General features: G+C 43.9%; 1 protein-coding gene and 1 non-coding gene across 2 annotated transcripts; both read left to right on the forward strand.

Annotated features, from left to right (window-relative positions):
• Positions 1-32126: 32126 nt before the first annotated feature.
• LOC113890589 lies at positions 32127-32231 on the forward strand. The gene has a single exon (XR_003510549.1). It is a non-coding gene; the product is annotated as a U6 spliceosomal RNA (small nuclear RNA).
• Positions 32232-46875: 14644 nt separating this feature from the next.
• F3 (coagulation factor III, tissue factor) lies at positions 46876-57820 on the forward strand. The gene is made up of 6 exons (XM_027536449.1): positions 46876-47190; positions 48263-48374; positions 52353-52543; positions 54711-54889; positions 55672-55831; positions 56822-57820. Exons 1-6 carry the CDS (start codon positions 47091-47093, stop codon positions 56956-56958), a joined length of 879 nt encoding a protein of 292 aa, XP_027392250.1. The 5' UTR covers positions 46876-47090; the 3' UTR covers positions 56959-57820.
• Positions 57821-60948: the final 3128 nt, after the last annotated feature.

The following is a 60948-nucleotide window of genomic DNA, read 5'->3' on the forward strand; positions in this document are numbered from 1 at the left end:
GGTCCCTCCACTCCACCCTCTCTGCACCAGTGGGAGCCCATAATTCCAAGCGGTGGCTAGGATTAGGGTCAGAGGTCACCCTATTATGGCTCAGATGTACTTAGTGCTGCAGCAGCCCACAGCCTGCTTTCCAGAGGTGCCAGGAGCTCTTCAAGGAAAGTGCTTAGTTGCCCAGTCATGTCTGACTCTTTGTGACCCCATGACCTTGTAGCCTGCCAGGCTCTTCTGTCCATGGGATTCTCCAGGCAAGAATGGAGTGAGTAGCCATTCCCTTCTCCAAGGGATCTTCCCAACCTAGGGATAGATGCAGGTCTCCTGCATTGCAGGCAGATTCTTTATTGTCTGAGCCAGGAGGGAAGCCCTCTTAAAGGAATAGTTATGCTGAAATAATAGACACTTAACCCCTGAACAATGTCAGGGAGATGGAAACGGTAAACCAGTGTAACTTCAGAGAGATTTTCGGGTGCTTATCCCCTTCTTTGTGTCCTGATGAAGAGAAATTTGTGTATGCTGTTGAGCCCCAATTCTCATCCATCACACTAAGCTTCACAGGAGGAAATTTGGGGAGACCCCTTCTCCTTCGAACACTCCTCCTATATCTACCAGAATTATCCCTTCCTGTAAACAACTCCTCTTCAAAACTTCCTTCTGATTAAATATCTGCTAAAGGTGGGATGTGAGCCTCAGAAGGCATTTTTTTAGTTAAACCAGCAAACATGACACAGCACCTTATGGCTTACAACAGGGTTCAATCCTTAACCCTGGATATTCTAACTACCTTTTGACAGTGGGAAACCCAAAGCTGAGACCATAAAGAGAGATGAAGACTGCAGTTTGAGTTTCAATCACTTTGACCATAGGTTTCCTGGTGGCTCAGATGGTCAAGAGTCTGCCTATGGACCTGTGTTCAGTTCCTGGGTTGGGAAGATCCCCTGGAGAAGGAAACAGCAACCAACTCCAGTATTCTTGGCTGGAAAACCCCATGGACAGAGGAGCCTGGAGGGCTACAGTCCAGGGGGTCACAAAGAGTCGGACACAACTGAACAACTTCACTTTCTTTCTTTTGATATCATATTACAAGCAAGTAGGAGTAATGAGACTTCCCTGGTGGCGCAGGTGGTAAAGCATCTGCCTACAATGCGGGAGACCCAGGTTCGACCCCTGGGTCAGGAAGATCCCCTGGAGAAGGAAATGGCAACCCACTCCAGTACTCTTGCCTAGAAAATCCCATGGACGGAGGAGCATGGTAGGCTGCAGACCATGGGGTCGCAAAGAGTCGGACACGACTGAGCGACTTCACTTTAGGAGTAATGAGAGCAAGCCTAAGTAAGCCTGGCTCTCTCTGGGCAGAGACTCCACTGCCACTGCCAGACAGGGTGCCACACTTTAGAGTTTACAGAACATCCCCAGGCTCTTGTCCAGGAAATGACACTGAGGCTTACTGGACCACAGCTACGAGCCCATTAAGGGCAGCGGCAGACACCAACACACTCCAGTAGCCTCAAGGGCAAATTCAGAATGACCCCATAACTGATTTTCATAATGCTCTTATGGGCAAATGGGACCCAATTTCCATTGCACTCGTGTTTCAGAAAGCAGTGAGTATACAAGGAAGTCAGGAGAATCTTCCCATCAAAAATGTTTAACGTAGGCACTGAATTTTTCAAAGGATAGGACTTAAGTAATTGAGTATGTGATTTCTCTGAAATGTCTTGTCCCCTGATGACCCCAGATTAATGAGGGGTTACCACACATGCCCACTACTCTTCCAAACCTAAGTTCTAGCACAATATTTTTTAAAAATCTGTCCAAAGTTGCCGCTAAACAATGAAAAAATTTAAAAAGTTCCCCCATAAGCTTAAAGTCTTTTATTCTATTAAAATGAAAATAAAGTCTTCTTTTACCCAGTAAGCCTCCAAAATTCTCAAATTGTTGGCAAGGAATTAAAATATTGATGTGACATATTGCCTTCATGTTATTCAGTGCAACATTTTATTCTTTTTCATTTTTGTACACCATATTTTCAGTGAATGTCATAGAAATAAACGTTTTCTGCAGTAAATATGTTTCAGATATATTTGCAATTCTTAGAGCTCTAAGAGAGAAATCAACAGACCAACGCCCAGATCCCCATGGCTGCCTGCCAGGCCGCAAAGGCCTGCTGGGGAAGGAGACAGGGTTTGACATCTTATCAAGTGCAGAGTTTTTGACTGCTCTCCTGGACTGGACATGCGTGTTGCTGAGTCAAGTCGATACTGCCTAAAATGACTCTAGGATTGTCCATTATTAAGAATAAGTAACATGTTCTTGGGGCCTGCTGGAGTTCTCCAGGGGCAGGAAGGATTAGCAATAGTAAACAGATCATACAGAATGCAGACAGACTACAAATAAAAATGCATTTTGATTACTTTGTGAGTCTGCTGTGTAAGACACAGGCTACTCCTGTTGACACATTGATATTCACACAAACACAGATGCCCTGCAAGAAGTTGGAGAGACCTGCCCTTCTGAGGAAGGCCTCAGGTGTCACGTCAGAGGGAGCCACTTTGAGCTTCAGAGGACACAGGTGATGTGCCTGGCCAACTAGGGGAGGAGGCAGATCCTCTGTGAGGGGACAAGACTCTGGCGATTTTTTCTTTGGGCCAGTTTCTTCTAATCCACAAGGAGGTCCAGCAAGGGGCCTCTACGGCTGGTTGAAGCTGGCCCAGACATAGTATTCCTGAGATCACGAAGGGTTATGACTTGAGACCTGTGGAGCTTCAAAGCACCCACTGGGGTTCCTCACGTCAAGCTTATGAGAGTGTTTCACCTTGGAGGACTGCTCATTCTTCCTTACTCTGTTGGGTGTCATGGAGGTGGGAACCCTTGCCTCTGAGCTGCCTTCAAGGAAAGATCCTGGAAAGGAGTTGCTGTTCCTCCCAGGTTCCTCACCTTCACGGCTAACTCTGCCCCAACTCTATCAGACAGTCTTTCAAATGGGCTGGCACTACGGCCATCACCACCAGGGCTTCCCAGGACTTACCTGACCAGGTGTGAACAACATGTTCATCACACCTGAAACAGGGTTTTTTTTTTTTAATTACAAAGATTAAAATAAATATAAATCAAGTAAGAGAAAAAAAAAATACAAATGGTGAGATCTACCAAGCACGGGGTTGCTCTGGGATAACCAGCTCTAGCCACACCTTGTCTGGGCTGCTGACACAGCTTCTGGTCCTGGCTGCTTCTTCCCTTACTTTAGTAGCCCCTGAGAGAGGACATCCCAAAGCCAGCTTTCAGTCCAGAAAGATTATATACACAGAGTTTGGGGGAAGAGGAAGGAGTCCACTCAAGTCCCAGTTTGGACAGTGGAGTTGCTGGAGGGGATAACAGGAACACACACTCTTCTAGGTGGACAGTGATAAACAGAAGACATAGACATAATGTCACACCCACTGGCAACCAGCCTCTCAGTTCCTCTTGTCTCATAATGGCTTTCATGTGAATTCATTCATGCCACAAACATCTCCTGAGCACCTACTGAATGCCTGGGCCTGGGTTAGGTGCTGGGTTAAGTGTTGATGGAAATATTAATAAATAAGTTTCGGCTCCTGCCTTTGAGAAGCTCAGATCTAAAGGGCAAGTCATTGTAATCTCTAGAACATTTTACTAGCTTTCTAGCTGTCTCCCTGCTTCCCAACGTTCCCCCTTCAATCCATCCTCAGTTTAGTAATCATGGGAATTTCATTAAAACTTAATCACATCTTGTTACATATTTGCTCCCACAGCTTCCCATCTTGCTCATAATAAACCCAGCATCTTTATAATGGCCTAACAGCTGAATATACTCTGACCTCCCTGTTGCCTCTCATCCCACTTCTTGCTTCTCTTCCTCTCATCCATTACAGCCGCCCAGCATGTCCTGCCTCCGGATCTTTGCTCTTACACTTTGCTCTTCCTTGAATTATCCTCTCCCACATAATCCCTGGATCATTCTGCTGCATACTTCAGATACGCCCTTGAAAGCTATCTTTTCAGGCAGAACTTCCGTAAATCCCTGCAATGGACTGAACTATGTTGGACTGAACTGTGATCCCTCAAAATTCATATGGTGATGTGACTACACTGGAGGGAGGGTCTTTAAGGAGGTGATTAAGGATAAGTGAAATTATGAGAGTAGAGCTCTGATTTGACAGAGCTGGTCCCCTTATAAGTAGAGGTAGAGACATCAGAGCGCTTTCCCTACCACATGAGAACACAGAAAGAAGGCAGCCATCTGCAAGCCAGAAAGAGAGCCCTCACCAAACCCTGACCATGCTGCTAATCCAGACTGCTGGCTCCAGTACTGTAAGAAAATGCATTTCTGTTGTTTAAGCCACCCAGTTTCTGGTATTTTCTAATCGCAGCCTGAGCTAATTAATATACTCTCCTACCCTATATTAATTAGCTCAGGCTGCAATTTTAATTTCTACATCACATCCTAACTTTGCTCCTTATGTCATTCATCATGGTCTAATATTCTACATATTCTGTTTATTTTATTTTTTAATATAAATTTATTTATTTTAATTGGAGGTTAATTACTTTACAATATTGTATTGGTTTTGCCATACATCAACATGAATTTGCCACAGGTATACACGTGTTCCCCATCCTGAACCCCCCTCCATCCTCCCTCCCCGAACCATCCCTCTGGGTCATCCCAGTGCACCCACCCCAAACATCCAGTATCATGCATCGAACCTGGACTGGCGATTTGTTTCATATATGATATTATACATGTTTCAATGCCATTCTCCCAAATCATCCCACCCTCTCCCTCTCCCACAGAGTCCAAAAGACTGTTCTATACATCAGTGTCTCTTTTGCTGTCTCGCTTACAGGGTTATCGTTACCATCCTTCTAAATTCCATAAATATGCGTTAGTATACTGTATTGGTGTTTTTCTTTCTGGCTTACTTCACTCTGTATAATAGGCTTCTAGTACAATGTGATATGAATGAGGACACACAAAAGAAAAACAAAAAAAGAAAGGGCAAGACACTCCTGTACAGACAGTGTCTAAGGGAGAATTGGCAGCTGTTCATCCCACCCCCACCCCTCAGCAGACTCTGAGACAGAGCTGAGCGTGAAGGGTGCCCCTGGAGTCTCATCTGTGGAAGGGCAGGAGAGGAAGCAGAGTGGGCAGAGGAGAGGCCCAGTGGCAATGCATGCCTGGTGATGGTGTCAGTGACCCACGGGCGCTCTGGTGCTAAAAGGCCCTTCAGAGTTAGGTGGAGATTACTTCACAATCTGCACTGATCAACCATCTGGCCACCAGAAAGGGGCATGACTTGGGCAGCTGGGGCAAACATTGGGGAGCTGGACAGGGTCTGCTGACAGCTCATCCAGCAGATGGGGCAACAAGCCCTGGGATTCGAGGGACTGAGGTGATGTATCGTAGCGCCCACCACAGCACCCAGAGTGTTCAGAGAGCAGCGAGGTGAGGATCAGAGGGGCTTTTAGTCTTCTACCCAGAAGAATTGTGAAGGCTTCACTGAGAAGAGTCCCAGATGATGAGGACCACTTTTCAGGCAGACAAAGAAGGGCAGAAACACAAGATATAGTGCCCACGGATTATTGTTGCCTGGTGGACTGGGGACGGTGTGTTGAGAGGAGGTGAGAGGGTAATTCTCTCCTTACCCACCATGGAGACCTGACTTCATCCCTTCCGTGTCAAGCAGGGTAGCCTCAACTTGTTCCATATACACTCGATGAGCATAAGTATGTGGATAAATATTAAACCCCTGTGGCCAGAAAGATAATCAAATCATGACTGGCTGATAAACTCAACAGGATCTTTCAATCGGCAAATATTTAGTCTGTTAATAAACACAGTCTGTTCCTCCCTGACAGTGGGGCTGAAGTCCACCGCCTGCAGTGGACAGGGAGGAATGGGCCCAGCACCCCAGACTGAGCAGCTGGTTCTATGTGATCTTAGTCCAGTCGCTTCACCTCTTGGGATCTATTATCTGTAAAGCAGAGCTAATACCTTCTTACTGGGTGCTGTGGCTTAAAGATGATACTATATTACATGGTGGGCCATGGTACTGCTCTGCAGCCCTCAACAGCTCACTGGGCTGCAGGAAGTGCACCCGCCTGCTTTAAGGCCACCGCGGAGCTTGGCTGCTCTGTCACCAAGACACCATTAGGGCCAGAGCAAGCCCGAGGACATAGTTATGTAAGCGATCTGCTCAGACAAACCCAGGACTGGTAACGAGCAGAAATGGGAAACAAGCAGCCTTGGTTTTTCTCCTCTTGCTGGTCCTGGGCTGGGTTTAGAGATGGTTGCTTAGCGACGCCGCTAATTCATCCTTGGGGCCATCACGCCAAGGCCCCCGGTTCCCACCAGGGAAGGGATGCCAAATGCCTCGGTGCCAGTCTGAGCTTTCATTTGTGAGGATTATTTTGACAGTTTTTGCTGAAGGGGGTTCTATTCTGAGGTAAACTGGGGACATTCCTCTGATGGGAATTACCGCGGGATAAAAGAAGGGCTGGGAGATGGGGGTGGGGGGACGGGAGCTGCAACTTAGGGTTCCTGCCCACCCTTTTCATGAAGCAGATTATTCAGGAACAGCACTGTGACTAAAGAGAAGCTCTACAAATGGGCCTTTGTTTCAGGCTTGGCAGGGAGAGTGCTGGAATCCTCTTTTCAAGTCTGAGTCCCGGCCCAGTGCTGCGCTGCCCTCGGACTCGAAGGCTCCTAAGCCATTCCGAAGTGGGGCTGAAGGAGATGAGTCAGAGCGCCTGCGGGCACCTGCCCTGGGCTGTGAGCTCGGAGTTTCTGGATTGTTCCCACTGAGCTGGCGTCCCAGAACTGTCAGGGCCCCTCCACGCTGGGGAGGGCAAACACCGGTCACTCTATCAGCCCACAGCCTGGATTCCAACTGCTTTTGAAAGTTGAGAACACTAAGGGGTGAGCCTGTAACTGTCCGATTTTCCATAAGATTAAAAGGAATGAGTTACAACATTTTAAGAAAACATGATTTCCTGGGTCAGTTGCTTCAAATGCAAGGAGGAAAACATTGAAAAAAGCAGTTAGAGTAGCCTGGCTTGTTTTAAATTCATTTCATAATGCAAGTTTACAATTAGAGGACTCATCCTAAGGGCAACTAACTGAAGAAATCAACTTTCAGTGAACTTCTAAATGAAAAAAATTCCGTAAATCACTCAATTGTCCAGCAAAACCCCTCCTTGAAGACAGAAGTATGCCGATCCCACTGGGACATGTCTGGTAGTAACAGGGTCCTGCCCTCAGCAGGCGTGGCTCTCCACTACCCCTGCACAGGGGCAGAATTTATACCCATTCAGCTGGGACTGTCCCTCATGGATAACACTCTGATCAGTAAGCACCAGATGAGCTGAAACTGCCCTACAGTTCACAGCTGCTACCTGAACCTTTTATTTTTTTTAATAATGTCCAACAGCCTGATATACAAATCAAAGACTAGTCTGTGTCATGGGGTGATGAGCCTTTTCTAGTTTCCGTCTCCTATAGTCTGAAAATCCAAAATGCCTTCTTGAGGAATTCCCTCCTCTCCTTTCTTAAAAATCCCAGGGAGAAAAAAACATGGGAAGCAACCACTTAGAAGTGCCCATTAGTCCTTTCTCAGTAGGAAGGAGAACCCTGTGTACAAACTGCTAAGAGAACCAGAGATAAGGAGAGTGGAGTGTAATTATTGAGCCCTATAATTCAGGGATGGAATCAGTGTGAGACTTGGAAGATTTGTAGGGTCACTGATGAGTTAGCAAACCCTATTAGCATGAGTATCCATTACAAGAATAACCTGAGATCCTCATCCCTGCCCTTACCCGCCCCTGCCCATGCCAGTCACTGGAAGAAAGGAAGGGTGGGGGAGAGAGTTGGACGTCTACTCTGACTTTTCCAGTTTGGGGTGCAAGACATAGATATTTATCCAGGTCAAATCAAAAGAAGAGAATTGCACAATAGCCCTGAAAAAGAATATTTATGGAATGTTCTCAACTACTCTTCTCCTGCTCTTCTACCTCTATCATGTTCTCGTCCTCTGTTCAGTCTTATTTTTGTCTCCTGGCTCATGCTTTGGGTGTTACCACACCTCCCCACCCTCTACTCCCCTTAACTTTGGATGCCAAGACCATGGACCCTGCGTGGTGCCAGCTTCATCTGCTTCTGAATGTGCCCTTCTGGGTTTTGCTCCTGATGTTAACTCGTCCTCTAGATATTTTTAGCTGAAACTCCTGGGTGAGCCCATCATCTTGAGCTAGGTCATGTCCGAGGTTGGTGAACAGACTATATATATGACCTTGGGTTAGCAACTTATCCAAGGCCATTTCCTGTGGCTGGAGGACAGCCTTGGGGAGGGAGATAGAAAAACGATCTTGTGTATCAGATATGGCTAAGGCAGACCCTTCAGCAGATGACCCCAGTTTTCTGGTGTTTAATGTAGACAACCCTTCAGTTCTGGCTGAATAACATAGCACCAGTTTTCAGCAGTCTGTATTGGATAGTAGGCAAGCATCCGGGTGATTATTTCATTTTGCATGAAAACTTTCACATTCAAGGGTACAGACATGAACAAATTGTGAAGTGCTTTCAGTGTTCAGTGAATTGCCGGTCTTTGGAGAAGACCAAACCTAAGTGAGGCACAGTCACACAGAACTAAAAGGTTAGCGTGTCTAGAGTGTCTCAGCCTTTGGTGCAAAAGCCTTGGTCCTACAGCTCTACTTTGGGCCTCAGCTCTACTTTGGATCCAAGGAACTTGGGAGAAATAAGAAGAGCTCTGGGCTAGGGTCAAGGGAGAGAAACTGTCAAAGCTAAGGATCCAGATGAAGGAGAACTTCACCCATCCCCAGACAGCTGGGTCTCTTACCATCTTGCCCCTTCTCTCACTCCCACACGCCCCACACTCTCATCAGATGACTTCATCTATGCTTAAAGGAAGGTTTGACTGTGACAGTTTGTTCTTTTAGAAAAATCACCATTAGGGGCTGTAAGTCCTAGCCTCCCTGTAAAAGTTATGCTCTCATGCTCCTCATTCTGACCCCATAAAGGGGCTCTTTGTGCTTCACAAAGGAGAAAAGCTCCTATGTTTCTCCTCTCAAAACTCTGCTTTCAGTACTTCACTTCTGACACTCAGAGCACTTCCCCTCTGGTCACCAAATGTGTGTGAGTTTTTCTCCCATACCAAGAGATTTTCAGGCATCAGTGGGTGTCCTCTACAATGTATTCAATTCTGACACTCTCTACCTAGAGATAACATTAGATCACACACATGAAGGGCTCAGTCCCCGACTTCAAATGCCAATTGTAAGTCCAGATTGTTACCTGTGTTTGTGACCAATAAGCTACAAATCAGAGGCTCCCATGACCCCCTCTTTGGGCTCAAGTAATTTGCTAGAGTGGCTCAGAATTCAAGAAAACAGTTTACTTACTGCTTACCAGTTTATTGGAAAAGGATACATTCATAAAGGGTACAGATGAACATCCAGATGGAATGTTCATAGAACAAGTTATGTGGGAAAGGCTGTGGCACTTCCATATCTTCTCTGGGCACCCCACTCTCCTGGCACCTCCGTGTGTTCACCCCAGAAGCTCTCCAACCCTTGTACATTTGGGATTTTTGTGGAAGCCTCATCCCATAGGCATGCTTGATTATTAACTCTGTTTTTAGTCTCTCTCCCCTCTCTGGAGAATGGGGGGTAGAGCTGAAAATTCCAAGCTTCTAATCATCAGTTGGTCTTTCTGATGACCAGCCCCCATCCAGAAGCCCACCAAGAATCACCTCATTTGAAAAAAAAATGTTCCTCTCACCCAGGAAATTCCAAAGGATTTAAGAGCTCTGTGTTAGGAACTGGGATCAAAGACAAAATATGGGATCAAAAGAGGTCCCTAATGTTTTTCTCACTTAAGAAATCAAAAGGGTTTTAGGAACTCTGTGCGAGGAACCCAGGACAGAAGCCAATATATATCTTTTTTTCTATTTTCTCACACTGTGGAGGTTCCCATGGCCCCCCTCTTTGGGTTCAGTCATATCCTAGAGCTGGTCACAGAACTCAGGAAAACAATTTACCTACTGTATTAACAGTGTACTATAGGATATAGTCTTCTCTTGTAGCTCAGTCGGTAAAGAATCTGCCTGAAATGCAGGAGACCCGGGTTTGATTCCTTGGTCAGGAAGATCCCCTGGAGAAGGAAATGGCAGCCCACTCCAGTATTTTTTCCTGAAGAATCCTATGGACAGAGGAGACTGGCTGGCTACAGTTCATGGGGTCACAAGAGTTGGACATGACTTAGCTACTAAACAATAAAAGGGTGTAACTCCAGAACAGCCAGATGAAAGAGATGCCTAGGGCAAGGTGTGGGAAGGAGGCAGGAAGCTTCCAAGCCCTCTCCAGGTGCCCTACCCTCCCAGAGTCTCTATGGACAGGAAACTCTCCAAACTATGCCCTCTTGGGTTTTTATGGAGGCTTCATTCCAAGGTCCAATTGATTAAATTATTAGTCATTAGCAATTAAGTCAACCTCCAGCCCCTCTCTCTTCCCCAGAAGTGGGAGGGGAGGAACTGAATATTCCAACCCTCTAACTGTGTGGTTGGTTCTCTTAGAAACCAGCTCTTATCCTGTGATCATCTAGAGGCTTTCCAAAATTCACCCCATTAACATAAACTCAGATGTGGTTGAAAGGAGTTTGTTATGAATAACATATCAATTTCATGCTTGTAATTTTGAAGCTATTTCAGGAACTGAAGGCAAAAATCAAAAGATTCCTGTATCACTCTAATCAATTGCAGCAGCACATGCTTCTTAGCAAAGGAGGGAATAAGTGGTAATGGATCATCAGTGTTGGGGGTACTGCGAGTTCCTGACATCACAGTGATCCCCCACACGAATAGCAAAATATAGTTTCTTATTTGAAAGAATTTTGAGAAGGCATTCTTTCCAACTTTGGGTTTCCCTGGTGGCTCAGGGGTAGAGAACCCACCTGCCAATGCAGGAAATGTGGGTTCAATTCCTGGGTCAAGAAAATCCCCCCTGGAGCAGAAAATGGCAACCTACTCCAGTATTCTTGCCTGGGAAATCCCATGGACAGAGGAGCCTGACAGACTATGATCCATGGGGTCGCAAAAGAGTTGGACACAACTTAGCAACTAACCAACCACAGCAATTCTTTCCAGCTTTAAGTTTCTTGGATGTCAAATAGTATCTCAAATTATATTTAAATAACTTTTAATATTAATAAATGAAAACATGGATTCAATTTTCCTTTTAAATGTAATTTTTAATGAAAAAATACACAACTAACCTCATTTTAACATTTTTTATGACTCCACCACCTCATGATATTCCTTCTGATAAGCTCAAAATATATCCATATTCCCACATCATTACTATCATAAGATAAACCAATTAAACCAGTTTTGTTCTTTCATTGAAAATATCTAGGTGATTCAATTAATTTATTTGCATTCTTATTAAAAATCCATGGGAAAACTTTCATCATCAACCAATCAGTATAAAAATAAAGAACAACTAGAACACTTAAAGAACTGCTAGCACTTCAGTGCTCGAGAGGCATTTTTGAGGGCTGTGTCCCAGCATCCTTGCATCTGAGTTTTTTCAGCCACCCTCTAAGATTAGGTGACTATGAGACATTTCAGATCACAGTAAAGTATATAAAACCCATGCCAGCTGGTAATCACCACTGCCATCTTGCCCAAAAGAATCCATGCCTTCCTGAAATCTTTGTGAACAAAAGTAGTTTAGCTGATAGCCCACATGACCCCGGCAAGAGTACCTGTAAAGGTTCATAACCTCATAACAAGGTTCATAATAATTTGTCTGTCAACGGTGTCTAAAATTCCTGATATAAAAAGCTATAAATCATTAGGCCTCTAAGAATCATGAACACTTGATTGTGTTTGCCATAGATGTCATCATGGAAAATTTTGAAAAGTCTTGAAGGGCTTGGGTGTGCTCAGTCACTCAGCTGTGTCTGACTCTTTACAGCCCCTTGGGACTGTAGCCCACTAGGCTCCTCTGTCTATGGGGTTCTCCAGGAAAGAATACTGGAGTGGGTTGCCATTTCCTTCTCCAAGGGATCTTCCTCACCCAGGGATCAAGCTCACGTCTCTTGCATCTCCTGCATTGGAAGGGTGATTCTTTACCACTGAGCCACCTAAGAAGCCCTAAAGGGCTTTCTCTCCATATAAGCTGTAAATGCAGAAAGGGTGAAAGCTTAAGTGGGGGGTGTTGGACTGGATGCAGAAAAGAATTTGGCCAATGAATTCAGATTCACTTTCCATATGTCATTTTTTTAAGAGCTTGCTTTTTAATTAAATGAAGCATATATTATAAAAAGGGTGCATATTATCAATGTACAGGTTGATGAATTTTTACAAAGAACATAGTTCTGTAACCAGCATTTTGAACAAAGAAAACCAGGTTATCACTAACTACCCAGAAGACCCAGGTAGACTTCCTTTATGAAGGGCAATCCCAAACTGATTGGTTTTCTGTTTTCTGTAAAAGGTAGCACATAGAGTTCCCCTTTAGTGTCTGTCTGCCTTCACTCACTCCCATGTTTGAGAGTAACCACAGTGATGCACTAGTGGGAACTGTTCCTTCCAACCCCAGTAATGCACTCCACTGTGGGGAACACGCCCCGGAGAATTCAGTGTATTACTGATGGGTATTTGGGCCATATACTCTGAACCAATGGTTGTTGTTGATTTGGTAAAGTTCTAAAAAAATAATCACACATTTGAGAGAGACAAGTCAGGATTTTGATGCCAACATAGACAAAAATAATAAAGGGACCACTTTACTTGCTTAGATCTCTAGCTTTGTTCTGTTTTGCTTCCCCCGTCCAGCCCCTAGTCTCAGGAGAAAAAAGTGAGTCATGCTCCTGAGAACATAACTGTTACAAGGAGGAGATTTGGAATTTCAGAGAATGAAGGGGACCCTTGGGTCTGCTCCAACGGACACAGGAAGTTGCACGTGTGTGGAAACTTCAGAGAAGCCATCTGGTCACTGGAAAACCCTCTGCAGACATCTTGGAGCAGCTGGGATGCCTTGCTCCACCCAAGGTTATTATGACTTCAGTCTCCAGTGTCTCAACAAGTGAGGCTATCTGGCCACTTCCCACACCCCAAAACTCTCAAGAGAAAGTGAGATCGTGAGATGTGTATTTGATTCAACAAGCAATGGGGCTTAATGAGATAGATTTACCTTTCTATTTTCAATATAAATTTGACCAAAACCTTCCTTAGCATTCAGCTCACATTTTTCTCTCTTGTTCGCAAACACGACAGTTAACCTGCGGAAGATTTCTTTGGGGAACTCACTGTTCTCTGCGCACCTCATTTACTATAACTTGAGGTAAAGCTAGCTTATTTCCACAATGTTTATGTCTGTCTGGGTGCAGTGATTTAATATATTCCTAAATACTTTAGTCAGGTAACTCTTGGAATTTACTCTCTGATCACCAGTACATAATTTCCAAGTGACTTTGGGATCTAAAGAAAACAAGAGTAATCATTTGAGGGAGGAGACTGCGAAAATACAAGGAAGTGTAGTGTTTAGATTCATTAGAAAGATTTTTAAAATATTTATATTAGTATCAAGAACTTATTTATGTTTCATTTCTTGCCAAGGCTTTGAAGAAATTACATGTATATCCTCAAAGTTTTAAAGCATTATTTCATAAAGAATATGCTACTGTTTATAAATGTAAATGTATGAGATGCTTTTAAAGAATTAAGGCTTTTATTATATTTTTTCTTTTTTCTGCCTTTCTTTACTGCATACGCTTTTTTACTTGTTTTTTTTGCCCAAACTTTGTAATTTCCCATTCCAGTAATGTGATGGTGGTTTCTAAAAGGACATCTGGAAAACAAATTACTGATTTCTCAGATTGAACGAGTACCTATTCTATGGTTCAAGAGCATCAGTCTCCTGATAAAGTTCATGGAAAGGCTTGATGTACAAAAATACGATGATGATAACATTTTTCCAGTTTTGTTGAGAAATTATTTACATACATCACTATGTAAGTTTAAGGTATTCAGCATGATGGTTAGATTTACATATATTGTGAAATGATTACCACCATAGATTCAGCTAACATTCAGTTCAGTTCAGTCGCTCAGTCATGTCCGACTCTTTGTGACCCCATGAATCACAGCATGCCGGGCCTCTCTGTCCATCACCAACTCCCGGAGTTCACTCAAACTCATGTCCATCGAGTTGGTGATGCCATCCAGCCATCTCATCCTCTGTCGTCCTCTTCTCCTCCTGCCCCCAATCCCTCCCAGCATCAGAGTCTTTTCCAATGAGTCAACTCTTAGCATGAGGTGGCCAAAGTATTGGAGTTTCAGCTTTAGCATCATTCCTTCCAATAAACACCCAGAACTGATCTCCTTTAGAATGGACTGGTTGGATCTCCTTGCAGTCCAAGGGACTCTCAAGAGTCTTCTCCAACACCACAGTTCAAAAGCATCAATTCTTCGGTGCTCAGCCTTCTTCACAGTCCAACTCTCACATCCATACGTGACCACTACAGAAACCATAGCCTTGACTAGATGGACCTTTGTTGGCAAAGTAATGTCTCTGCTTTTTAATATGCTATCTAGGTTGGTGATAACTTTCCTTCCAAGGAGTAAGCGTTTTTTAATTTCATGGCTATAATCACCATTATCTCCCTATATAGATTCAATAAAAAGAAAATAAGGAGAAAAAAGTTTCTCCTTGTTATGAGAACTCTTTCCTATGTATCTCACAGCAGTGTTCGCTGTAGTCATCGTGTTGTACAGTACATCCTTAGTACTTAGCTATCTTACAATTGGAAGTTTGCACCTTATGATCACCTTCCTCCAATTCGCCCTCCACTCTCCACGTCAGGTAATCACAAGAGTCTGACATCTCTTTCCATGATTCTGTGAGTTTGAGATCATATAGTATTTGTCTTTGTCAGACTTACCTCTCTTGGCATAATGCCGTCAAGTTCCATCCATGTTGTTGCAAATGGAAGGATTTCCTAATTTTTTAGGCTGTGTGTGTGTGTGTGTGCATATGCCACTACTTCTTTATCTATTCATTCATCACTGGACAGTTAGGTTTCATGATGATAATCCTTAGGATAGCTATAATATTAAAAAGAAATCTAAAAATATAATAATAACAATAATGTTCTGTGTAGACCCTGAAAGCATAAAAGATATAGAGAGTTCTTCTTCCTACCCATGACTGTCAGTTCTTTAAGCCAACACTTTCTGTGCTTTTAACTTGTTGTGCCAGTCACTGTGTACTTTAATTTGCTTTCAAAATTAATCTTCACAATTAGTCTATGAGGTAGGTAATAGAGCCTTCCCCTTTTTACAGATGAGGAAACTGGGCTTAGAGAGGTTAGTGCCTTGCAGAAATTACACAGCTATGAGTGACAGAGCTGGAACTTGAATCCCACCCTGACCTGCAGCTTGAGCATCTGCCTCTGCTACGTCCACTGCTCTTGTACGTGGAAGCTGCCCACGAAGACTGACAGTGAGGCCAAATAAGGCTGAACTCAGAGGCACTGCCAGGCCTGAGAGAGCCAGAGACTTAAATTGCTAACTCCAAAGTAAAGACAACTTCCACTGAATTTACTGAAAATAATGAAAACTAGTTCTCCAACAATTTAGGGGACAATATCAGCATTAAAATGTGGTTGTGGTTTTGTCTCTCTTTTTAAGCTGGTGACATGAAGGGAATTCTACTGGAGTGTGAGGAGTATTATGTCCCTTGCATATCTACTTTGCGCTGTTAGGTGTTAAGAATAGAGAAGTGAACAAAACTGGTTCCTACATCGAAACGTATAAACATGTGGCCACTGCATCTTTGACACTGGGCAAATTGTTTTTCCTCTTAAATCTGCGTTTATTATGAATACCTAGTCAATCTCTTAAGGATTAATAATCCATAATGGATATCTCTTTGTCTAAACTGCTAAAGTGTATTCTTCCCTACCATATGTAAGTTATTCATGAATAACACCATCAAGTGACCGAATAAGAATGCAGACTTTTTTCCTTTAAAAGTTCATTTGAAAGTTTTCTGAGTGAACTATAGGTTTAATTTTCTCCTACAAACTTTTCCCACATTTATGTAAGTCTCTCCTTCCATCTTGCCAGGAAGAGTAGCCTTGTGCTAAAATCAAGCTCAAAAACAGATTTATGTTAGGCAGGATCCCAGTGAGACAGAACTCTAGAAAGTGAGAGCCAAAGTAGTAGAACTAGCCATGTAGGACACCTGATCCTATTTCTTCTTTGAAAAATGGAATTACTGAAACTTTGAGAAATGAAGTGGCTTGCCTATGCTCAGAAAGAAATAACTAACAAATCCAAGATTTAAACCCAGGTCATCTTTTTTTTTTTTTTTTCTACAGTCCTATGGTTCATGTCAAATTTAATCCTAAGGTCATAAAAGACCCTAGTGTGTGCTCTGGCCCATCACTTTTTCACAATGCTTGGATGGCATCACCAACTCAGTTGGACATGAGTTTGAGTAAACTCCGGGAGTTGGTGATGGACAGGGAAGCCTGGTGTGCTACAGTCCATGGGGTCGCAAAGAGTCAGACACGACTGAGTGATTGAACTGAACTGAACTGGAACAGGCAGATTCTTAGTGAAAGTTGGTTGAGTAAATACATGTGAGGGGACTCCCAGCTTCTGGTGTAATCCCAGTTACCTCCCCATTAGCCATCTCTGTGCTGCATCTCCCCTGCCTTCTTGGACCAAATTATTCAACAATGCTAATACCTCTCTTGCCTGAGCAGCAATAGCAAGCACAGCACCTACAGATATATATATATATATATATATATATATATATATATATATATATTACTTGGGCAGAGGTGGAGAGCAGTCAGAGCTATTTAACCAGTTCATTTACAAGGATGTATTGACCCCCCCCTCCCGACATGCCACACAGATACTGATGCAAGAATGTTGTAGTAGTAGGAGTTGGTGACAAATCTAGGGCATAGAGAATAGAGAAAAGTAAAGGGAATGTCACTAAAGTGAAAGTGAAGGTTGCTAAAGCATACAAGAATGCAATGCAAAAGCAGGAGAAAATTGGTGACTTAACTGTCTTGATCAAGGTCACATAGCCGCTTGGTACCAGAGTAGGGATTTGAACTCTGGCATTAAGATTAGTCTGGCAGCTTCACATGCTGCTACTCTTCCAGTAGACCAGAAGCCATAGTGCCTAGTTTGGGAAATACTTAAATAGGGATAAAGAATGGTACAGAAGCATAAAGGGCAAGGGACAAAAGAAGATGCATATAATCAGTGAAAATGTTTATGGAGAACCTAATTCCTGTGTGTCAGCCCTTATTATGGACTAAACTGTGTCCCTCCCACATCCATATGTTGAAGCCTTAACCCTCAGTGTGACTATATTTGGAGACAAAGCCTTTAGGGAGGTAATTAAGGTTAAGTCAGATCATCAGTATGGAGCCTTAATCCAGCAGGATAGACGTCCTTATAAGAAGAGGAAGACACCACTGGAGAATGTGTACACAGGGAAAAGGCCATGTGAAGACACAGCAGGAAGGTGGCCATCTGTAAGCCAAGGAGAAAGGCCTCAGGAGAAACCAAACCTGCTGGCACCTTGATCTTGGACTTCAAACCTCTGGAGCTGTGAGTAAACCAGTTTCAGTTGGCTAAGCCACCTAGTCTGTGGCAGTTTGTTACAGCAGCCTGAGCAAACTAAGACAGCAAAGATGAACAACAGTGAGGGGCTTCTGGGGAAAATTCTATCTCAGTCTCCTTCTGCTCCAAGCTTGCCTGGGCCCAGAGAGGAGATGGGGAGCTGACACAGGCAGCTGAAACTTCACCAGGTATTTTCAAGTTACTCAGTGCCATGCTGAAACAAACAAGTAAAAAGACATGAGTAATGATGAAAATTGTAGAAAGCCATGATCAATTTATCATTTTCTGTGGCTTATCTGTTTGTATGTACATTGTCTCCTTGGTGGTTTCACGAGAACAAATATTTGTCTCAGAAAACTCATTTCTTGAAAACTCGGAACAAATCTAAACTATTTGGGGCTTCAGATTATCAGTCAAGAATGAATTTCATTGGAAGAATCTGTAGAGGGATGTCAGCAAAAACAGCAGAGAAAAGATCTCTGGAATAATCTTTTCTATAAAGCAATTAGAACACTGGCAAAAAATTGTCAGAATCAACTTTTTTCAGAACTCTGGAAATTAACCAAAGACTTGTGGCAAACTGAGAAGAGTTTATTCAAGAAACAAGGCTGAATTTCAGAAAGAGCAGCAAGTTTTGTGACATTTTAACTTGCTGTGTTTCCCCTCCCCAACTCAACAGTAGCTTTGATAATCAACAGCCCACAAGTACAGTGAAAAGCATCAGCCTGGCAACCGCAGGAGGAGGCAGAATAGGGCTAGAACCCCTTCAAAGCCCTATTCCCAGGTGATTGTTATTATTTGATCTATCTGGTGGTTCTTGGGAGACCCACTCACAAAGTTGTCTTTATTTAAATTGACTTGAAGTTTTACTCACTGTGAAAAAATCCTTTGCCCAGAGGCATTAGTTGAAGACAGTACAGCTGCCTAAGGTGGCAAATAATATTTGGGTCAAACAGTAGGCTAGCCAAAAATCTTAGAAGAAACATCTGGGGAATGAGATATCTATGCTGCTGCTGCTAAGTCACTTTAGTCATGTCCGACTCTGTGTGACCCCATAAACGGCAGCCCACCAGGCTTCCCCGTCCCTGAGATTCTCCAGGCAAGAACACTGGAGTGGGTTGCCATTTCCTTCTCCAAAGCATGAAAGTGAAAAGTGAAAGTGAAGTCGTTCAGTCGTGTCTGACTCTTAGTGACCCCATGGACTGCAGCCCACCAGGCTCCCCCGTCCCTGGAATTCTCCAGGCAAGAACACTGGAGTGGGTTGCCATTTCCTTCTCCAAAGCATGAAAGTGAAAAGTGAAAGTGAAGTCGTTCAGTCGTGTCTGACTCTTAGTGACCCCATGGACTGCAGCCTACTAGGTTCCTCTGTCCATGGGATTTTCCAGGCAAAAGTACTGGAGTGGGGTGCCATTCCCTTCTCCGGGGATATCTATAGAGAACCTTGAAAAACTTTGACGTGCTCCTGGGAATCTAGAGTGCTACATGCATGTCCAGGGCTATGCACATGCTCAGGAAAGACCCAAGAAGGACCAGGCTGACCCTGAGGCTCTACACAAGCAGGAAGTTAAGGCTAAAACAGAGTTTGGAATCTGCCTGTCTGAATGTCAAAGGTGTTTCCCAGAGACTCACAGAGTTCCTCAGCAAAGACCGTGAGGCTTACTAGTCCCAAGCATTTACTCAGGTTTCTGGGGCTTCCCTGGTGGCTCGGGGTACAGAATCTACATTCCAATGCAGGAGACATGGGTTCGATTCCTGACCTGAGAAGATCCCACATGCTGCAGAGAAACTAAGCCCATATACAACTACTGAGCCTGTGCAGGAGAGCTTGGGAGCCACAACCACTGACACCGCGTGCTGCGGCCACTGAAGCCCTCGCGCCCTAGAGCCGGCGCTCCACAGCAAGAGGGGCCTCCGCGCCGAGAAGCCTGCGCGCTGCAACAGGAGAGCGGCCCGCCCACCCCAAGAGAAGAGCCCGCACAGCAGCGAAGACCCAGCACAGCCAGAAACAAATATTAAATAACTAAATCAAATTATTTTTTAAAAACCAGGCTTCTGTCCAATCATTAACCACAAAGCTAAATAAGTGGAGACTTTAGTAGCCACACAAGACAAAATATACCGAATTAAACTACAGAATTAGTTCAGAAAACAGGTCATCACTAAACAAAGCACCAACAACACTAGATGCTGAGTGGAGAGACACTGATTTCCAGAGTTACCGTGTTATGTTTTTTACTGTACCATTTTCAACGACAAAAAAATATGAAACACGCAAAGAAACAAGACAGTTTGGCTATACTCAGAGGAAAAAGCAGTCAATAGAAACTGTCGGTGTGGGAGCCCAGATGCGGGGCTTGCCGAACAAAGGCTTTAAATTAGCTATTTGAAATATGTTCAAAGAACTTAGGAAAACTATGCCTAAAGAACTAGAGCAAAATATGAGAAAAATGGCTTACCAAATAGATGAAAATTATTAACAAGAACCAAGTAGAAACTCTGGAGTTAAGAAGTACAGTACTGAAATGGAAAAAGTCACTAGAGTTCAACAGCATGTTTGAGTTGGCAACAGGAAAAAAAAAATCAATGAACTTTGAGACAGGTCAGTTGACATTATCCAGTTTGAGGAAAAGAAAAAAACAAATGAAGAAAAATGAACAGAGTATCAGAGAGCTGAAGGACAATACAAGAATAGCAAAATATGCATAATGAGAGTACCAGAAGAAGAGGAGAGAAAGGATTAAAAAGCAGAATGAAGAAATAATGACTGGAAACTTCCCAAATTCGATGGAAAACACTAATCACCCAAGAAGCTGAAAACAACAACAACAAAAACAACTCCAAGTAGAATGAATTAAAAAATGAACACAGGTAATAATCGTATCATAATCTAAGAGAACACTTAAATCATAACCAAAGCTTAAGAGAAAGAAAGAATCTTGAAAGCAGCAAGAAAGAAGTGGTTCATCGTGTACAGAAGACTTTCAAGAAGATTAAAAACTGATTTCTCATCGGAAGCCATGGAAATCAGAAGGCAGCGGGATGATGTATTCAAAATACCGAGAGAAAGACTGTCCATCAAGAATTCTAGGTCCAGCAAAGCTACCTTTCAAAAATGAGACAGAAAGCAAGATATTCCCAGATAAACAAAAACTGAAAAAGAAAATCTGTTACTAGCAAACCTGCCCCACAGAACAATACTAAAAGGACTTTCAAGCTTAAGTGAAAGCTCTAGACAGTAACATGAACCCATAGAGCACAGGTAAAAGATAACTACGTCATAAATATAAAAGGCAGCATAACTGTGTTTTTTGTTTTTAATTCTTTTTTCCTTCTATTTGATTTGAAAGACAACCACATACAATAACTATAAATCTGTGTTGACAGGCAAACAATGTAAAAAGATGTGATTTGTTTGACAGCAACAGCAAAGCAGATGGGAGAGAATGGAGCTACACTGGAGCAAAGTGTTTGTATACTTATTGTTAAGCTGTTATTAATTCAAAATGGACTTCACAGGTGGTACTAGTGGCAGAGAATCCACCTGCCAATGCAGGAGACACAAGAGACTTGGGTTCAGTTGCTGGGTCTGGAAGATCCTCTGGAGGAGGAGATAGCCACTCACTCCAGTATTCTTGCCTGGAAAATCCCATGGACAGAGGAACCTGGCAGGCTACAGTCCATGGGGTCACAAAGAGTTGGATATGACAGTGACTGAGCACACACGCTATTAATTCAAACTGGACTGTTATAAATTAAGATGATGATTGTAACTTCTGAGTCAACCATTAAGAAAACTTTGGAATAATCTGTGGTACAGATGATTAAATCCAGCAAAGCCTCACTAGTACTAGCGAAACAGTGGTAAAACCAGTATGAATTGGTGAAATCTCTAAAGAAAGGAAATTCTTCATTGAGGACATCATTTTAATTAATCAATTAATCAATTAGTTTATCAATACACAGTAACTGGAAGAGCCTACAAGATGTTCATTCATTCGCCTTAGACTGAGGGTCTATTATGTGTCAGGCACTATATGATGCTGTAGAATAGAGGCTTAGCTGAATCTGTCTTAATGAAGTTATGGACCCATAACTTCTAGCAAGGTGTCTATTTCTGTCATTTTAATTTCCTAATTACGCTGGTCTCCCTTGATAGTCTCCCTCATTAACCATCTTCATATCTAATCTAATCCATTTACTCCCTCAGCAAATATGTGTTGAATTCCTGCTGTGTGTCATCTGTTAGCGATACAGTGGGGAACAAGGCAGGGGGCATTCTTGTCCTCCTGGCCTTAGGGAGCTTCCATGTCATGTGTCACGTTGTGTGATACATGGTAAGGGGTGAATGTGCTGGAAAGAAAGTCAAAACCCAGGTATAGGGAGGGGATGCTTTCAGGTAAGGGGATAAGGAAAGAATAGAAACCTCAATAAAATGCAAAGATCTGGGGAAGGAGTGTTTCAGGAAGGGGACTAACTATGAAAACTGAGGGGGACTCCTGAAGCCTGAAAGCTCTAGAGCCTGTGCTCTGCAACGAGAGAAGCCCCCGCAGTGAGAAGCCCATGCAGCACAACTAAAGAGCAGACCATGCTCGCCACAACCAGAGAAAAGCCTGTGCAGCAACGAAGACCCAGCGCAGCCAAATAAGTAAACGAATACACAAAATTATTTTTTAAAAAACTGAGGCAGAAAGAGCTATACCTGCGAGGATTAGGAAGGTGGCCAACGTGAGTGGGGTCTCTTCTTTCGACATTCACCCTGCCTTCTGTGCCTCCGACTACAATCCAATCCTTAGCTGTGGCACTCACGTCTAAGTTACTTCAAGAATCTTCTTATTCTTTTTGCCCCAAGTCTGTGTCCCACATAATTTATTCTACACTCCACTGCCAGAAACATTTTCCAGAACACTTTCATCTTGTCACCTCACAGTTAAGAAGGGCCAAGCCCTTCAGTTCCCCCAGAGCATTTACTGGTTTCTGACCTTGTACCGGACACTTTTCTGGGCACTGTGCCTCCACCAGTGCAGCACGACGACCAGCTTCCTGCTCTCACAGGGCTTTCGTTCCTGAAGGACAAGACAGACATCAGACACATATCAAGATAATTTCAGGTAATAGTGTTGTTGTTAGTCACTCAGCCACATCCAGCTCTTTGTTACTCCATGGACTGTAGTCTGTCTGTGGAATTCTCCAGGCAAGAGTACTGGAGTGGGTAGCCATTCCCTTCTCCAAGGGATCTTCCTGACCCAGAAACTGAACCCAGGTCTTCCACACTGCAGGCAGATTTTTAACATCTGAGCCATCAGGGAAGCCCAAGGCAATAGTAAGCGCCAACAAGAAAGCAGAGAAATTGTGACAGAGTGGATGACCTGAAGAGTTCTGAGGTGGTCCGGAAAATCTGGGGGTAGAATCTGTTCCAAGAGTGGGAACAGCAGGTACCAAAGCCCTAACATGGGGTCCTTCAGGGGCTGACCTCCTTGGGGAAGTGTCCATCCTCTATCTGAGTGCTTGTCAGAATGGTCGTTTGTCACCCTCCTGCAGACTACAAGACCATAGAGCACAAGAACCCTATCTAATTCTTACCAGACCACCTGCAGTGCTGTGGGTCACTGATGACCTCCTAGGGAACTGAACTGAATCAAGCTCTGTGTCCTAATCTGGCCAGTGGGGTCACAGAGTGTTGAGCTCCAATCCAACCTTAACTCACATTCCTGAACCTTTTTAAGCTAGCATCCTCTCTGTCCTCCCGTCTCTGGGTAAAACTTGGCAAAGTATACAAACTTTAATAAATCAATATTATAGGAATATAAAATTTCAGAACACAAGTTATTCTTTGCCTCATTACATAAATCTCCTCTCAAGAATGAAAAGGTTTTCCCTGCTGGACTGATTTAGTCAACTCTTTGAAAAAGCATTTAAACTTTTGACATTGATATTCACAATAGTGACTTGTGGAAAAAGCTTTATCTTGGTGTAGCAGTTTTGTTTAAAGATGTTTATTGAAAGACTGTCACTGCTTTACTCATTGAATTAATATTAATAATTAATATTACCTTTGCGCTTCCCCTGGTGGCTCAGCGGTAAAGAGCCTGCATTGCTGGAAACATAATGAGATACAGGTTCAATCCCTGGGTCAGGAAGATCCCCTGGAGGGGGGCATGGCAACCCACTCCAGTATTCTTGCCTGGAGAATCCCATGGACAGAGGAGCCTGGCAAGCTAGGGTCACAAAGAGTCGGACACGAGTGAAATGACTCAGAACACATGCAATATTACCTTGAAGCACTTCTGTGTGTTAGGTATGGCACATGTTCCTGGGCATACAAGGGTGAGTAAAATATACACATTCTGTTGCTTATACTTTACTTTCCTTATACTTTACTATACCTTATACTTTACAATCTTGTCAGGGATACAGGTTAGGAAATAATAAAAGAGACAAATACATAATTTTGGCTTATGATACATTCTTTTAAAGAAACAAACAGCATACAGGACAGAGAATAACAGAGAGAATTTTGCATAGCAATTTGTGGTCAGGGAACACCTTACCTTTAAACATTGACTCAGCTATGCAAACAGAAGGGATGAATTTCACAAATTTTATTAAATTCTAAATAATTTGCTTAACACTGACAGGTAGTTTCCGATCTTCCATGGCCAGTATACCTTTGTACATTCTTACAGAAAGGATGTGTTAGCTGTGTCAACACTCTGTTCTTTGTGTCCCAGAAGCATATTCTCTACCAGTCATTTGAGCTGGATAGAGTGACAGCGTGTTTCCCAATGAGATCTATCCCTCTGAGGAGTTCCAAGCATGCAGATGGCTGTGGTCTCCTGGTGGTCAGGTCCCACAGCCACCCAGCAGAAGCCTTGCAGGGCACACAGTTTGCCTGGCTAGAACGTGGTGTCCACAGAACATCTGGGGGACACTGGGGTTGGAGACCAGTGACCATGTCCGTCCCATGGCCACAGGCCTCATTCCACCCTTGACCAGAGACTTCACAGCCCTGGGCTGTGGGTCCTGTGAGGCCCACAGGAGAGCATAGACGAATTAGGGCCGATACTTCAGGACCTCACAGAGTTAATACAGGAAGGCACTTATGAGTCCAGTTAAATGGTTTTTTCTGAAGCAGCTGCCCCAGTCTTCTCAGGAGCATGAGAAGCATGAAGCAGGCTTGGAGAGCTGTGTCTGTGCATGCCCAGGGCAGACAGAAATTGTTGTGAATACCAGCGACCAACAAACACATGTGGAGCATCCCTCCCTGCATTCCTGAAGGGAATGTGGAAACACTAATAATGAGAAGGACAATTAGAAAGTCACAGGACAGAATTTGGTGAGATCCCTGAGCTGGTTTTAAACAATTTAAGGTATTCTGAGCAGGAGCCCCCAGCAAAGAAACATGTCTAGGATTGTTGGACGATTATCAGTTAGTGGTTCATCAAATAAAACAAAGTGTTTCTAGTCCAGGCCTGCAACAGGTGGAGAAAGATAAGAATAGCAATCAGGGAGTCAAGGGAGAGACCCCTGTGTGAGGCCGAGTAACCCGGATGTGTGGCCATGTCATTTCTCCTCAGATGAGTTCCCAGTGCGGGGAACACTTACTTAGTCCTAAGACTAAACTCAATTAAGAACCTTAGATATAAATTGATCACTGTTATGAGAGCCCATAATTCCCATAAGCATTTCTGACCAAGGATGGTTTCTCCCTTTTATTCATTCACCAAAATTTGTTGAGCTCCTACTATGTGCCAGGTACTATTGCTGCTCTGTCATCAGTGCCTCCAAAGTCAAAGAGACAGTCTCTGCCCTCACAGAGTTCACTTTCTAGTGGAGTCAGTGGGGGAGACAGAAAATAGACTAATAAATAAGCAAGTGCTATGAAAAGCACTAAAGCAGGTAAGAAGGGGATGAGGGTGCAGGGTGATGCCAAGGGGGCCTTCAGAAAAACCCTCTTTAAGGGATATTGCCTAGAGGGGCCAAGGAGGCCCTTCTGATAAGTGACATCTGTGTAGACAGTACAGAGTAAACTGTCTGGGAAGATGTAGGAAGAGGATTCCCACAGAACAGGAGAAGCAAGTGCAAACCCTGGGGCAAGGAGTGTTCTTGGCATGGTCGAGGAACAGCAAGAAGCTGTGTGGCTGAGCAAATGAGGGAGAGGATGGTAGGGAATGAGATCAGAGATGTAGGCAGGGGTTGGACCGTGTTAAGCCACGAAAAGACTGGGATAGGAGCTGTGGAAATGTTTTGAGCAGAGAACTGATGGTATCTACTCCAGACTTTTTGGCTGAGTGTACAAAACAGAGAGGAAGCAGGAATAGCCCAGGGAGGACACAAGGGAGTTAGATCATTCACAGGTTGTTAACATGAGATTCCCCAGCCATACCAGGAAGCCCTGGTGAAGGTGAGTTAAGAATGAGTCACATTTCAAAATTATAGAATTTCAGTTAATCAGAAAGTCTGTGAAATGCCACAGTCCTATATAGTAGCCGCTAACCACATGTATATATTGACAACTTGAAATGCAATTAGTGTGAATTGAGATGTTCTGTGAGTGTAAATTACACTGAGTTTCAAAGACTTGGTACCAAAAAAAAAGAAAGAAAAGAACAAGGAAAAAAAAAAAAGAAACTAGAATGTGAAGCATTTCATTAAAAATTTTATACTATACTAATTAAAAGTTGAAATGATAATGTTCCTAATATACTGAGTTAAATAAAACATACTCTTTTCTCTCCTTAGAATTTTTATCACATAATAGCACATATGTCACATGTTAACTTTTTACTATATATTGTATTCCCAGGTGGCTCAGTGGTAAAGACTCTGCCTGCCAAGGCAGGAGAAGCGGGTTCAGTCCTTGAGTTGGGAAGATCCCCTGGAGAAGGAAATGGCAACCTACCCCAGTATTCTTGCCTGGGAAATCCCATGGACAGAGTAGCCTGGTGGGCTACAGTCCATGGGGTTGCCAAAGAGTCAGACATGACTGAGTGACTAGATAACAACCACAACCCTGTTAGCCACACAGTTTAAATGCTTGATCTTGGATTGAAAGGAAGGTCATGAGTGCCAAGCTGTTGGCAAGCTGCTCTGAGAATTTTCAAGTTTGTCTTAACATGGGCATTCACAGAGCAAGCTGTAGACAAGTTTTGATAAAAAGAATAATGTGGCCTCTCTTCTCAAAGGATTTAATTTAGCAAAGTAATGACAAAGGGAAGTAATCTCATTTAAAATAGGACCACATTTTTCAAATGAAGTCAAATGCTTCCGTTACAGGCTCTTTCTCTTTTTCCTGCTACCTCTGACCCCATGGCCTCCAAATCACATTCCTTATGGTGGAGTTCAGTCGTTAACGGATCTAAATATGACTTACCTTAGGGCTCATGGAATTCAGACATTAGGGCTAAAATTTATCCCCTCAACCAGGAGGAAGCAAATCCTTCTTAGACTTGGAAGAACCTGCTCTAGAAATTAACTTCACCTATTTCTTTTTACTTTTTAAAATGGAGCTACTAGGAAATTCAAAATTAAAATTTGTGGCTCACATTATATTTCTGTTGGACATCACTGGTATTATAAACTGACTTACTTATACAAAGAAATCCTTTGTGATTTCAAGACTTGAACATTTTTCTAAAATGTGTTGTCCATTTTCTGGTTTTAGTAGGCAAAGTTATGCAAAATATAGCTAACGTAATTGGACTTACTTTCATTAAGCAGCTGAGCGTGTCAGTGATTTTGCATCACCAAAGCTTTGTTCTAAACATCTCTCAGTGTCCCGGTTCTTGTAAAGATGGTAAAATGGCTCTTCCACACTGGCTTTCCCCTTGGAGGGGCCCTGGCCTGGAGACCTGAGCCTCACAGGTTCAAAACATGAACTTCATAGGTTTCCTGGCTGAGCTCCTAAGGACAAATTTCTCAAGAGTTCATATGAGAACAGTGACTTCCCAGAAGGACAAGCTTTTCTGGGTCATTCTATCTGGCTTCTTGCTAATTAATTTTTTTACCTGCCAAAGGTATCTATGCCATGAGTTGGGCCCCAAATCCAGGTGGGGCAATGCAAGCTACAGGGTGGATCCATTGCGCAGGGGCCAAGCTGTGCTAAAGATGAACGGCTTTACACGTGCAAGGCTGGGTGTGGGAACGGGGTGGGCAGACCTCACAGAGACGGCCACTAACGTGAGCTCACCTCAGCTGTATGTCTCCCAGTCCCCCCTCAGCTTTCCAACATCTCACTTCCCAGGAATAATCAAGCTTTACAGGAACAAGTTAAACTGTTCAGATTCTCTAAAGGTGTCCATACCCACTCAGAAAGCAACTTAATAAGAAAGGAATCATCAGGAATCAGAACATTTGGGTTAGACCATCCCTTCGCTCTGCTCTCTGTGGAAGAGATTGTTCAGGAGGGCAAATCCATCCGTATTTGGAGTCTGCTTGGTAGGCAAAGACTGTGAGTAGGAGAGATAGAAGGGTGTCCTAAACATTTGGAAAAGTGAGAGGGGTTAAATCATAAAGCCAAATCGCCCAGTAGGTTGAAGAAGAGCCATTTCTATTGCTTATCTTGGAATAAATATTCAAGAGATATTTATGGTCTGCGTGCATGTCCAATCTAAGAGTCAGTGAGACAGAATGATTCCTGGGGCAGAACAAGACACGACTGAAGTATTAACATATGGAGGAATGAGTTAATCACCCACAGAAGCACAGAAAGGAGGGAGTTTCAGAAACAAGTTTGACTGTGCCTGTTGGTATCATCCCAGGAGACTAGGGTGAATTTATTTGAGGTGGATTAGAGGTCAATGTGGAGAAGGCAATGGCACCCCACTCCAGTACTCTTGCCTGGAAAATCCCATGGATGGAGGAGCCTGGTAGGCTGCATTCAAGGGGTCGCTGAGAGTCGGACACGACTGAGCGACTTCACTTTCACTTTTCACTTTCATGCACTGGAGAAGGAAATGGCAACCCACTCCAGTGTTCTTGCCTGGAGAGTCCCAGGGACAGGGGAGCCTGGTGGGCTGCCAGACGTCTATGGGGTCACACAGAGTCGGACACGACTGAAGCGACTTAGCAGCAGCAGAGGTCAATGAGGACATAGAGGGCCCAACTGAGGAGAAGGACATATCTGGCTGTCAGAGCCCAGATCATCCAATATCTGAGTCCTAGAACTATTAATATGCTACTAGGTTCTTAATCCAGGATCACTCAGCTGACAATTTGGCTTCCTGCAGCTTTCCACTGTGAGAGACTGTGCTAATGAGATTTATTTGATTATCTAGCCTGTCTAAGAGTTATATTTTTCTATCCTAGTTAGTTAATTGAATTAATAGTTAAAGATAGCAACATTTTTGAGCATAGAATTTATTCACACAATCAAGCATTTAAATGAATTGTGTCTTCAAGTCCACGAGACTTACTCAAATGGCAGATTCAGTAAGTCCAGCTAGTGCATCCTTCCTATCAAGACCCCTGTGTGTTACTGAATTCCACTGCCTTCCAATGCAGTCTTCAGCAGCGAGTGCAAAGAATCACATTCCAGTCTGACTGAGATGGCCAATTTGGAATCTGTAAATCCAGTCAGCTGACCACAGCCCCACACTTTGGATAGCTGTGTGGACTATAGGTGTTGTTGTTGTTCAGTCTCTCAATTGTGCCCGACTCTTTGCAGCCCCATGGACTGCAGCACACCAGGCTTCCCTGTCTCCCAAAGTTTGCTCAAACTCATGTCCAATCGGTGATGCCATCCATCCATCTCATCCTCTGTCGTCCCCTTCTTCTCCTGCCTTCCATCTTTCCCAGCATCAGGGTCTTTTCTAATGAGTCAGCTCTTAACATGGAATGGCCAAGTATTGGAGCTTCAGCTTCACCATCAGTCCTTCCATTGAATATTCAGGATTGATTTCCTTTAAGATTGATTGGTTTGATCTCCTTGCAGTCCAAGGGACTCTCAAGGTGTTGAGAAGAGAAAGAAACTGAGTTGAATGTTTATTTACCTGAAAACAGCTCTTGGATGTTTTTCAAAGGTCAGTCTCTATTATCAGCATTTTGATGTATGAAAATATAAAATCAGTGTTGTAGTTTATTCATGCCTGCTGTATAGTCAGGCCACTCAAGATGGGTGCTCTCTTGCTCTCTGTACATCCTCTGCTCAAACAGTGCCTGCTACACCTACACCATACTCACATGACTGACCTTCCTACATACTGGCCGCAGTACTGATTTTGAATCAATATTGATTCAAAAATACTGATTATTTTTGAATCAGTGTTTCATATAACTTTTTCTCTTTTTAAAATGTTTTATTATTTTAATATTTATTTCATTTTATTTTCCCCTGGTGGCACAGATGGTAAAGAATCCACCTGAGATGGGTTGGGAAGATCCCCTAGAGGAGGAAATGGCTGCCCACTTCAGTATTCTTGACTGGAAAATTCCATGAACAGAGGCAGACTACAGTCCATGGGGTTGCAAAGAGTCAGACAGAACTGAGAACACATGCATATGCATATTGGTTATGAAGGTAAATGTCAGAGCTTAGAAACCAAAGAGGACACAGGAAAGAAATCTTGAGAGGAACAAAAGTGGACATTTCTACTTCCCCTGGGGATGGAGAGACAACAGGTGGTGTCCCAGGGTGAGGACTCTCTCGTTGGGTCCATGGAGGAGATGCAGCCAGCAGTGGGCGCACAAACCAAAGTAGGGGCTGGGGATGGGTGGAAATACCTCAGCTTCTCCCTTCCTCCTGCCTTCTAGTCTTCTACCAATTCCTCCCAATGACTGAATTTAGCAGTGAGGAGGCAAGGGAGCCTGGAAAATACATTTCCCTACTTTAAAGGGCTAGACAGAGAAGGGCCAATCTTGAATGTAACAGCAAATAGATACTATGCAAAAATCAGCAATGTAGTGGTAGGTAAGCCACAACTATAGCAATGGGTGGGTGGGGATGGGGAAAAGAGAGACTGAAAGTTTACTGTAGCCAGTGATTAAAGAGAGGATTTGGTGGCCCACAAGGACTTTCTTCTGCTTATCTTGAGCAAAAGTGATTATCAAATATTTTAAAGGATTTTTAGGAAAGTGAGGGAGAGTGTCATTAAAATGAGCTAAAAATCCAGGAAGCATGAACTAGTAGGGAGTATTAAAGAATAATGCATGCTTGGTTTGCAAAATAAAAGGTTTAGAAGTAGCACTGAACTAACTTCTTATGGATACAACTCATTATAATAAAGGTGGTCTAGAAGGATGGAGATTAAAAACAGACTCAGGGGGAGCCCCAAACCAGGACAGAGTCAGCCCCAGCTCCAGAAGAGAGTGGAAGGCTATAGGTCTGGACCCCCACGTGTCTCACTCTAGGATTGCAGAGGGCAATCCCAGCTGACGTTTGCAAGGCTGTCCCATCCCTGGGGTGAGTAACCATCATTTAGTCACTCATTTCACGTTGACTCCCTGCAGTGTACTGAGAACTATTCTAAGCAATGCCAAGAAGAAAGCAAGCAAATAATAGGAATGCCTCAACCCTTCATGGGAGCCAGAACAGTATAATCTATCCCACTGGGAGGAGGAGAGGGAGGGATGCTCCTGGCAGGGAGTGATTGGAGAGAACATTTAATCCCTACTTCCTGGGTTACTCCTAGTTCTGATAGACACATTTATGGCAGTTAAACATGCACTAGGGACACATTTTTGTCATTAATAAAGATAATACTCCAAAGTCCAGTATTTCCCCCTGGATCCTAGTTTATTCAGTTTAATTCAGCAAATGTCTGTTTGCATGCAAGCTAAGTGGCTTAAGTTGTGTCCAACTCTTTGAGACCCCATGGACTGTAGCCTGCCAGGCTCCTCTGTCCGTGGGATCCTTCAGGCAAAAATACTGGAGTGGGTTTCCATGCCCTCCTCCAGGGAATCTGCCCCACCCACAGATCAAACCCACATTGCTTACATCTCCTGCATTGGCAGGTGGGTTCCTTACCACTAGCGCCATCTGGGAAGCCCAACAAACATTTCAGTTCAGTTCAGTTCAGTTCAGTCGCTCAGTCGTGTCCAACTCTTTGCGACCCCATGAATCGCAGCATGCCAGGCCTCCCTGTCCATCACCAACTCCCGGAGTTTACTCAAACTCATGTCCATCGAGTACATTTATGGTGTATCAATCCTGTGCCCAGAACTAGAGACACAGAGATGAACATTTTCTTAAAAAAGCATGGATCCTGCCCTCAGGAGCAAAATCCAGGTGGTTTCAACCCAGAAATTGCTGCCAGAGACTTGAGTCCTCTGCAGGTTCTTGCAGAGGGTAGAAAGTGACTTCCTCACCAACACAAAGCAGTGGTGTGGGCAGGGCGATGTGAAGCTGACCTGAGCCGCTTCTACAACCCTCCAGTCACTCCATCTGAGGGCTGGTTCTCAACAAGGGAAAGGTTTTTTGACTTGGCCTCCTAAAAAGAAGTTCAGTGCTCTTTTCAGCAGCACTACAGTAAAATTAGAGACATGGAGAAGATGAGCACGGTCCCTGAGGAAGAATAACATACAAATTCAAATGAAGCATTTCATATGTTTCTAAATAGATGGAGCACAGGGCTTCCCTGGTGGCTTAGAAGGTAGAGAAACTGCCTGCAATGCAGGAGACACAGGTGCAATTCCTGGGTTAGGAAGATCCCTTGGAGAAGGGAATGGCCACCCACTCTAGTATTCTTGCCTGGAGAATCCCATGGACAGAGGAGCTTGGTGGGCTATATAGCCCATGGGGTTGAAAAGAGTTGGACACGTCTGAAGCGACTAACACACAGAGGATTTTTAGGGCAGTGAAATACTCTGCATGATGCCATAATAATGGATGCATGTCACCACATTTGTCCAATCCCATAGAATGTGTACCATCAGGAGAGCACCACAATGTGAACCATGGACTCTGGGTGATAACAATGTCACTGCAGGTTCATATATGGTAACAAATGTCCACTCTGGTCGGGGATGTTGATCACAGTGGAGGCTGTGCATGTAGGGACCAGCAAGGGGGTTGGGGGGATAGTGGGAAAATCTCTGTACCTTCGATTCAACTTTGCTGTGAACCTAAAATGGCTCTTTTAAAAAACAATCTTAATTTTTTTTATGACTAAAAATAAACAAAAGAAGTTAAGGCAGCTGAATAAACTCCCTGGAACAGCCAGACAGAGGTGAGGCAGGCCCCTGAGCCACTCTGCAGGGGCCTGAGGAAGTTCAAACAGTTCTACAGCGTGAGGACCACACAGGCCAGCTCTGCCTCCCCATCTGGCAGGGGGAGGGGGTGGACGCTGGCATATCATATTCTAATTTCCCCCTCTTATACTAATGCTTTGCAAAAAAACCTAAATAATTTAGCTTACTCCAGTATTATCATTTACTTTTTGATTTACTAATAAGTAGGGGGAAAATATATCTGAACAAATTTCTTATATTGTAAATCTTTTTCTTCATAAAACAAGTCATGTCCAAACCTGGACATCCTTGGTATAGAATCTCCATCTACTGGAACATCTATTTGCTTTGGAAAATTAAATTTGTAAGCATAATCAAGGCCGTAGATAGCCAGCCAAGTGTGTCTGCTTACTTAGTCACAGGATATTGAGTATCACGTAAATAGCAACTTGAGCAGAGCTTGCAATCTGTGTGTTCCAGAAAGGAGAAGCGGTCCTGGGGTCCTGCTGGGGCCTTCCCCACCCTCTACCCCTAAGCCTGGAGCTGAGCGGGTTCATCTAGGAAGCACCTCTCACCTACTCTAGTCCAGGGCAGACCTTCTCACCCACCTCACCCCTGGCTTCCTGCTGCCTCATTCTGAGTTAATTTGTCTAGAAAAAAAAAGCCTGCCGGATCTGTTCATAAATAGCATTTTAATCATGACACTAACCTAAAGGTTCGTGTTCCTTTCAACACCTGGAGACATCGGTGAACATTCAGACTTTGTCTAAACAGTGTCACTATCGTCATTGGCTGGAGTGACTAAGTCAAAACATTGCACATTGATCCAAAAACTGTTTGGGGATGAACTTGAGGGTTGGGCGAATTTTTGGTTTGTTTGATTTTTTGGCGTGTTAGTTAAAGCAACCAGAGTTTAACAGATATGGGAGGGTGGGGTCAATTTCAGGGCCTACTCTTCCTCCCTGGAATTAATTAAAAAGTTATATATCAAGGTTAACGCCTCGGCAAGCAGCAAGCAATGAACTTAGCTGTTAATAGAAGCTGAATCCACCCTTGGAGAGAATAGACAATACAAGGGAAAACAACAACAAAAAAGAACAGAAGGGCATCCAAACATTCCCTGCCTACCACTCACCAGGGGATGCAAATAAGGAAACAGCCTCTGGAATTTTATTTAAAGCCCTACACCTTCTTTGTTTGTTTGTTTGAAGGAGCACTTTTCCCTAGTTTTCAAAGTCCGAGTTGTTGTTTTAATATATATTAATTTAAGAAAGCCAAGTGAGATTGAAAAAATAAAATAGCTCCCCACCAAGAACTGATGGACAGAGGAGCCTAGCAAGCTGCAGTCATGGGGTCACAAAGAGTTGAACACAACAGAACACACGCGCACACACACACACACACACACAGAACTGACCATTCCTCTCTTGAGCACCTTCAGCACTTACTGTTCTAACCAGGTCTAGGACAGCATCTTCTGTGTTACAGCACATACATCTGTCTTCACCTCTCTGGGCCCCCTTGAGGGCGGAGGGGACATCTTGATCTTTCTGGTACTACCCCAGTAACTTGCCCTGAGCTGGCTCATAGTGGGTGCTGAGGGTGGGGTGCTAGCAGGCTGGGTCATGGTGAAGTGTACATGCTCCGGAATCAAAGTACCTGCTTTGAACTCTGGCTCTGACACATCCCAATGTGTGACCTTGAACAAGTTTCCTTAGCCTTGCAGAAGACTGCTGCTGCTGCTAAGTCACTTCAGTCGTGTCCGACTCTGTGCGACCCCAAAGATGGCAGCCCACCAGGCTCCCCCGTCTCTGGGATTCTCCAGGCAAGAACACTGGAGTGGCTTGTCATTTCCTTCTCCAATGCATGAAAGTGAAAAGTGAAAGGGAAGTCGCTCAGTCGTGTCTGACTCTTCACAACCCCATGGACTGCAGCCCACCAGGCTCCTCCGTCCATGGGATTTTCCAGGCAAAAGTACTGGAGTGGGGTGCCATCGCCTTCTCCTAAGCAGGGACAATTATAGTACCTGCTTCTCAGGAATTTCACGAGAAGTAGATTAGATAATCCCAGGTCACAGCAAGCACTCAATACATCCTTTGACCAAATCATGATGACCTAGACAGAAAAATGTATCAATGCTCATAAAACAATTAGTACCTATCTCTCTCTTTTTTTTTTTAGTACTTATCTTTGAAGTGTTCGGGGAAAAGGGAAACCTACTCATTTCAACCAGTGCTTACTACAGATGGGAGTGATAGGAGGTGGATATCAGGAAAAAACACACTACTTGTCCAGTATTATCAAGAAGGCTTTAAAGAATTGAGGTCTCAAGAGCTCTTAATTGAAGAGAGCTTGCCCAGGAGAGTCTTACAGGCAAGTGAAAGAATCCCTGAAAATCACTCTTTGCCTGGCTGTGAGCTGTCCCTCTCAGGTTCTGTCTTCCTGAAAGCCCTCCCGAGACAGCACATCACTGCTGGACTTGGAAAGGGATGGATACCGAGGAGGTTCAGAGCCTGTTGTGCAGTCATTGGCCTCCCAGCCTTGCCCTAGGACATCGCCCACATGTCCACCTGTCTCCTATGTGTAATGTGCTCCTCAAGTGTACCTGCTTACGTCATTCTGCCTGGGACCTGGGTATTCACTGTCTGCCAACTGCACAGCTGGGTCTTAGTAATAGTAGACACTGCTAAGCCTGTGATAACCAGAATCATTGTGTGTGCCAGTGAGGAAATAAAATAAGCAGACCCACAGCAAACGGCTCCTAATATCTCAATTAATTCTAGTGACAAAGAAATGGTGAGTCTGAATTCGGTCTCAAACTCTCATAACCAGTTTATATCTGGGTGTTTTGAACCCAGTCTGTTTAGAAGGTTTGTTCACAGAAACTGAACTATAATCCTTAGAAAATAAATATTAATTTTAAAAGTCATTTAGAAATAGTAATATTTTATACAACCAATGTATATCAGCCATGAATATAAGCTCTGGACCACGTTCCCAAGTCTCTAAGATAACAAAAAATAGACTGTGAGGTTTAGATCACTGTGCCTTTTGTGCCCGTCTTACAGGTGGGAAAAAGTAAAATCCAGAGAAACCAAATGGCTTACATAGCTGCATCCATGTACACACAACACATACATTGCTCCTTCTCACTGGAAGGAGCACGTGCCACTTTTCCATGACCACTTTTGATTTTAAGACTTGGCTAATTCACAAGGCCTCAAAATCCAGTCTGCTTTGCTCTTGGATTAACTGTGCTATTTGAACTAAAGGCTTAACTTGTTCTTAATCATCTTTTGGAAATGCTGACTTAGAGAATTAGTGCCTGGCCCAACAGGCCCCAGGCACAGATGAAGCAAAGACCCAGCACACACACTTTTCCAGCAACAGAGAGTGCTTGGATGGGAGATCTGGGAACCAGATTGTCAGGGCGCCTGTGTTAGAGTCAGCAAACCAGGGTTAGAGATCAAAGCAAAGACAAGGATAATGGAGGTTATCTGGGGAGTCATCAGATATGATACGATCAGAGCCAAGACTTTAGTGATGGCAGCAGCTCTCTTGGGTAACTCAAGAGTGGGTGGACTTCTCTGTGAAGGAGAACCACAGAGAGGGTGCCTTTCACACGCCTGCTGTTATGGCTATCCATCTCTGATGAAGGACGGGGAAGCCTAGAGTGCTGTAGTCCATGGGGTCACAGAGCCGGACATGACTTAGAGGCTGAACAGCAGCAACAACCACTTTTGAGGCTGTGGAACCATCCATGCCCCACCAGGTTAACAAGCAGCTGGGAATCAGAGTCTATGAGTACTGCCTGGCAGAACTGGAGTAATGTCTCCAGTTATAGCATGACATTTCTACCCTGTGTAGATGGAGGCAAAGTGACTTTCTCAGGTACAGGGACAAGGCACTCCTTTCCGTGTGGGTATGTGAGTGCAGCTGGTAAGAACTTGTGATTTGTGTCTGTACAGACAACTCCAAACTCCTCCATTATCAAAAGAAAATTCTCTCCATCTGACCCCACAGCTCCCTGACATCACACACACTAGCTCATTCAACTCCGGTTGCCCCTGTGGGGTTTTTCTCTTCTGGCTGCCCTTAATGATGATTGGAACCTTATTCCTAAGGGGTAATCACGTTTCTGATGAAAGGAAGAGAACCCAAGGTGATTTTTTTCCCCTAGGATCAGCCTCAGTTAGGGGTTCTCAGGCACCATCAACATTTTTCTAGGCAGCTTTAAAGGTGATGCAGAAGTGACCACATAGGCAGGGCACAAAGCTAATGACTTCAATAAGCAAGGAAGGCCTGGACATCCAGGCACTGGTGTCTCATGACCTGCTCCCAGAGGCAGGCTTGGACACGCAAGGTTGCTATGAAGCAACCTGGACTGCATTTGGGGAAGTGACACCCCATGGAGGAGTCAGTTCCATAGTGGAGGCAGCCCCTGTACCCCACGGTGGGAATGGAGCTGTAGAAGCCCTCCGGGGCTCTCAAGTAAAGAGGCATCATCAGATAGAGACATGTGGAAATACAGGTGACTCAAACAAGCTCCGTCTTGAGCCTGGGTATTTGCATCACGATGACATGAATTTGTAAATGAGAAAAGGCATGTAGAAGGCAGATAAGTGGAGGTGATATGGATTAAACAAACACATTAGCTCCATTATGCCATAAGCAAAAAGTAGGTCAGAAGGAGCCTCCTGACCCAAACTCTTAATTTATTCATCATAATCATGACCTATGTTTCTTAATTGGCACCAGAAATGCTGAGGAACATTTAAATTCATGCTGTCAGGGCAAAATAAGCCATTTTAAGGTACAGTCTCTTTTTTTACTGGTCTAGAGAGGAAAAAAAATATCTGAATGTGGAAAAACATTAAAGACAAAGTGAGTTGGAGATAAAGCAAAAGAAGCCCTTTATTCTCAAAGAAGGCCAGATTTTGGCTTGACTTCCTTTGGGAAATCCGCGCCCCCCCCCGCCACCCAACTTTTTTTAAGCCTGGAACCTCAGAGAGGGTCAGCTTTCACAGGTAGAAAATATTGAGGAAAAAAGAAAAAAGGACTTGAATCCAAGAAGTGTTCTCCACAGAGCTTTCATGGGCCATGTGCACATTTCAGTGCTGTCCCTGGTGAGGGCAGCACATATCCTGTAGCTCAACTGCCTGTGTTCAAGTCCCAGCTCTGCCTCTCGTCAGCTGCATAACCATGGACACATTCCTAAACCTCTCTGGGCTTTGAGTTAACTCAAGTTATAAAATTCTACCTACCTCTTACAGGGTTGTTGTGAGGATTAAATAAGCTAATACCTAGAGGATGCTAGAATGATATTTTACAGACATTTTTACTAGTTCCAAATAACAGAAGTAGATGGCTGATAAGGGCCACTGAATATTTCCAAATACTCAGTTGCTTCTCCACTGGCACCATGACATTACCTAAGAAGAAATAAAAGGCTAAATATAAAGGGAACAAAGTTAGTTTGCAGATTTCCTGGATTCTCAGAAAGTGACATCATGTCAGAGCTATGTCTAGTGTGTTGTCCATTCATCTGGCAAATATTTGATAGGTGCGTCTAAGCGTTGGAGGTCCTGGCCTTCAATGAGGGAGCAAGGCAGATATGTTCCCACCTGCATGATGCTTAGACCAAGGCAGAAGAGAACAGCATCCTCATAACCTCAATACAGGTCAGTGACAGCGCAAGAGGTTAAGTATGGGATTCTGACTGCCGACCAGATGGAAGGCTGTGTCTTGAACAGACCCAGCTCCCCTGGTGCCCAGCATAGGCCAGATACATAGTAGGTGCTCAATAAACATTCAAGGAACTAATGGATACGGCACTTACTGTGCTGTATTGTATGTCTCATGTTGTCCTTTATTTCCTAATCTTCAGAGCAAATCTCCTTCATTTTTGTGACCCCAGCACCTAACATCATGCCTAGCATACAGGGTGGTGGTGGTGGTTTAATCACTAGGTCATGTCTGACTCTTGCGATCCCACGGCCCCTCGCCCATGGGATTTTCTGGGGAAGAATACTGGAGTGGGTAGCCATTTATTTCTCCAGGGGATCTACCTAGCCCAGGGATCAAGCCAGGTCTCCTGCATTACAGGTGGATTCTTTACCAACTAAGTGTGCCTCTAGGGAAGCCTCCTAACACATAGGGTATGGGGGTGATAAATGTTTGTTGAATTGATGTGAATGACAAATATGCCTAATGCGTCTCTCCCGTCTCTCCCCCTGTTCAACTGTGGAGGCCTTTCTTGCTTTAATCCAGAAGTGAGAGACTTGACAAGATTGGTAGCCAAGTTATTCTCAGGAGTTGGATCTTTTCATACCATTAAAATTACATACCTTACTGGTTTTCTGTTCACTCTCAGCTGCCATGGCCTCTTCTTTCTTACGAAAACTCTCCTCCTTTAGTGTTAGGGTCCCACCTGTCCTCTTGCATTCCACTGGAAACTTTTATATCTCCCCTTGCTCGCAGGTCATCAGCCTCCCCAGCAAAATAGCATGATCACCTCCCAGTCTCAGTCCTAAGCCTAGTGGTAGCCATTGTTGCTGTCAGATCACTAACATTATCAGCCTGCTCCCTCTTGAAGCAGACCCACCCCTTGACCCCAGGAGTGGACGTGCGGCCAGACTTGTACTCCTCTGGCAACAGTGCTTGGTCCAAGGAGCAGACATGTGCCTCAAGCAGGGACAAAGTCCTTCCCGGTCATAATGGCTGGACCCTGGTGTGATGAAGCTGAAAGGATGTCACCCTGGCAGCAACCAGGTCCTACCACATGGAGTTCCCCCGCAGAAACAAATGGAGACCAACTGACAAGTGGGAGATGGGAGACAGAATAGACAAGAGCAAGAGAGAGACACAGTCTTAGAGACTCTCGTTTCTGCTTCCAAGACTCATAAGCCTGTGGATTCCCCTGTAACATGAGCTAGATGGAGCAGGGTGCTGCTGCTGGCCAAGTGGTTTGCTGTCACCATAGACCCTCCTTCAAGACCTTGTCCACTTTTACAGCTTTGACCAAACTCCTAAGCAAATGGTCCCTAATTTCTATCCCTAACCTCTATCTCTTCACAAGCCTGTACCTCATTTCCAACTCTCCATGCATGGCATTTTTCCTGGACGTCACTGCCCAACCCCCAACTTCAACTTGTGTAAAGCTCTTCATTGCTGAGCCAACAACTCCCAGACTCTATCTTAACCTGTGGTGCCACGTTTCTCTCCCCTAAGACCTTCCTCCTCTCTCTCCTTCATGCCCCTACCCACAATCAGGCACTGAAGTTTCTTCCTTCACACTGATTCCTACAGCTGCCCTTCCTTCCTAGTCCTCAGCCACCACTTGGGTTAGGGGCTTAGCTTCCTGATGTGGCCCCCTGACTCAATTCTTCTGGCACAGGGTGACCAGGGGAGTAAGCGTCCTGAGGTTCTGTCTGCTGAATCAGGTCCAGGCTTCTCAGCAGAACCCACAAAGCTGCCCACGAGCCATTGTCCTAGCTTCCGGCCACACTTTTCACCTAAGGGATTTAGAACTGTGAGTTGCTGAAACATTGTAACTTAAAGGGTGATGGTTTAGGAAGGCAATCAGAACTAGCCAAACATTATAAACATGCTCCCAATGTAGAAATAATTTGGCTAATTCAGGAATTACTTCCCAACTTGAAAGCTCTGTTTTGCAAGAGGAATTGATAGAAGAGGATGGAGCATTATTCACTAAAGTCAGCAAGAGATTGGATGCTGCTGCTTCTGCTAAGTCCCTTCAGTCATGTCCGACTCTATGCGACCACATAGACAGCAGCCCACCAGGCTCCTCTGTCCCTGGGACTCTTCAGGCAAGAATACTGGAGTGGGTTGCCATTTCCTTCTCCAGTGCATACATGCATGCTAAGTCGCTTCAGTTGTGTCCAACTCTGTGCAACCCCATGGACAGCAACCCACTAGGCTCCTCTGTCCACAGGATTCTCTAGGCAAGAATACTGGAGTAGGTTGCCATTTCCTTCTCTAAGAGATTGGATGAGGTATGGACTAAAATTTTGGAGCATCTGTCACCTATACTATTTTCTAAAATGTCCGCAAATGAATTATTTTTTAAAAATGAATCTTGCTATGCAAATGATTTTAAACTGGTTATTTCATTATTTAAAAAAATATTTCATCTGAGGTGGTTATTTCAAAATTTTTTTTTTGCATTTTTCATCTGAGGAAATCCACATCTAATTATTTTTTACTATTAGACTTACCTTTTTAATAGAATTGCCTTTCTGGATTGCAATTCATTTTCTTCCACATACAAAACTTTGAGAGTTCATCAATACATCCAACCTGATAAAGTATATGTACTTCATTCAAGCCCACAGCTAATTTTCTGAGTTAAAGACACCTGTTTGAACGACTGACTATGATATACCTAAAGCTTATTTTTTTAAAAATTTGCATGAAAGGAAATTTGTTAATAAATAACATAATTAAGGTTTTTCATATCCAATCCAAAATGCTGACAGAAAACCATACAAAGCCATTATACAGGAGTGATTTTTATATAACAGGAGAAAGATTATTTTTGTTTTATACCCAAAGTCTAGCAGGGAACTCAGCATCAGGTAAGACACTCAAGCATTTATTGACTGACTAGATTTTCTATTCCTCAGGTTAGTGCATCTGTTACTGTAAGGCCAGGCCACTCAGGATGGCAGGTCTCTTGCTCTTGGTACATCCTCTGCTTGATCAGCACTTGCTTGTGTGCATGCTAAGTCACTTCAGTCGTGCCCAACTCTTTGCCACCCCATGGACTGTAGCCTGCCAGGCTCTTCTGTCCATGGAATTCTCCAGGCAAGAATACTGGAGTGGGTTGCCATGCCCTCCTCCAGGGGAACTTCCTGAGCCAGGGATTGAACCCACCTCTCTCACTATCTTCTACATTGGCAGGTGGGTTCTTTACCACTAGCGCCACCTGAGAAGCCCCCAGCACCTGCCTTACCACAGGACTATCCAGTCCTCCGAATTATAGGGCTTAATTAGTCCCTGGAAACTGATGAGACAACCTGATGTCAATTTCCCCTGTAAATAGTAGCCTCCTCCTCCCACAGGAAATGCTGCCATTTCCTGCTCACTGTTTGCCGAACATGGTGGGGTGTCTCTCCAGGACCCTTCGTGTAAGATTCCCCCATCCATTAAACCATTAATGTGTCTGTCACTGTCTCCCGGCTTTTTCATCAGTCTGCATCGCCAGGCTGGGCAACTGCAAGGCTTACAGGCCCGCAGGGTGCAGCCACACGGTCAGGTATAAGGACTTACAGAAGTGGGGAATTAAGGGATGCTGCCATGAAATGATACTATATAAAACCTGTTAAATCATCTGTGTCATATTAAGAAGAACATGTTAAAGGTTTACATTTTAAATGACTTTTTGTTACTAAAAGAATATCCACTATTTACATTTATGATTTATTTTATCAACATGGTATGTAGAGAATGTATGATGAATATTTACTGTTTCTCAAAATGAAATATGGCAGGTAGTTTGATAAGCCTTAAGCTTATAAAGAGAGTTGTGTGCTGAAAAAATAATCTAGTCCAAGGTTTGAACTGGAAGCTTTTTCTCTAAGATTATGCTTTTCAGAATACTGGTGCTATGGGAGAATGTATTTGGTAAAGTTGCTTGTAAGGTAAGCTAATAGATGTATTTTTGAATGACCAGGATAATATATTCCATTGTATGGGCTGTCAACTATTTACTTTCTGTCTAAATGTTAACTGTTGGGCTAGTATATATTTTCACAAAATGCAAAATCATGACTGTCAGTTTTTCCATGACTATTCCCTGCCAGATGTTTTTTAGGTTCTGCTAAGTCACAGTTTTTTTCCCCCCAGAACTCTGTGTTCCCACTCTTATTCCCTTTGGTCTTTTTCCTATTTTGCCTTTTACCTGAATTTTGGGCCAAATGGTTTTATTGCTCTTTTCACTATTTCATATGAATATAATAGTTTCACACAAATTACTCTCAATTTCATCTTCTGTCATAAAGTTTAACCTATCCTTTTGCATCCGGTCCCATCACTTCATGGGAAATAGATGGGGAAACAGTGGAAACAGTGTCAGACTTTATTTTGGGGGGCTCCAAAATCACTGCAGATGGTGACTGCAGCCATGAAATTAAAAGACGCTTACTCCTTGGAAGGAAAGTTATGACCAACCTAGATAGCATATTCAAAAGCAGAGACATTACTTTGCCAACAAAGGTTCGTCTAGTCAAGGCTATGGTTTTTCCTGTGGTCATGTATGGATGTGAGAGTTGGACTGTGAAGAAGGCTGAGCGCCGAAGAATTGATGCTTTTGAACTGTGGTGTTGGAGAACACTCTTGAGAGTCCCTTGGACTGCAAGGAGATCCAACCAGTCCATTCTGAAGGAGATCAGCCCTGGGATTTCTTTGGAGGGAATGATGCTGAAGCTGAAACTCCAGTACTTTGGCCACCTCATGCGAAGAGTTGACTCATTGGAAAAGACTCTGATGCTGGGAGGGATTGGGGGGCAGGAGGAGAAGGGGATGACAGAGGATGAGATGGCTGGATGGCATCACTGACTCGATGGATGTGAGTCTGAGTGAACTCCGGGAGTTGGTGATGGACAGGGAGGCCTGGCGTGCTGCGATTCATGGGGTCGCAAAGAGTCGGACACGACTGAGCGACTGAACTGAACTGATCCTTTTCCAGGAGAGATACATTTTGTGCAATTTATTCAAAGGAATTATTAAGCCTTTCTATGCAAGAAAAGCTATCAGATGACTGAAAATCTTCTGAATCACTCCAGTATCAAATCTTGTAGGAAACTGAAAATGAAAACCAGTTCACAAATTTTGCATTTGCTTTCTGGTCTTCAGCTGGTTCTCCTGATTAGCTTTTCTGGCTGTAGCAAGGACCATTACTCATTAGTTAGATCGCTGGAGCTCACTGTAAAGTGATGCTTTACAACACATGGTTGATTTGTATTTTCTTACCAAGTTGAGTTCATATGGAATATCCACTGCAGGCCAGTAGACAGAAAAATTTCAATGACAAATTTCATCTCTAGAATGCCAGTGAAAATATCTGGCTGAATGAGTGGTTTCAAAAAGTGTTTATTGATTCAAAACATATTAAAAGCCTACCACGTGATTAAAATTGTATGAGAAATGTAAAGAAAAAACCTAGTCCTTATTCCCCCAAGGGATTGTAATGGGAAAGACAGACAACAAACACAAGATGAAAGCAAGTAAAATATTTGATGAAATTAGGTCTGTGAAATCAGTGGGAAGTGCCATAAAAGTACAGAGGAAGCACTGAACATTACCCCAGCCACTCTTAGACTCATTGCCCACATTTCATCACTGGTTATGCAAAGGAAATGCAACCTCTTCTACTTAACTCCACGCATGTGTGTTTGAAGGAGAAACCATCAGAATATTCCTGCTGGAGAACAATGAGGTCCCTAAACTGCAAATATTTTATACGCCAACTGCAGAGCATTATTGGATGCCTATGGATGAATAAAATAAAGTGAGCCTTAGTTTACGACCTAATCTCACTTCCATGCTTTGAGAGAAGGAAGTGTGGTTGTGGAAAGAAAGCTCCTGGGGTCAGAGAGCAGATCTGCATTGTGAGATGACACAAGTAGGTTCACGCAGGCCAGCTAAGCACGGGATCTTCGTCTGTGAATGCATGTCTGTGAGGTCCCCCCCTAAACCTCAAATAAGTGGATTGGTCAGGCCAGCCTGACTATCATTATAGCTTAGGAACTTTTCTAACTTCTGAATTTCCTAGGTGTATCATATAGGAGAAAACTTTTGTAACTGCTGAGCTCCACTTTATTGAAGGGGATAAAAATATTGTTTTAATAATTTGTCTCTGTGCAAAAATTATCAACAGTGAAATTTTAGGAATGTACTTTGTGTAGAGCAGCATTGGAAATCATTTGGCCACAGGCTGATCAACCAGGAAAAAAACTTTACTATGCAATGTTAATTTACCATAGCCAGTTTTCTTCCTCTTCTTCTTGAAAATGGTAAATTTTTTTAGCATTTTCTGAATCTTAGAAAATGTCATTCTATATTCACTCAAAAACCCATGCTAACACCCAACAAATTCTTCTTCCCTGCCTAGTAACTTTAGTGAATATGCAAAATATATATTCATCTAATTTACCAACCTTTATGGCAACTTTTGTATCACAATATAACATTGAACATAATTTTTCTTATCGAATTGCTGATCTTGACATTGTTTAAAGCCTTTCATGATTTCAGGAGAGTCGGTGGCTCCAAATACAATCCAAATACAACTCCAAATACAATTACAGTGCAGACAGAGCAACAATTCCTTGCATCTTGTATGGCAGTGGTCCCCAGCCTTTTAGGCACCAGGGGATGATTTTGTGGAGGACAATTTTCCGCTGATTGGGGTCGTAGGTGCTTTCGGGATGACTCAAGCACATTGCATTTATTGTGCATTTTATTTCTACTATTATTACATCAGCTCCACCTCAGATCATCAGGCATGAGACCCTGGAGGTGGGGACCACTGTTGTAAGGCATTAGGTTGAAGTGCAACATTTTCTCCCAGCTGTTTTCAAAGAATCACAACCCAGGTGGCCAAAGATCTGTTAGGAAAAATGCCTCAGGCCAAAGACTGCAAAAAGGAGACTTGCATGGCTTGGTTTTGCAAATATAAGCTTTGTGGGTTTTAGAGTTGGAAGAGAGCTCAAAGAGGAAACCAGCAAGTGCAGCTTTCAGTTTCTAGGAAGGAAGGACTCTGCTAAACCTGGACGTGCTATTTCAGTTCAAGGATAGGAGAAAATTAAATTTTGCAAAGTTGTATGTCTTTTAAAGTGAGTTTAATGCTGTGCTTCAAGAGGCTATATGAAAATGTGTATACAGTGTGCACTAAAATGAAGGGCTAATTTCCCTGGCGGGGAGGAAAATGGGAGAGGAGAGAAAACAGACTCTATTCTCCTAAAAACTCTGCAGTCTGTCTCGGAGGCAACTACAGAGTAACAGTAATGATTGATGGCAATAGTTTGACAAGACCCCGTACAGAGCCACTCAGCGGAATAAGAGTTAACCTTCTCCTGCCTTATAACTTTACAGCAAAGCTCAGAAGAGGAAGCCAGAAAAATCAGAAAGCTTGACTGATTACATTAAAAATTTTCATTTAATGGTTTCTTTAATTTGAGCGGAACTAACTCAATCCCACAAATGTCTTCTTCAACGTGAGAACAATCCTTTCGGGAACCACAAGGCGGCATATGTCACGCCGGAATTCTCCCAGAGGCAAACTGCCAGATTTAAGAGAGTCCTTCCTCGTTCACTAACACGAATTGGTCTGCGTTGTGCCTGGACTGACTGACCTTCGGACCGGTCGCAACACTTGCATTGGCAGCACCTCATAGAAGACACCTAGGCTAAGGGCCCCGGGTGGTGGGCAGGCCAGGTATCATTGCCTTGGGTGCGAACAACGAAATTGCCGATGCTGGCAGAAGGCTCTGCTCCTCGTCATGCTGTTACTTGGCTGCAGATTCTAAGCTCGCCCGACGTGGGCAAAGCGCCCCAGAAATGCTCTCTGGGGCCAGAGAGGAGCCCCCGGCCAGTACTTTCTATTAACCTTGGTAGGTGCTGCGCTCCCACCGGCCTGGACATTGCGTCGCCAAATGGAAGGGAGGGAATCCCTCTCTTCCTCCCCAAACTCCATCCAACCTCCCTTTATTCCTTCCCCACAGACCTGCCGCACACTCAGGCAGGACATCTGGATAGGTGATCCCGGGGTCAGGAAGCTGGGGCGTCAGGGGATCTGAGCAGCTGGGACCCTGGTTGCCCTCAGCACCTGGACCGGCCAGCAGCCGAAGGACACTCACGCTCGGCGACGGGTTGAATCACGGGTGAATCAGTCCTTGCAGGGTCCCGGAGTTTCCTACTCGCAGGAGGCGGGGCGGGGTGTGGACTCGCTGAGGGCCGCCCCCGAGGCGACGAAGGCGGGCCGAGGGCGGGGAGTCAGGAGGAGAGGTGGGGGCGGACTCAGCGCAGGCGGAGGCGCAAACGTGAGCTCCGCTCTTTAAAGCGCGGCGGGGACGAGCTCCCACAAACTCTGGGCTCCCCGCATCCCTCCCGGTTCATCCCGCAGCCCCAGGTGCCTCCAGCCCAACCTCGCAGCATCCTCACCTCTCCAGCCTCCGGGGCTCAGCGGAATTTTTGAGACCTCGCCGTCAGCTCCGGGACATGGCGACCCCCAACGGGCCCCGGGTGCCCTGCCCCCAGGCCGCAGTCGCTCGGGCTCTTCTATTCGGCTTAGTCCTCATCCAGGGGGCCGGAGTCGCCGGTGAGTGGCACCCGCCTCGCAGAGCCCTGGGGCGAGCCACCGGGAGGAGGGAAGACAGGTCTGGCTGACCGCGGGCTCTCCCCGCCCCGAGGTGCGGCTCGCCAGGGACCCGCCGCCCCTTATGCTCGAGATGCTTGCTCTGGGGATCCATTGTTGCCTAAGTGCCTTTGGGAATCTCGCTTTAGTTTCCCAGGGAGCCGACACCTTGAAAGTGATGGGACAAGGCTCCGCACCTGCAGGGGTCGACAGGCAATGTTTGAATGTTATCCTTCATTGTATGTGAACTTTCCTTAATGAGAAACGGCTCTCGGTCTTCTCTTGATCGTCAGTGTTTTAGATTGGGTTAGTCAGTCCTTCCAAAATGTCGCTTGGATTGGAGCAGGCGCCACATTTTGCATGCCCTGTAAGCCTGTTCTATGTGAGACGCAGGCAGACTAACCTGAGAACTGGCAAAGAAGACCTTAACAATAAGGTATCCTAACCGAATACAGCCGACAGTGTACATGCTTATTGTCTGCCTGGGTGTCTGTGGAAGTTTCAGTATAGTGACTGAAATTATTCATGGGGATTAGATAAAAGTGAAAAAAGTCAAGATTTGTTTTTTTTTATTGGATGCAGTCCTAACTTTTCTGACACGTGTGGGCTTTGCCCTTTAACATATTTTACAGAAACCCATCCTAGCCGGCTTTCCCTGCTAAGTTAAACCTGGAATCCTGCCCTTCCCCCTTCTCCAGTTGGTCCGTGGATACCCTGGGCCACTGAAGGCTCCTGAGCTGTGCTTCGGTCGTTCTCACAGGGCTTTCCCCATGAATAATTTCAAACAAGGACTTCAAGATCCTTGTGTGTTTCCTTAGATCACCAGGTCGTCTTGCCATGAGGAAACTCTGGGTTTAGGAAAATATTGCTGATTTTTTTTCTTATGATAATTGAGTTAAAGCTTTTGTGGTTAGGAAAATATTAATGTGAGGTTTATGATGATGTTACGGAGTGGGAATGTTTTATACCATTAACATAAAATTGTATGCTGAGAAGTTCATGTAAACATTAATAACTGTTTCTCTGTTGTTTAAAGGCACTACAGATGTAGTGGTAGCATATAATATAACTTGGAAGTCAACTAATTTCAAGACCATTTTGGAGTGGGAACCCAAACCCATCAATCATGTCTACACTGTTCAGATAAGGTAAGCTAGGTACCAAAAAAAGAAAAATAAGATTTTTGTTGTTTCCACTTTCCTGTGCTGAATACAGATGTCTTTAAAGCTGGTTGATGGATGAAATTATTTAACAGATAACAAAGAATAAGAGGGCATTCACGATAATTTCTTGGAGAAAGAAATGGCAACCCACTCCAGTGTTCTTGCCTGGAGAATCCCATGGACAGAGAAGCCTGGTAGGCTGCAGTCCATAGGGTCGCACAGAGTCGGACATGACTGAAGCGACTTAGCAGCAGTAGCAGCATGGTAATTTGCTGGCCTGAGTCATACTCATCAAGTCTGTAACACTGACAGACCTTAAACTGATAGAATGTTTTGTTTTCGGAGATGATTGGGGAAATTTGTGAGTATAAGCTGTGGAGATGTAAACTTTCTTGAGCAAGCCATGGTGGCACTGATAGATGTGGTCGTGGATCAGTGATACCTCATTTCTCTAAGTACACACAGCCTTTTCCGTGCTGTCTAGACTGCCAGCTGGATCTAACATGTTAGAGAAGAGGTAGGGAGGAGTTCGGACGCATACGTTGCCCTTAAGCAGTGTTTGATTCATTAATCTTTGGATTCGTGATTCAATATTCCGTTGCATACATGATCTTGGAGGAGGTCAAATCCGTGACTCACTGAGCAGGGAAGGAATACACCATCAAGTTTTTGGTTTTAGCAAGTTTTTTGTTTCTGAAATGTTCTAGGAGGCTTGGTAGAGATCTTATTAAGTAGAGGACAGCAGCTATGGTAACTAAGACTCATAGAAGGTACAGTCATGTCGCTGACTAAAATTAAAGGTTTTTTGCTGTTTTAACTTGTGCCAAGTCTTTTATAGCATTTGAAATGCAGCTCTTAAGTATGGAGTGGGTCTTTTAGGCGGATGTTCTTTTTTTTTTTTCCAACATCAACTTCATGACAACTATTGCCAAGCCAACAGGGAAGAAAATTTGTGTGTGCATGCATACATGCTTGTATATATACAAAGAAAGATTGAGAGGAATTTAGAAGTCGAGGTAATAATTACAATTATGGCCAAACTTGTCAAATCAGATTCCACTCGATGAAAGTTACTAATTCCACAAATGCAGGCAGGGCTGAAGTTTACCTTAGTAGACACTTTGTTTCTGGGTAGTGAAAAGAAGATTTTAGGAAGGATGCTTACCTCCTAAATATATTGAATCTTAAGTTTGGTGAACGTGAGAAAACATATTTCTGATTTACCAGAGTTTTAAACATTTAGACTTTGTCAATTCTAAGTTCTCAGACTGCAAAGCTACTGTTATGTAAGCGTGTCAAATCAAGTTCTCAGCTGCAAGGCTGCTATTATTTAAGCGGACATGGCCTCTGTGTGCAAACAACCTAGCGCAGAGCTGCAGCTTGGGGGCGCCCGCAGGCCCTGGGTGGGGCTGGTTCTGGCCCAGCCGGCCGTCTCTCCTGTGTGCTAGAGGAACTGTGAGTGGTTCCAACACCCTGCCGGAGACCCACACTCTTCCATTACCAGCCCACGGGTAAATGGGATTCCTAGGTAAAGGGACCATAGTAGTCATGTTATAGACGAGGAAACCGGCCCTGGAAAGGTAAGGGACTTACCTTGGAGTGCGCACAGCAGGGTCAGGAAGCAAGGCCTACGGAGCAGCACGCACCCCCACCTTCTCAGTGGGTTGCGTGAGTCTCATGTGAGACTCCAGAGCCGGAAGGAGGAAAGAGAGCCTTTCCCACTGGTCCCCTCAGTGCGCCTTTCTCCCTCCCGGTCGTCCTCCCTAGAGAAAGCACCTGGCTCCTCCAGAGCCAGCCGCCCCACCACCAGCTTGTCCCCAGACACAGGGAGCCACAGCTGTGCCCGGAGCTCCAACTGCATTTTTCCCTTTTGGAAACAGTTTTCAGTCGCCAAGTGTTACTGGCTCAAGCCTTACCACCCAACCATCCCCTGAAATACTGGTTCCAAAAATTCTAAATTGGAACTTCCAGAGCTTGTAGAAAATAACCTGCTCCTTAATTGGTGGGTCTGAATTATGTTGGGATTTTTTAGTTCAGGCGGGACTTTTATTATTTCCAAATCAGGAGATTTTGCAATACCCAGAGGAACCTTGGAGGCGTTTATAGTGTTAATGCTGATAATAGCAGTCAGAGGAACTGACTGCAGAATTGCCCCTTCCCAACCGGTTTGCAGTACTTAAAAGCTCTATCACTTTTGGTAATTATTACCTGTGCTAAATTTTTCCAGAGGTCTGTGGTTCCTCCTGTGAACTGAAGGAACCACAGATGCTATCTCTCAGATGGAATGTAGCCACAGCGCCCAGAAGTGTTTCTCCTGTTATCTGAACAACTTGTTTGCCATAGCAGTGGAGAAGAATCATCAGGTTCTTGTTCACTTTTTAAAATAGAAATGATGCAGTTTTAAAAAATGCATTCTGGTCATTCTGGAATTAAGGCTGCATCTCTACTTTTATCACAGAAAAGTAGAGAAATCTAAGAGTATGTAAACATATTTCTGTCTTAATCTTAGTTTGTGAATTTAAGGAATAAGAGTGTGTTTATCCACACCCTCTTAGCCTGGTTATTTAGTTCAGACTTTTAAAAGATTCTTATTTATGGTTCTTATGCCTGGATCTAGACAGTTAAATCCCTATGGCAGCTCGTTTCCTCCCCAGTTCAGCCTCTAAATGTAAACCATCTAATGCTCCACAAATCCTGGCCATGTGCAAGCCCTAAAGCCCCACTGTTTGATGGAGGAGCACAAGGGCGTGGAAGTACCAGGCTCACTTAAGTGCTTTAATGAGATATCCGTGCTGGGGCCAGGGAAGGGAGAGATCAGTTCTGAGCAAGGAGATCTGGAGTTGCCTGTAGACGGTGGGATTGCAGTGTGGCCTGGAATGATGGGCAGGACACTCTGGGGGTTGATGATGGGAAACAGCAGAGCAGCTGTCAACTTGCGTGGGACACTTGTGCGTGCATCAAGTGGCACTGACATTTTAATTGTTTCAGTTCTGTAGAATAGTTTCACTTTTTTCATAGAAGTTCTTTATATCATTTCAGGATAATTTCATTTTCATTTTAGTGCTTTAAATCATTTTCTGTTCTATGATCTTACAAAAGAAAAATCTGTCTTAAGAGACAGACTTAGATCTGTCCCAGTCTCAGACTTTGACAGACACTACCTGTATTGTTACTCTATAATTTTTGATGGCTCATCCTGTGAAAGTGAGGGAGGCAAGTACTGATCGTATAATGAGAGGGACAGACCCAGCTCTCATCTCATAAGCTGTAAGACCTTATACAAGTTACCTAGCAGCTCTGAGCTTCAGTATCCTCATATGTGAGAAAGATCCAGTACTTTCTTGAAAGGATTAATACCAAACGAAGTAACATGTTTAAGGGTCCAGTAGAGCGCCTGGCTTATGGTAGTTTTAATAACTGTTAAGTAACCACACCAATAATGGTCACAATAGAATGTAATAGAATAGAATGTATTATTATATAGACTCTATGACTGCATTGACTATATTCAACATAGAACAGAATGTGATAAACAGAATATAATGATATAATAAGTAGACTAGTAAATAATTGAGTCTTGATGGAAAATTGTCACTTCTCCCACATAGTCATGACAAATCATCTATAGTTTAAGAAAGGTATTTAAAAAAATGATTCAGAGCACAGACCCAGTAGTCAAACTGCTGTCTGGCTCAAAAATCCAGCTGTGTGACTTTGTGCTGGTCATCCAACCTCCCTTTGCCTCAGTGGCCTTATCTGTAAGAACAAAGACAATTACAGAGCGCCCCCCCCCACCGCCCACCACCAAAGGTTGCTGAGAGGACCTGAAGTGCTCAGTGTAGCAAAGACCTCCTCAGGATTGCTTGTGGAAGTCAGTGTTGGAACACAGCACCCCAGCCAGAAAACAGTTACCTTGTTGGATGCAAATCACAATGTTCCATTTCTCTTCCTTCCTTTCCTCAGCCCTAGATTAGGAAACTGGAAAAACAAATGCTTTTACACAACAAACACGGAGTGTGATGTCACTGATGAGATTGTGAAAAATGTGAGCGAGACATATTTGGCGAGAGTCCTTTCCTACCCCGCAGACACTAGCAGTTCCACAGTGGAGCCTCCGTTTACCAACTCCCCGGAGTTCAAACCCTACCTAGAGAGTAAGTAGCTCAATTTGTAGTAACTGTTCATTCTTGTTTTCATAAACTTCTAAATATTCTGTGAGCTTGTGACCCTTAGGAATGATTACATTAAAAAAAAGTTTATCCATAAACACATCTTGTTTTCTCAGAAAGTAGTACGTGCCACAGCCCTCTTCGCTCATTCTGGATGTGGTAGGAGGCTCATGGGACGTGAACTTTGGAGTTGATAAAAATGTCATCAAGTAGCTTTCTCCACCAGTCTGTCCCCAGACCCTACCAGTAACTGGCTGGATAGGGGGCAGAGAGTAGGAAATTCACAAAGGCTGGCAGTTCCAGTATTTCCCCATATATATTGGTGACCAAAAAGTTCCATAAGATCTTATGGAAAAGCCCAAATGAAATTTTTGACTGACCCAATATTTAGGAGATTTTATACATCTTCTGAATTTTGTGTCCCATCATCAGACCAGAAGTCCCAATTAGGGTTTTTCACAGAAGGTTACAAATCCATGGGGCAAGTTCGGTTTCCCTCCCATCCCATCATTGGGCTGCTGACCTTTTTCCTTGCTTGACCAGGATTTGAGTCCTGTGATGTGCTGGCACTTGCCAGGCCAGCTCCCATCCTGCTTCCTTCATGCTGGTCTTGAAAACAGAATGCTTTTCTCCCTAGCCTTTGCTAAGGGAGTACAAAGGATTCCTGCCAAGTAGGAGATGCAGAATTTTCATCATGGCTATGGTTCTGAACTAAGTATTTTAAATAAACAAACATGTAGCACATTGAGAAGAGTGACATCAGCGGCTCTAGTAGAAGATTTAGAATGAAAGTGTTGTGTTGTAAAAAAAAAAAAAAAGAAAGTGTTGTGTTATTGGTGTTTTTATGTTTACCCTGCTGATACCCCACGGGGAGCTTCTCCAGGCAGGGGTGGAGAGAAGGGGGCAGAGAAACAGGCAGCCCCCTTTCCCCTTAGTGTGTACTCTGAGGGTAGAAACAGGGGGCAGCCTCACCCAGGTGAATCGGACGACCTACCCTGAGCCATCTGCCAGAGCCTGTCTTCAAACTCCTTAGTGCTTTTAGTCGGGTGCCTCTCCCAGTTCTGAGCTTAGACCCCACCCATGACCACCTATAGTAACTACAGGTTCATTGATACTTATTCTCCCTCCATGGGCAGCATCCTCATGATTTCTTTTTATAGTTCTTGAGGATTTTTAAAAATAATTTTTATTTATTTTTATTTTTGGCTGTGCTGGGTCTTCTTGCTGCATGGGCTCCTCTCTAGTTGTGATGCACAGGCTTCTCATTTCGATGGCTTCTCTTGTGGAGCATGGGCTCTAGGGCACATGGCCTCAGTAACTGTGGTTTCTGGGCTCTAGAGCACGTAGTTGCTGCGCAAGGGCTTAGTTGCTCTGAGGCATGTGGGATCTTCCCAGATCAGGGATCAAGTCCCTGTCCCCTGCATTGGCTGGCAGATTCTTTAACACTGAGCCAACAGGGAAGCCCTGTTCTTGAGCTTTTTGTAAGCTACTTCAAATCCTTTTTTGGTGCAAGAGAGAAAATAGTTTATATTTCTGTGTGCTCATACACACACATCCTTGCCTATAATTCCTATTGAATTATGAGGATTCATTTCACTATTATTCAACCAAAGCACGTGAGCTAATTGAGCCATCAAAGAGACCTGGTGGTTAAAAGTGATTTTTCGAGATACCAAGAACGTTTCATGGGCTTTCCCACAGCCTCTATTGTGTCTAAAATATGGAATCTTTTGCAGCTGTTTGGTTAACCACATGTGGCTGTTGAGCATTTGAAATGTCAGCTAATGCCATATGTGTAAAATATACACTGGATTTTGAGAAAGATCTCAAAGTTTTCATATTGATTAAATGTTAAAGTTACAATATTTTAGCCATATTGGGTTAAATGAAATAGATTCACTTCACTCGTTCCTTTTTACTTTTTCTAACGTGACCACAAGGAGATTTAAAGTGACATCTGTGGCTCCCAGTGCATTTCCACTAGACAGCTCTGCTGTAGAATGTCTCGTGATTCAGCTCCGGTGCCAGGGAGCTGGTTCTTTGAGGTATTTCGTGAGGGATGACTAGGTGGTTATTAACCATGATAACTCAATGGGGTTCTAGTTCGTATAGAACTCTTTGGTCCCAACGAAGCTCATTTTCTGTGTTACAGCAAACCTTGGACAGCCAACAATTCAGAGTTTCGAACAAGTTGGGACAAAACTGAATGTGACGGTACAAGATGCACGTACGTTAGTCAGAGCGAACAGCGCATTCCTAAGCCTCCGGGATGTTTTTGGCAAGGACTTGAATTACACACTTTATTACTGGAAAGCTTCCAGTACAGGAAAGGTGAGCATTCTTTTGTTTTTATGACTTGTTTTAAATTGCAGATCCTTGATTTCACTTCTTCTCCAAGTCAAACATCAAAGCAAGTGGTTGACAGGGCAGTGTTGTGGAGTGGGAAGCAGACTGCTGTCTTGGTTCACAAGCAAGTCACAAGCAGACTGCTGTGACTTCCAGCTGCTTTGCACTGGTCCGCCTCGGGTACCCAGATTCCCAGCCAAGGGGCAGGACCAGTCATCTCTAAGGTTCCTACCAGCTCCCACATTTCTTCTTCTATTGAGGATCCCAGAGACAGAATTTGTTTTTCATTCAACAATTAGTACTTCTTTCCTTTTTTCCTTTCTTGCAGATATCTTCTAAAGGGGCTAAATATTGGGTTGACTATATCGAAAGTGGATGTCTTCATCCTTGGGGAAAAAAATCCTTAGCAGTTATCAGGGGGAGCTTGATGAGCCAGCTGACTTCCAATCTTTATGTCAGATGTGTCCGCATAGGCTGGGCTTCCCTGGTGGCTCAGACCATAAAGAATCTGCCTGCAATGCAGGAGACCCAGGTTCTATCCCTGAGCTGGAAAGATCCCCTGGAAAAAGGAATGGCTGCCCACTCCAGTATTCTTGACTGGAGAATTCCATGGACTGAGGAGCCTGGCGAGCTATAGTCCATGGGGTCGCAAAGACTCAGACACAACTGAGCGACTAACACTTTGATTTTACTACCACAGTGACTTAGTAAAGGCAACAGAATTCACTCTGAGCCTGGATGAATAAAGAACTCTTATCTTTTAACAGAAAAAGGCCACGACAAACACTAATGGGTTTTTGATTGATGTGGATAAAGGCGAAAACTATTGTTTCCATGTTCAAGCAGTGATTCTATCACGAAGGGTGAACCAGAAGAGTCCAGAAAGTCCCATCAAGTGCACTAGCCACGAGAAAGTTCTGTCCACAGGTGAGGCTCTGCCCATGATCTGGGAGGCAGGGCTGCCTTCCATGGGACTAGCTCCATCCTCAGGACTAGATGTACTATCTTCGGGGGAAAACTGCCTGGGTTTTTTGTGGTTTGCGGGGGGCGGGGGATACTCATGATTTTAGACATTTAGTTTCTGTGTCGTTCCCTTGTATTAACAGGTGTTTTTTAGTTTTTTTTTTAGCACCTAGCATGTGCTAAGCTCTCTGCTGAGCGAGCCCTGGGCCCACGGTAGACGTTTAGGATTTAGTATCAAATCACAGATTTCTCTGGGCGTTTTTTCATACTTCTGGTTCATACACCAGCTCACCTGGTGAACCAGATGCAACAACACCCCATAGACGTTTGTGAGCACCTAGCATGGGCTGCTGTTACCCCAGGGTCATAACCCATGAAGCAAAGGGATTGGGGCTAGCAGATATACCATGTGTACATGTGTGTGCCTCACTGGCACACACGTGTGCACACATGTGCCACACCAGAGCACAGACGCCAGGTAAGCAGTGGATCTTATCTGGAAGTGCCATGGAGGCTCAGACATGTGCACGAGGCTGAGAACCCAGGAATCTGCCTCCAGGCTTGATTGGGATGGTGCTCTGAGTACTTTAAGGGAACAGAAGAGTGAGAGGATAGTAATAATGACCTAGTGCCTTGCTGAGAGGCAGTTTAAATATTTTAAAGTCACTTTAAAAATTCTTTCCTGTTAACTGACATTGACAGTTACATGTAGTTACATCTACAAGTATCTTTCTAGACTGTGAGCATTATCCAGTTTGTTAAATGCTTTTTCATTGTTGTCAATTGCCTGCAAACATCTAGGGTTTGAGAGATTTTTTCCTAATAGAAATGTGTGGTGGAGAAAAGAGATTTCGAGTTACACAAAAGCTGGATGGTGTAATTTGGGGTTCTGCTCACTGAAAAATGAGATTCAGGCTCTCTCTCTGAGTTGACCTGGTACCTTTTATTTTTCAGAACTTTTCTTCATCATTGGCACAGTGATGCTGGTGATCATCATCTTCATCGTCGTCCTGTCTGTGTCTCTGCACAAGTGCAGGAAGGTGAGAGCAGAGCGAAGTGGGAAGGAGAACACGCCGCTCAACGCTGCATAAAAGATCCTGCTCTTGGAGCTTTCTGCCAACGCTGCAGAGCTCGTGCTGCACTGTGACCAAGAGCTCTTAGGGCGGTAGCACACATGGAAACACAAGTGACTGTTCTGGAGCATACAGAGCCTGGGGCTCGAAGAAAGTTCTTATCTGACCTCTTCTTGCGATTAGCATCTTGGTTTCAACATCAGCATTAAGACACTTTGGAATGTAATGAGCGGTACAACCAACTCCAAGTTTTTAAAATTGCTATTTTAACACTAAGGCACCTTTTGCACGTATCCTGCTTTCAGACTGTATATTTTCTACGTTCAAGTTGAAGCCAGATTATCTAAGGAAAAACAAATGAACAAATGCCTTAAAAATTCCTGCATGGACTTTTGGAGAACTTTTGAGAGGCTGACATCAAACCATGTGGGAAAGTAAGGTGGAAATCGGGTGGACTTTCTAACGTATGTCTGTCTTTTTGTAATATGGTGTTTAAGGTCTTTTTTTTCCTTTTTGAGTGCTTTTGGTGGTTTGAACAATTAGCAAACATTTATATGAATGTGTTAAAAGCAGAAGACTTGTATTTGGGGCACATTCTTAATATGCATTACAGTTTAGCACTTTAACTGACAAGCGCTGTTGATGAAACACTTGACAGCTAACTATGTTTTTATAAGACTACTCTACCAACAAATCATATCGAGTTTAAGGTTTAAGGTACTTCAGACTTTATGGTCCACATTGTATGTATTTATATAATTTGAAAAAAGGTTTTATATATGGGGATTTTCTATTTATAGAGGTAATATTGTTGTTTGTATATTTTGAGATAATTTATTTAATATACTTTTATATAAATAAAGGTGACTGGGAAATATGACTATTACATGTTCCAGTTATTATTTATGGTTTGGCCTTTGTATTGTTTGATTCTACTGCAGTACCAAGTGACCCTGAAATTTTTAGTGGCTTATGACAATGCTATCTTTATGTTACACTTATGGTTTGGTGGCTGTGGATTGACTGCAGCTCTTCTTAATGTCTTCTCATTCATTCCAGGACCCAAATCAAAGGTGAAACCCCTTTTAGGATCAGGACAGTGAAATGAATGTGGCTCAGTCGTGTCCGACTCTTTGCAACCCCATGGACTATGCAGTCCATGGAATTCTCCAGGCCAGAATACTGGAGTGGGTGGCCGTTTCTTTCTCACAGAGGGCAAAGCAAAAAACAGGTAGAACAGGCAGCCATGTCTTCAGGCTTTAAGCTGCCTCCTAGGGCTTCCTAGGTGGTGCTAGTGGTAAAGAACCCACCTGCCAATGCAGGAGACTTAAGCTGCCTCCTAAAACTTCTGCTCCAGAGTGACAATATGTCACTTCTGCTTATGTACCATTGGTCCAGGCTGGACATATGACAAAGTCTGACATTACCCTGTGGGAGGCACCACAGGTCACACAGCAATGGGCATGGATGTATAGTTTCCAGGGAAGGGAGGAAATTGCCTGCCATCTACCACCGACTTAATGGGAGAGAGTTCTTCCCATGGGCATTAGTTTGAGTTGCACATGAAGGTTAGAGAGGAGAACAGAAGAAAAATTTTTGGATTGTTCAAAGAAAATTGGATAAAAGGACAATGTAAGATAGGAAGAGAGAGAAGTGGAGTGGGGTTTCTAGAATTAATTAAAAGCAAACTAGATTGAGGGGCATCCCAGGTGGCACAGTTGGTAAAGAATTCCCCTGCCAATGCAGGAGACACAGGAGACATGGTTTCGATCCTGAGTTGGGAAGATCCCCTGAAGTAGAAAATGGCAACCCACTCCATTATTCTTGCCTGGAAGATTCCATGGACAGAGGAGCCTGGTGAGCTACAGTCCATGGGGTTGCAAAGAGTCAGACATGACTGAGTCAGACATGACTGTGTGCACACGCACGCGCGCGTGCGCGTGCACACACACACACACGGTTGAGAGCCCTGTGGCCTTGCCAATGGGCTGTTAGACACAGCTGGGTCGAACTGACTTCACTACCTCTGTCTGGAATGCAGAAAGTGAGTCCTCCATTCAAATGCAAATAAAATCTAACAGATGGGTCCTGATCTCACAACTGTATTGAAAGAGGATTCTAAGAAGAGATGAAAATGAGACTCCTGGCACCCCAGTGAGCCACAGTCTTGTTTGCTTCCTGTGAGGTGGGCGGGGGCGGGGGGGCAGGGGGGAAGCTATAGTGCTGCCTAGAGAAGGTCTCAGAGGGCACCCCAACCTGCACATGGTCCCACAGAGGAGACCCTCCGCAAACACCCAGCTCACTGCCCACCTGTTCATGAATTTTAAATGCATTTTGTTCTTTTGCTCTAAAGAACTCTAAGCATTGTCAGTAAAATTCTAAACATGAAATGCTGGATATAACACCATATTCTAAGGAAGCACAGGCCAAACAAACCTTTCACGTCTTCATAAAGATGGCAGCCTGAAAGAAGGGAAAAAAAGGTAGATATTTTAGAGAAATTAAGGGAATCAGACCCGTGGTTGGTTCATTGGGCTGGTTTGGTTGGGTTGTTTGCCATAGTCAATCTGTGTCAGTGCTGAAGTGGCATTCACACCAGAGAAGGAGGGTGTGCATCTGCAGCAGAGAGAGGTTGGCATGGGGGCATGTCCCGAAAGAAGTGTGTGCTGGCTGTTATCTTGAATTCCTGCTCCCATGGGGCTAACTGGGACAAAGAGCTTAGCGCACGAGGGTAGAACAAGCTCCCAGAGAGGGCATCTGGCTACTCTCTCCCTGCCAGGAATTAGCACCGCGTTATGCAATCCCGTGGCCTCATAATCTAAGGAATGTGAGTGGTCCCACTAAAGTAAGTACTGGTAGACTGAAAGCTGGTTTGGGTAGAAATGAGATGTCTGGCTGTTCACAGGGAAGGAATTCATTATAGACCCAAACAAGGCTACAGTGCAATGACTGGGAAGCTTCAACACTGCAGATTCTAACCACGACTCGGGTTTCCACACCCGTCCCTACTGCTGAGACTAAAGAGCTACTCCGAACATCATCAACATCATAGTTAGTGCTGGGGCAGAAAAATAAACTTTTGACTGTTCTCCAGGATCTGCTGCCCTCCAGTGGGCCAAATCATACTTCGTTATTTATTCTGGCCCCTTAAAGTGTCCTGAAAAGCTAACTGCTAGTAAACTAAACCTTTGTGCTTTGAAGACAGGTTTTTACGATCTTAAATCATTAACCAAGTTTGACTTACATATAAGAGACTAATATTTGTGAAATCCAAAGATATTTTACCTTAGTTACAGCTGACAGGCAGTAACCTAAGGACTTGTCTCAAATAAACAAAGGAAAAACTTCAACCACATAGTAAATAAACTCATTTCCAAATGCAGTTTTCACCTGTTTTGATGTGGTAGCATGTGTGATTTTTCTCCAGTAGTTACCTGAGAAGCATTGTGACAGTTACAGTGTTCATACCACACGCATTCAAGGGACTCTAGTTCTTTCCCATACCCCTGCTTTTCAGCTGCAGACAGAGGTGATTCTGGCTTTGCCATTCAGCACATACCTTCCTCGTGGCTGCAGAAATTGGCACATGTGCTAACCTGGTCTAGGAAGGGTGACTCTCGGGGCTCTTTCTGAGAATGTCAGGATGCTCTCTCTCTTGCTGAACATGATGAAAAAATGTGTTAGCCACAATTTAATCCAATGGTCCTCAAAGTGTGGTCCCATATTGCAGGTGATGGAATAAGAATGAGCATCATTTGAGAACTTATTAGCGAAGTAAATTCATAACCCTGACCTCAGACTTACTTAGAAATTTATATTTTAATAAGTCTTTCAAGTGATCTAATGCTCAGTAAAGTTTCAGAACCATTGGCTTAATCTCTAATATACTGCCATGAGAGACTAGGAATAGTTTTATTCTCAAACGGGACATTTCTGAGCCCTGAGAGATGTCAGAACTCAGTCTGCTGTGAAGCCTAAATCAAAAGAAGAATACATAGAGCCTAGATA

Source organism: Bos indicus x Bos taurus, chromosome 3 (assembly GCF_003369695.1).
Source record: "Bos indicus x Bos taurus breed Angus x Brahman F1 hybrid chromosome 3, Bos_hybrid_MaternalHap_v2.0, whole genome shotgun sequence".
Classification (NCBI taxonomy): Eukaryota; Metazoa; Chordata; class Mammalia; order Artiodactyla; family Bovidae; genus Bos; species Bos indicus x Bos taurus.

What these genes read in the sequence shown, in the direction of transcription:
- F3 (XM_027536449.1), top strand. Translation starts at nt 47,091, where the DNA reads ATGGCGACCCCCAACGGGCCCCGGGTGCCCTGCCCCCAGGCCGCAGTC. An exon ending in CCAGGGGGCCGGAGTCGCCG is followed by an intron (nt 47,191 to 48,262) that starts GTGAGTGGCACC and finishes TGTTGTTTAAAG; the next exon opens with GCACTACAGATGTAGTGGTA. An exon ending in GTCTACACTGTTCAGATAAG is followed by an intron (nt 48,375 to 52,352) that starts GTAAGCTAGGTA and finishes TCCTTTCCTCAG; the next exon opens with CCCTAGATTAGGAAACTGGA.